This window comes from Arachis hypogaea, chromosome 13, assembly GCF_003086295.3.
Source record: "Arachis hypogaea cultivar Tifrunner chromosome 13, arahy.Tifrunner.gnm2.J5K5, whole genome shotgun sequence".
In the NCBI taxonomy this organism is placed as follows: domain Eukaryota; kingdom Viridiplantae; phylum Streptophyta; class Magnoliopsida; order Fabales; family Fabaceae; genus Arachis; species Arachis hypogaea.
Genome location: NC_092048.1, coordinates 138,058,022 through 138,129,474, shown reverse-complemented (window position 1 = coordinate 138,129,474; position 71,453 = coordinate 138,058,022). Strand labels below are relative to the sequence as shown.

At 33.0% G+C, this 71,453-nt stretch overlaps 7 protein-coding genes across 12 annotated transcripts; 4 read left to right on the top strand and 3 right to left on the bottom strand.

Moving 5' to 3' along the window:
* The first annotated feature begins 16,018 nt into the window (after positions 1-16,018).
* LOC112791992 (nuclear transport factor 2) lies at positions 16,019-19,841 on the top strand. The gene is made up of 9 exons (XM_025835061.3): positions 16,019-16,168; positions 16,791-16,966; positions 17,552-17,855; positions 17,977-18,212; positions 18,302-18,458; positions 18,570-18,691; positions 18,794-18,859; positions 19,130-19,184; positions 19,284-19,841. Exons 2-9 carry the CDS (start codon positions 16,793-16,795, stop codon positions 19,547-19,549), a joined length of 1,380 nt encoding a protein of 459 aa, XP_025690846.1. The 5' UTR covers positions 16,019-16,168; positions 16,791-16,792; the 3' UTR covers positions 19,550-19,841.
* Positions 19,842-29,736: 9,895 nt separating this feature from the next.
* LOC112791990 (uncharacterized) lies at positions 29,737-49,522 on the bottom strand. 5 transcript variants are annotated; one of them, XM_072213231.1, is made up of 14 exons: positions 49,073-49,522; positions 48,110-48,725; positions 45,897-45,972; positions 36,639-36,779; positions 33,995-34,263; positions 32,546-32,773; positions 31,746-31,869; positions 31,575-31,642; positions 31,434-31,493; positions 31,173-31,331; positions 30,691-30,837; positions 30,391-30,605; positions 30,166-30,274; positions 29,737-30,082 (listed from the first exon to the last, which is right to left on the bottom strand). In XM_072213231.1, the coding sequence occupies exons 6-14, from the start codon at positions 32,663-32,665 to the stop codon at positions 29,990-29,992; spliced, it is 1,095 nt and encodes a 364-aa protein (XP_072069332.1). In that variant the 5' UTR covers positions 32,666-32,773; positions 33,995-34,263; positions 36,639-36,779; positions 45,897-45,972; positions 48,110-48,725; positions 49,073-49,522; the 3' UTR covers positions 29,737-29,989. The 5 variants fall into 5 exon arrangements, with proteins under 5 accessions (XP_072069332.1, XP_072069330.1, XP_072069333.1 ...); XM_072213229.1 differs by having other exon boundaries at positions 48,110-49,462; XM_072213232.1 differs by lacking the exons at positions 33,995-34,263; positions 36,639-36,779.
* LOC140177774 (uncharacterized) lies at positions 43,827-44,771 on the top strand. Its single transcript, XM_072210938.1, has one exon. The coding sequence runs from the start codon at positions 43,827-43,829 to the stop codon at positions 44,769-44,771; it is 945 nt and encodes a 314-aa protein (XP_072067039.1).
* LOC140177773 (uncharacterized) lies at positions 44,844-45,341 on the top strand. Its single transcript, XM_072210937.1, has one exon. The coding sequence runs from the start codon at positions 44,844-44,846 to the stop codon at positions 45,339-45,341; it is 498 nt and encodes a 165-aa protein (XP_072067038.1).
* A 2,758-nt stretch (positions 49,523-52,280) lies between the features above and the next one.
* On the top strand, positions 52,281-56,208 carry LOC112791989 (alpha/beta hydrolase domain-containing protein VTE7). Of its 2 annotated transcripts, none has more exons than XM_025835056.2 (10): positions 52,281-52,585; positions 53,081-53,178; positions 53,269-53,366; positions 53,460-53,512; positions 53,697-53,792; positions 53,930-54,019; positions 54,349-54,441; positions 54,736-54,831; positions 55,490-55,555; positions 55,716-56,208. In XM_025835056.2, the coding sequence occupies exons 1-10, from the start codon at positions 52,409-52,411 to the stop codon at positions 55,869-55,871; spliced, it is 1,023 nt and encodes a 340-aa protein (XP_025690841.1). In that variant the 5' UTR covers positions 52,281-52,408; the 3' UTR covers positions 55,872-56,208. The 2 variants fall into 2 exon arrangements, with proteins under 2 accessions (XP_025690841.1, XP_025690842.1); XM_025835057.2 differs by having other exon boundaries at positions 52,329-52,585; positions 53,463-53,512.
* Positions 56,209-57,001: 793 nt separating this feature from the next.
* On the bottom strand, positions 57,002-59,501 carry LOC112791987 (PLASMODESMATA CALLOSE-BINDING PROTEIN 2). The gene is made up of 4 exons (XM_025835055.2): positions 59,071-59,501; positions 58,524-58,763; positions 58,403-58,439; positions 57,002-57,554 (listed from the first exon to the last, which is right to left on the bottom strand). Exons 1-4 carry the CDS (start codon positions 59,120-59,122, stop codon positions 57,284-57,286), a joined length of 600 nt encoding a protein of 199 aa, XP_025690840.1. The 5' UTR covers positions 59,123-59,501; the 3' UTR covers positions 57,002-57,283.
* A 7,123-nt stretch (positions 59,502-66,624) lies between these two features.
* LOC112791986 (14-3-3-like protein GF14 iota) lies at positions 66,625-69,730 on the bottom strand. The gene is made up of 7 exons (XM_025835054.3): positions 69,417-69,730; positions 68,396-68,702; positions 68,210-68,297; positions 68,008-68,117; positions 67,768-67,916; positions 67,549-67,605; positions 66,625-66,984 (listed from the first exon to the last, which is right to left on the bottom strand). Exons 1-6 carry the CDS (start codon positions 69,487-69,489, stop codon positions 67,550-67,552), a joined length of 783 nt encoding a protein of 260 aa, XP_025690839.1. The 5' UTR covers positions 69,490-69,730; the 3' UTR covers positions 66,625-66,984; position 67,549.
* Positions 69,731-71,453: the final 1,723 nt, after the last annotated feature.

The window sequence follows — 71,453 nt, the reverse complement described above, 5'->3', positions numbered from 1 at the left end:
AAATCAATTTTTGTTTGTCTAACTAAGCCAATCACTCAACCATTGTTTCTTAGTCCATCAATCCTTGTGGGATCGACCCTTACCCACGTAAGGTATTACTTGGTACGACCCGGTGCACTTGCCGGTTAGTAGTGTGGGTTATAAAATACCACACCAATCAACATGAGGCCAGAGTCCTGCGATGGCGGGTATCGATCGACCGGTTACGATTTGATGAGTTTAGTACCACGTTTACGACCACCACGTTTTCATTTTAGACATTTATGTTGCCTTATTTTTGACGTCCTGACTATTAGCTCTGTTACGGTTCTTTCAGTTTGTATGGAGACCGTATGACGACCCTGCTATGCAGGCTCTGTGCCTTCCTTGGTTCTTCGAGGCGGAGGAGTGGGGGACATGGATGTCAGTCGTCCCCATTGTTTGCTTCAATATTGTGCAGTTTTACGAGGTTGACCGGGTGAAGAGATAGTTCAATAGAGAGTAGCAAGTCTCTGGCCCTCCAGTGAACCTTGATAGGTATATGTGATGTATTATTTATATTTGCTTACCCGAGTTTATATTTCAATTGTGTTAAAATCATCACATGTATGTCAATCAACCACATCAAATTATGTACTTCTTGTTTTTTCTGATAGGTTCCTCACATCCACTGGCCGAGGTGAGGATGTGTGGTGGCCTGATCGACATTCTGATTGGTCCGAAGGATGGCGTAAGCGTTTTGATCTCGGTCGCAGGATCTCTATACAACATATGTTTGACACCAGGCCGACTTGTGAGTACTACAATTGGTGGCGTGGGGCTTGCCGTGTTATGCATCTGTCACGCCAGGAGGTTTTGGAGGACCCAAGACTCGCCAAGTTACCCCCCGACGTACAGTCCACTACCAGCCAGCCGAGGAACGATCTCCACCTTCCCTGAGGCATGCTGGACCAGCGTAGGCGTGTGACGGAGGTTAGGGCAGATACCCGATGACCTGCTAGGAGGGACAGAGGTGCTAGAGAGCATAAACTTGGCGAGCCGGTTAGGAGGGAGAGGGTCAAGCCCCATTGGGCGCGGCTGAACGTAGAGTTCGACGAGGAGGCAGAGTTCGACCACCAGGAAGATTACAGAGACATCCTATCAGACAGAGAGGTCTCACCTCCTGGTCTGCCTCCTCTACCTCTCTCGACCCATGCATCGCGTCCACCATTTTGTTCCAGAGGATCTCAGCACCGGACAGTCTGGGACACATCACCGTCGAGTTGGCATGATGTAGGTCCATCCAGCAGCCATAAGGAGGGGCAACTGATTGATGAGATATTCTTCGATGACACCTTCCAGCTTCACGCGACTAACCTGGCAGCGATGCAGCGAATAGCCGATTCATTCCAGACTGACAGGGAGCAGGGTGTCGGACAGTTTCATCATCCATCTGCTCCCGTGCAGGGCTCATTCTGGATCCCACATATATCATCGGTATCTAGATCTTTGTGTGGGGCGGGTCTTCGACCGGGATCCTAGTATGCAACCCCGCCATCCTACAATTATGGGATATTGCTGACCTCATCACAGCCTCAAGTGACCCCTTCGACAGCTCCACCGTCTCACCCTCAGGGTCATTTACATCAGTATGCCACTTTTCCACCCTCTGGAGGTGTCTACATCCCGTCTCAGCCATACCATGTGGAGCAGCCTCATGATCCTACTATCCCGCTGAGGCATATGGGAGACCCTTGACCTGCCCGACCTCAGCACTAGGTTCAGCCTCCACCGTGTGGTACCTATCACTGCAGTCAATATCAGGATCCCAGCCACAGATGATGTGTTCTGTTTGTATTTTATAGGTTAATGTTGTATTGTATATGTTGTCTTGTTTACTAGTTAGGGTAGCTTGATGCGAACTTTTATATTTTAAACTTATCACATTATCATCTTGTTTATGCGTAGTCTCTTTATGATGATGTTTTTTCATTAGTAATCATGTCTGTGAATGTTTTCTTGCTACAAATCTTAAAAAGATACAAAACCAATTTATATGAATACAACCGAACTACTGTAATAAAACTATTACAATAAAGCGAAATAGCAAAAATAAGATTGAAATACTACAATAACAGGATGAAAGACACTAACAAGAGTTGCCAACACTAAGCATCGCATGTAGGTTGATTAGGACAACCCCTTCTAGTATGACCGACTTGCCTGTAGAGGCCACACCGCTTCTCATGTCACTCGACTTCGTCCATGTCATTCCGAAATCTAGTCGACATGGGCCTTCCAGTTGCCTTCCGACACATGACTGGGTTAGGATGCAGCATCGTCCCATACCACTTCGGCCACAAGGACTCATTCGGTATCGGTGAAAACTCCATCTCGTAAACCTTGAACATTGTTTACTGTCTATAAACTGGATGCACATACGGGGCCCACTCAATACTAGCGGCGGCACACCCGGCAAGTGCATGGCAACACGGATAATGGAGAGACTGGAATAGTCCACAGTCACATGTTTCCGCTGATAGCTGAACGCGGAAGGAACCTTGCGACCAACCCTTGAACGACTTTAATTCCTCCATGATAAACACAGAGGCACGTCTATCACAATGAGTGACACGCATCTTTGGGATGCCTTCTCTGTTCTTCTCAATGGCTGCCATCAGCCTCTAGGAGAAGTGGTTTCCAGCCGCCAACTTTGACTTCACCTCCCTGCCCTTTGTTACGAACAACTTCTGCAACCTTTTGTACATGATGCGCACGATAGCAGAAATCGGCAAGTACCGTGTTCTCTTGAGAACTGCATTGATGCACTCTAACATATTTGTCGTCATATGACCAAATCGCCTCCCACTGTCGCAATGTTGCAGTCAAATCTCTTTGTTGAAATGACCAGCCTAGTCCGCCATCGCCGGAGAAACTCCTCTCAAGGCATCCATGTACTACTCATACCCAGCCTTGCTTGGACTGTAAGCAGTGTTTATAAGGTATCTCTTGTCCTCGACTGACTTAAAATGAGTCATGAAGTTCATCGTCATGTGTTTGATACAGTAAGCGTGGAACGTTCTAGGGGGATGCCAACCACTGTCATCGACACTGAGGGCGGCCTTGATGGCCTGCAATCTATCGGAGATAACCAGTAAGCCGTCTTGTGGGGGTGACATGGCATCTCATATTAGTAAGAAAGAACGATCATGACTCGACAATGTCCAAAGCAATATGCAGGATGTTGCTATTGCCGTCTTATGCCACCGCAATAAGCAACACTCCACCGTATCTGCCATACATATGCGTACCATCGACAGAAACAAATGGCTTGCAATACTTGAAAGCCTCAACACAGGATGGGAAAGCCCAAAATACTTTGTCGAACATGCTACAGTCGCGGACCAGAAGGTGTCCATCGTAATACGATCTGGCCCGTAGCTCACAAATAGTACGAGAAGAATCACTATCGGCACTATCCGCCACATATTCTTCGTCTAACTCTTCGTCACCCTCTTCCACCTCTTCCACTGGAATGGCGACATGAATGAGTGGTGGTGCAAAACGTCGGTTGTCTTGTACGTAGGTCGAGTGTACAGAACCACCACAACCAACATCTCTAACTTCAGCGGAAAGCTCCATCACTTGTTTCGCCATGATTCTCCCATGGATGTCAAACATGAGTTGCACATGCTCGTCTCCTAGAAGCCGAAATAATCCAAATCGGAAAACTCCATTACCCATGGCTGCCAGCAACCTATACCCCACTCTTACGACCTCCCTCGTTTCTGTACTATTGAGATTGTTCAATATCAAACTCTTCAACTCGGACAACGTACTTACACGTTGAGTTCGTAACAGTATCGGATTGTCACACTCTAATATCACCCGGTTGTCACCATTTCTCATATGACAATTGGGGTAAACACACAACACTGTGTAAACGAGGTTACTGGCCATTGTTGCCTTGTTTTTGTGAGAAAAATGGGACAGAAAAAAATATAAAATGTGTGTGGAGAATATCAAGGATTATACATCTTTTTTATAGCTGCTGAAAATTTGTCTCATCGTATCTCATTTACATTGTAGATAATTTTGTACATATCTCGTTTACAGTGTAAATCACATCCACATATCTTATTTTGTTTACACTGTAAATGAAATACGTACAAAATTATCTCGTTTATAGTATAAATAAAATAAAAATATATTTATTTCGATAATAATTTTTTAAATTATTTATTTCAGTAATTATTATAATTAATTTATTTATTAAAATAAAAAATGATTTTCAATATCATATTTTATCCTATTCTTAAAACCAAATGCAGCCTGCGTCATAGTGTCCACGAGCCCCTTCTTCAGGGCTGTCAAATGGGCTAGCCCGACCCATTTAGGCCCGGTCTGTTAAGCCCGTGGGTTAAACGGGCTGGCCCGTTTAAACCCGCTTTATTCGCGGGCTAGAATTTTCTAACCCGGACCGTTTATGGTCAGCCCGATGGGTTAAACGGGTCAGCCTGTTATCATTTTATTTTATTTTTTGAAAAATATTTTTGACAAAAAATACTACTTTTAGGTCAAAAATCAATAAATTTTTGGATCGGATCGAGAGATATATTAGCTAAAAGTGCTACTTTTTAAAAAAAATGTAAAAAAAATTAAACGGACCACCCGTTTAGCTCGCGGGCTAGCCCGTTTAACCCGTCATTTTTTTTCCAAGTTAATTAGGCTCAGCCCATTTAACCCGAAATTTAAACAGACTTAATTTTAGAGGCAAAGACCGCCCATTTAAACGGGCTGGTCCGATGGACTTAGCCCATTTTGACGGCCCTACCCTTCTTTGGCCAAATAATTTGCCACACCGTTATTTGTATAAGAACAAATCGCAGCTGCCAACGTAGAAGATACTTGAGCTCAAATTTTTTTTAATAATAATATCATTTTCTCATGATCTTTTTGGATAGCACCAATGATTAACAAAGAGAAAGGCATCCATTAAGTCAATCTGGTAGATCACATGATTAACTTCCACTTCCAAGACCATCAGCAAACCACGCCAAATCTCTCAAACTTCAGCTCGTAGCACAGTCATTCCAAGGACCTTTTTTCAACTGCCATGAATTTAATTCCTAGCTTCACTGCGAAATATACATCCAAATCTAGTTAGCTTTTTTTCTTTAAAGAAGCTTCCATCACACTTTAATTTTAAAATTTTAAATTCTAGACAGACTGATGAAGTGACAGGCAGCTAAATTATTTGATGTTCTAAAATGTGCTTTAAGTGATATATAAAATCTTTTTTAAGCTGTTATCATGCTTTTAAACGTAGTAGGGGAGACAGTGAAAGAGGAAAAAAGAAAAAAAAATAAAAATTAGAGATCAAAAGATTTTTATAAAAAATAATGAAAATGAGAATTGTAACTGTTACTGTGGGTAACCGGAGATTAGTAGGATAGATGACGTTTGTTGGCCCAGTCACCTGCGGTTGGTAGTCTCCGAGCTGGATCGCACACTAGAGCTTCCTTCCGACTTGTGTGAGTGAATGAATGGGGGGTGGTACCTGCAAAGACACTCCGATGCCTAAGTTAGCAAGAGTGTGAGCAGGTCTAGAGAGTATTGGGCTTAGAGATACCTGAGGGGTGTCAGTGTATTTATAGTGGTGAGCCAATAACCACCGTTGGAGTAGTGCCGTATCTTTAAGGTGTTAACCGTCCCATTATCTTAGGGAGGTTAAGATATGGCTTTATGAAGCGGTTAGAGAGATTTTAGGGGCGGTTACTCATTTGAATTGAGTGTTTATCTGCCAGCTAATCTCATGTCCGACTTCTTTAGAGCAAGTCGTGGTTGATACCGACTTCTTACATGAAAGTCGGTACTTAGCTAGGCTTAATCCTACAGATTAGGCCTTTTATTTGGACCTGGGCCTTTGACATTGGGCCAGGGTATGAACAGTGCCCCTACTTGAGCCCAAAGTCTCTTAGAGCTTGGGTTCAAGTATTTAACTCGGGTTCGTAGTCGACTTATTTGGAGGAAACATGGGTCTTATAAACCGACGTGATTTTCGCGACCTTTTGTTTCTGACAGTTACGTCAATTCAAGCGTCGTGTCCGTTGGGGAAGTATTCAGGGATTTGAGGGCTTTGGTAATGGTGCAATCTCATTAATGACTGCTCCGCTTTTACCATTATGCCCCTTAGCATGTTTATAAATACTTTCCCTCTCTTTCATTTTTCCGTTTCTGCAATCTTTCAAACTTCTTCTTTCCTTGCTCGTGCTGCATTTTGGTGCTCGAAGATTTCTGCTTTTTCCAATCTTCACTTTTCGGACGAAGGTTAGTTTTACTTCTTTCACGTCATGCCTTATGTTTGCATGCTTTTGTTTTGTGGGTGGATAGGTTGGTCTGTAGATTTCGGCTTCGTATCCCCTCTCTTTAGGGACCGTGTTTTTTGATTTTCTTTTTCTTTTTCCTTTTTGTAGGTTTCTGTTACCTTTTATATAAAGAAAAAATGGCTTCTGTAGATGTTCTTTCTCAATGGGTTGATGTCACGGTCCTTGGGGAGGAACCCTTGGTCGACGCTGAGTTTATCACTCATCTTCGTACTCATCACAGGCTTTGTACTTCGGAGGAGGACGAGCCAAAATATGAGTTGATAACCCCAGGTCCGGAAGACCGGGTTTGTTTTGGGAGAGTCAATGAGGCGGCCCCTCATTTTTTCTTTATGTATGAATGTATGATCACCCGCTTGGGTGTTTTCCTTCCTTTCTCGGATTTTGAAGTATCTGTTTTGCACCACTGTCGAGTTGCCCCTACTCAACTTCACCCCAATTCTTGGGGTTTTCTGAAGATTTATCAGTTTGTTAGTCACGCTTTGGACTTTCCGACTTCTTTGAGGATTTTCTTCTTTCTTTTCCATATGACTAAGCCCTTTAGTGGGCTAAACAACAAACAACAATGGGTATCCTTCCGAGCCATACAAGGTCGGAGGATTTTCACTCTTTTTGATGAATCCTTCCATGACTTCAAAAATTATTTTTTCAAAGTACAAGCTGTAGAGGGTCACCACCCCTTTTTCCTGGATGAGCATTCTTCCCCTCGCTTTCCCCTTTATTGGCTGGAGGCCTCCCCTTGTGAAAAGTATGGTCTAGATGACCTGGACGAGGTGGAGGCGGCCATTGTGGGGTTTTTCCGAGAAGCGTGGGGGAGGGTCCCATACTTGGATACTAGGAAATTCCTTCAGGGGACGCCGACCTTTGTTCGGTCGCAACTAGGTAGTAAATGCATTTCCTATTTCCGACTTGTTTCTTTGAGTTTTTGCCGACTTGTAAATTTTGCTAATTTATTTCTTTTTGTAGATATGGCAAGGAAGAATGCTCAGGAATCTTACCAGAGGGTTCAGGAGGCTAAGGCAAAATCTCGGGCCAGGGCCGGTGGTGCCAGGGCAATCGTCTCCCCTCCTCCTCCTCCTCCTCCTCCTCAAAACGTGGGGACTCCCTCTCAGCCCATTGTGATTTCTTCTTCCAGCTTGTCCCGACCACTTCCTTCTGCCCGACTTCTTTCTGAGCCAGAGAAGAAGAAGCGTAAGACTTTAGAGTCTGGCTCTTCTTTTGATGGTGGGGTTAAGGCAGATGCTCTTGCATTCGTCCGAAAGAACATCTATCCTCATATAAGCATGGATGATGTTTCTATTCGAAACCACCTCACCATTCTGGCTGAGGAGAGTTTTCGGGCGGCGGGTGTTTGTGGCAAGCTTTTGGATATCTTTGAGAAGACTCCCCTCAGCTCTTTGGGGGTAACCTCGAAGGTTGAGGAGTTGGAAGGGAGGCTTCTTGCTTACCAGGGTCATGAGAGGGAGTTGAAGGAGGAGGTAGCTAAATTGAGAGAGGAGAGAGATAGCCTCCGGGATAAGGAGAGCAGGCTGCGGGCCCAATGTACTATGGAGGCGAACTTGAGGAAGACAGCACAAGATAGTTACCAGAGTTTATTTCAGGATCTTGTGTCTGTGAGGAAGGATTTGCTGAATTCCCGGAATGCGTACGCCGAGTTGGAGGACTCTATTGCTGATGGTGCCGAGGAGTCTTGGAGAATTTTCCTGGAGCAAGTCAGAGTTATCGCTCCCGACTTGGATCTTTCTCCTTTACATCCTGATAAAGTCGTTATTGATGGTGCTATCGTGGATCCTCCTGTCCCCGTGGTTGTTTCCGAGTCAGAACTGAAGACTCGGGGGCAGAGGATTATTGAGTCCCCTCCTCGTCCTGAAGACGCTCCGAGCTCTTCAGTTGTTCCTCCGACCTCCTCTTCAGCCTCTCTTCCTGGTCCTGGTGGCGCTCCTCCTGAGTCTGGTGGTGGTGATCCTTCTACTCTTCTGAAAAAATGAATTTTTTATGGCTATATGGGGGCTCGGCCTGTGAGTCCCCCCTTTTTTAAACTCATTTATTTGGTGACGCTTGAACAATTTCCTTTGGCCTTTTAAGGCCGTAAACAAAAATATTCCAGCAAGTGTCCTTTTTGAATAAGGGTTTAGATTAACAAAATAAATGCCCTTTTTTGGATAAGGGTTTAAGTTACCTCATGCGTGTATGCTTTTCTAATTTCGATATTTCGAAAACCCTCTTGATCTTTTTCTGAAAACCTTTTCTATTGGCTTGTCTTGTTTTTCAAGCCTTTTCGTTCAAGGGCTTTTATGCAGCCTTTAAACTTTTCTTAGGTTTTCCAATCTCTTTTTGTTATCCTTTATACTCAACTCTGCTTTAGTGAGTTTTTATGACTTAGGTTATTTTTGTGATGCGTTTTTTATCTACTCGGAGTATTTCCGAGTTCGATTTACTCGGGTCTCATCTCGACTTAGGAGTCAGATTGTTCCCGAGTTTTTACGATCAACTCATACAACCTCTTTACGCCGACTTGTACCTCGTCATTTTATCCTGACGACCATCTAGGTCGGTTCATGTGATTTTCACGTTTTGTCGAGCTTAAGTCGGCGCGTTTCGTAGAAAGACTTAGAAAAAATAAAGAAGGATGTTATAAGAGATATTGTAGATGAAAAGATCTTTATTAATTGAGGAGGTACCTTCTTGCTACTAAGGGTGTAAATAGCCTATTTTCCCTTAGCCTCTACTATGATGCCTCATTAAAAACCCTTCTCCAGAAAAAACCCTTTTGGGAAAAAATCATGAAGTTGGGAAAAGAGTACATCAGGGAGTAGAGTTCGCTTTAACTGTAGTATCTTTTCATATTACAAGCATGCCACGATCTTGGTAACTCAATGCTGTTCAGGTCGGTTATTTTATAATAACCTTTCCCTAACACTTCCTTGATTTTGTATGGTCCCTTCCAATTTGCGGCGAGTTTTCCTTCTCCTGATTTGTTGACTCCAATGTCGTTTCTGATTATGACCAAGTCATTCGGGGCAAATGTTTTTCGAATGACTTTCTTGTTGTACCTGGTAGTCATCCTTTGTTTCAATGCCGCTTCTCTTATTTGGGCATCTTCTCGGACTTCGGGGAGCAAGTCGAGCTCCTCTTTGTGTCCCCGTACATTTCCGACCTCGTCATGGAGAATTACCCTTGGGCTTTGCTCATTGATTTCTATTGGAATCATGGCTTCTACACCATAGACTAGTCGGAAAGGTGTTTCTCCTGTGGCGGATTGGGGGGTTGTCCTATAGGCCCATAACACTTGAGGGAGCTCTTCAGCCCAAGCTCCCTTTGCTTCCTGTTTTGTTGGAGGATCCGTCTACATAGAGTTCCCATGTAGTCGGTTTTTCCTCTTGGTCCCCTGCGTATTCTGCCACGAAGTCGGCAAGGCATTGAGCTTTAATTGCTGTCCGAGTTTCATATCTCAGATCGAACTCGGAGAGCTCTATTGCCCATTGAACCATTCTCCCTGCAACATCCGTCTTTTGAAGGATTTGCTTCATGAGTTGGTTTGTACGGACTCTTATTGTGTGAGCTTGAAAATAAGGTCGTAGCCTTCGTTAGGCTATTACTAAGGAGTAGGCAAACTTTTCTAGTTTGTGGTACCTTAGTTCAGGGCCTTGTAGGACCTTACTGATGAAGTAGACTGGGTGTTGTCCGACCTCGTCTTCTTTTATCAGGGCCGACGAGACAGCCCTGTTTGCTACGGATAAGTACAGAACGAGGTCTTTTCCTGGTACTGGTCGGGTTAGGATAGGAGGTTGGCTTAAAAACCTTTTGAACTCTTGGAACGCCTCCTCGCATTCCGGAGTGCATTCGAATGGGCATCCCTTTCTTAATAAGGAAAATAGTGGAAGGGATTTTAGTGCCGATCCTGCCAAAAATCTGGAGAGGGCTGCAAGTCGGCCATTGAGCTGCTGGACCTCTCTCAAACAAGTCAGACTTTTCATTTCTAGGATGGCTCTACATTTATCGGGATTGGCCTCAATCCCTCTTTGTGTTAGCATAAATCCTAGAAATTTTTCTGCTTCCACCGCGAAGGCGCATTTTGCGGGATTTAGTCTCATCCCATGCAACCTTATGGTGTCAAAGACTTGTGAGAGGTCGGATAAGAGGTCGACTTCTTCCTTGGTCTTTACTAGCATGTCGTCGACGTATACTTCCATTAGGCTCCCCAGGTGGGGGGAAAACACTTTATTCATCAACCTTTGATATGTGGCTCCTGCATTCTTTAATCCGAATGGCATGACCACGTAGCAATAGTTGGCTTTGGGTGTGATGAATGATGTTTTCTCCTGGTCTGGCTCATACATCGGGATTTGATTATATCCCGAGTAGGCGTCCATGAACGACAAGTATTGATACCCCGAGCTGGAGTCCACTAGGGTATCAATACTTGGTAGGGGATAAGGGTCCTTAGGACATGCCTTATTTAGGTCGGTATAGTCGACGCACATTCTCCATTTACCATTCTGTTTTTTGACTAGCACTATATTGGCTAGCCATGTTGGGTACTTGACCTCTCTAATGAAGCCGGCCTCCCGGAGCGCCTGTACTTGCTCTTCTACTATTAGGGCTCGTTCTGTGCCGAGCTTGCGTCTTCTTTGTTGTACAGGTCGGGACCCTGGGTAAACCGAGAGCTTGTGGGACATGAGCTTGGGATCAATCCCAGGCATGTCGGAAGCCTTCCAAGCGAAGAGGTCGGAATTAGCTCTTAGGAGTTCAGCCAACCCTTGTTTTAGGGTTTCCCCTAGGTTGGCTCCTATGTAAGTGTTTTTTCCTTCCTCCCCACTGACTTGTATCTCTTCGGTTTTTCCTCCCGGTTGAGGTCGCAGCTCTTCTCTGGCCTTTGCGCCACCGAGCTCTATAGTGTGGACTTCTTTGCCTTTTCCTCTCAAATTTAGGCTTTCATTGTAGCATTTCCTCGCCAATTTTTGATCTCCTCTTACCGTTGCTATTCCCGCTGAGGTCAGGAATTTCATGCAGAGGTGGGGAGTGGATACCACTGCTCCGAGCCGATTAAGGGTAGTCCTGCCAATTAAGGCATTATAGGCTGACCCTTCATCAATGACTATGAAGTCTACACTCAGAGTCCTTGATCTTTCCCCTTTTCCAAAAGTGGTGTGAAGGGGCAAAAATCCTAGTGGTTTTATTGGCGTGTCCCCTAATCCATATAGGGTATCGGGGTAGGCTCTCAACTCTTTCTCATCTAACCCTAACTTATCGAAAGCTGGCTTGAAAAGAATGTTCGCCGAGCTTCCTTGGTCTACTAGGGTTCTGTGGAGATGGGCATTTGCTAGGATCATAGTTATTACCACTGGATCATCGTGTCCAGGGATTATCCCTTGCCCATCTTCTTTTGTGAACGAAATAGTAGGAAGGTCGGGTGACTCTTCCCCGACTTGGTAGACTCTTTTAAGATGTCTTTTGCGAGAAGATTTAGTAAGCCCCCCTCCCGCAAACCCTCCTGAGATCATATGAATATGCCTCTCTGGAGTCTGTGGCGGTGGGTCTCTTCTATCCACATCCTCTCGCTTTCTCTTTCCATGGCTGTCCGACCTCTCTATGAGATATCTATCAAGCCGACCTTCTCTAGCCAGCTTTTCTATCACATTCTTGAGGTCGTAGCAGTCGTTTGTGGAGTGACCATATATTTTATGGTACTCGCAGTAATCGCTGCGGCTCCCCCCTTTTTTATTTTTAATGGGTCTGGGGGGTGGCAGTCTTTCAGTGTTGCAAATCTCTCTGTATACATCCACTATAGAAACTTTCAGGGGAGTATAAGAGTGATATTTTCTCGGCCTCTCGAGACCGAGTTCTTCCTTTTTCCTGGCTTCCCTTTCCTTCTCTTTAGTTGAGGGAGGGGGTCCAGGTCGCCAACTCAGGTCCCTTAATTTGGCATTCTCCTCCATATTGATGTACTTTTCAGCTCTTTCTTGTACATCACTTAGAGAAATTGGGTGTCTTTTAGATATGGACTGTGAGAAGGGACCTTCTCTGAGCCCATTGACCAGCCCCATTATGACTGCCTCTGTGGGCAGGTCTTGGATCTCCAAACATGCTTTGTTGAACCTTTCCATATAGGCTCGTAAAGATTCTCCGACCTCCTGTTTTATTCCCAGGAGGCTCAGTGCATGTTTTACCTTATCTTTCTGAATTGAGAACCTCATCAAAAACTTCCTTGAGAGGTCTTCAAAGCTGGTGATTGATCTCGGGGGAAGGCTATCGAACCACTTCATCGCTGCTTTCGACAAAGTGGTCGGGAAGGCCTTGCATCGCGTAGCGTCGGAAGCATCAGCCAGGTACATCCGACTTTTGAAATTGCTCAGATGATGCTTTGGATCGGTAGTTCCATCGTAGAGGTCCATATCAGGGCTTTTGAAGTTCCTCGGAACTTTAGCCCTCATTATGTCATCGCTAAAGGGATCCTCTCCCCCTAATGGTGGCTCTTCCTGTTCGTCACGGGAGTTGCGATTTTTGAGGGAAGATTCCAGCTTTAAGAGTTTTCTTTCTAACTCTTTTCGCCGTTCCATCTCATCTTTTAGATACTTCTCCGTTTCCTTTTGTCGCTCCCGCTCTTGTTCTAACTGTTCCAGGCGGCTGTGGACTAACCCCATTAGTTCAGTTACGTGGGATGGTCCGCCTTTTTCTGATTCGCGCTCGTCTGAGGAGTTTGCCTTCGGGTTTTTTACCCCGGAGGTGCCCTCTCTCTGCTGATTGTTAACCTCCTGGTGGAGGGCTAAGTCCACATTGTTATTACCTGTGTCCAGATTCTCTTGTTCGGAATCTGTTTCCACATGGCCTTCTTCATGGGATCTGTCCGCCATCAAGGGATGATCTCTCGGGTCCCCGGCAACGGCGCCAATGTTACTGTGGGTAACCGGAGATTAGTAGGATAGATGACGTTTGTTGGCCCAGTCACCTGCGGTTGGTAGTCTCCGAGCTGGATCGCACACTGGAGCTTCCTTCCGACTTGTGTGAGTGAATGAATGGGGGGTGGTACCTGCAAAGACACTCCGATGCCTAAGTTAGCAAGAGTGTGAGCAGGTCTAGAGAGTATTGGGTTTAGAGATACCTGAGGGGTGTCAGTGTATTTATAGTGGTGAGCCAATAACCACCGTTGGAGTAGTGCCGTATCTTTAGGGTGTTAACCGTCCCATTATCTTAGGGAGGTTAAGATATGGCTTTATGAAGCGGTTAGAGAGATTTTAGGGGCGGTTACTCATTTGAATTGAGTGTTTATCTGCCAGCTAATCTCATGTCCGACTTCTTTAGAGCAAGTCGTGGTTGATACCGACTTTTTACGTGAAAGTCGGTACTTAGCTAGGCTTAATCCTACAGATTAGGCCTTTTATTTGGACCTGGGCCTTTGACATTGGGGCAGGGTATGAACAGTAACCATTAATATCGTTGATATTAAGATTTTTAAATTATTTTTTTTTATTTTAAAATTTAACCTGAGTTCATTAATATTTAAATAAGATTTGTTCTGAACATTTCATTTTTATAAATTAAGATCTATATTTACATTTTGAATATAAAAAAATTTTTGTTTTCTTTTATAAAAGATATAGTTCATTATAAAATTAACGAATTACATTACGAATGATTAAAATAGTCGATAATATTAAAATTGAAAGAAAAATAATATATGTATTTATACATTAATATATATTAATTAATTTTAGTGATTAATTTTAATATATAAATAATATTTTTTAAATATATTGAGAATATTTTTTTGTTCGTTAACAAAAATAAAATCATTTATGTCAGGGTTAAAAAATTTGGGTGAGGAATGGGTGCTTTATTCAAATTGCGATGTTCCAATAATAATAATACACACGAGGAAAATAAAAAACCAAACCGAAATATAATGAAAATTGATAGTTGTTTAGAAGATATTTTCGTCATTTTAAACTTTAAAGACAGGTGATAGAATCATATTCAAAGATTTAAGAAGAATTATATTATATCGATCTTGGATATTAAGGAAATCGAGAGTTTGTCTAAAAAATAATAATATTAAAATAACGATAACTCATAAGGTCTATTGGATTAAGTTAGGACAAAAGGAAATTTAATAGTATTTTTTAAATTTGGTAAAAGACACAAATTTAATAAAAGACACACATTTAATATTAATTTTTAAAAAATTTGATTTAATTTTGATTTATTTAGTAGTATTTTTAGAATTTTTTTTATTTAAATTAAATCTGATTTAAATTAGTTATCATATCTTTAAGATATTAAATTTAAATCAAATATGATCTAAGATTAAATGTGATTTAAATTATTTATCTTATCTTTAGCAAATTTAAATTAACATATCTTTTAACTAGTTTGTTAGGATTCTATTTAAACACTTGTTAGTGAGATAATTTTTAATGAATAAAATTTTCATTGCATTATACACGTTTTTTTATTGTGTGACTAAGTGAGGTGAGTGGTTTATTTATTGGATAAAGAAGATTGAAGGATTCAACCTAAAGTGATTTTTCAACTTTAGCCTTCAAATTTTAGGTTGTCAAGAACAAGTTCTTTAAAGTTCTAGCAGTGAATTCTTTCCAGTGACCTGAATCTTTAAAAATGGGTATCTTAAGAGAATTCTTTTATCTATCGTTTATATATTTCTGCTATATCTCTTTTTTTATTTTTCTGTATGTATCTTTTTATATCGTCCCTTTTGTTATTCCTTTATCACTTTTTAATTTAGTTGTGGAAGGGAGAATGGTGTAGGACATAGTTATAGAATGTATAGGTACTTTACGCAACTATAGTGTCAGGAACAAAAATCAGATCGTCAGATTTTTGGATTCCTCCGATTTGTGTACCTCAAATTTTTTTAAATTTTTAAATACAAATCGGAGAGTCTGATTACCTTCGCTAAAATTTAAATTTTACACTAATCTTCTGACTAGTAGGCTTAATCTTTTTACAAAAAAATTGGATAATCCGATTTCTTCATTCCTTGTTTAAAAAAAAAACTGTCCCACATTTATGTCTAACACCCACATCTTCTACAACAGCACACAATCGTACACTTGCTTCTCATATCCAAAAAAAAAATGAGCCTCCCTTTATCCTTTGTTCTAACTTTTTTTTATCAAAAATTCTAAAACTAAAAGAGAGTATAACACTAGGGAAAAAACCTTGAAAAGAAACTTAACAAAGAAGTAAGTCGAAAGGAGAATTTGAACTTGAATATACTACTAGTTGTGGAAATTTAACCCAAAATCTAATTAACTCTAAGTCGTTAATGAATTTCATTGAATAAAAGATTAAAAAGTTCAAAAACCAAAAGGTAAAGAAAAAACTTCTCAAGAATAAAATTTACAAAATCAAATAAATTTAGTAGCTTAGCTGACTTGATGTCGATGATGATATTCCAATATTCCATTGATATACTATCAGGGAATTCATTCAGGTCAAAATCCCCTCCGTGAATATGCATATATGGCATGTGTGTTTTTGAAATTCAAAACTCGTAGGTACACATTGACACCGATTTCTTCGCCATGGCCCCACATCCTCCTCTTAAAACCAAAATCAGAAACAACATTACAAATAAATAAACCCGGTTCATGCAGAGAAAACTAAACAAACCGGGTTGGTTCAAATCGAGCCGAACCCAGAAAAACCGGCTATAAATACATTCGGTAAATTTGGCACTCGTTGGAGCTGTAGAGATCTCACTCTACTCAACCGCCTCCTCTCGCACTCACCTGTTCTTCCCTCTCTTTCTCTCTCTGTCTCTCTCCTTCTCTCGTTCCTAGGTTTTCATTTCCCCCTCGGAGGTACCTCTTCGTTTCTGTTCTTCACCCTGTTTTTAAAGCATAATAAATTTCACTTCTTACTACCACCCTCGAAACTGACGAATTTTAATTTTTGTTTCTCTTATAAATGTTTTGAGCGAAGACAGTTGAATGATACGGTTGTAGTTTTGTGCTCTTTTTGACGATCGATTTGGTTTCGTTTGTTAGACTGGTGTGTTGGGATTTATTAGGGCTTTGATTTTTTCCTATTCAAAAATAGCTTGAAACGGATCATGGCTTAGGGTTTATATTTATTGTTATTTAAATCAATTAACTATAGCTGCTGGATTTTTTGTTTTTACCTAAAAAGGCTGGATTTGAATGCTTTTGTGACGCATGGTCATGTCGTATTCATCTGTAGCTGATGACAGTAATTATTCTACCTGCATTAAATATATACAGCTAATTAATTGAGGTTAAGGAGGGTAATTGCATTCTTGTAGTATTCTCTTTGAACAGTCTCTTCTTTATTCCTCTATTTGTTATAAAGGGTTTTGGAAATAATTTATTAGTTGTGGTTGCTGTAATGTTTGAGTGACTGATTGTCTTGTGTCATTAGCCTAACCCATAAGTGTCTCTGTGGTTGATGTATTGTTTGATGCAGAGATGGCAGTGTCTGATGGATCCCCGACCCCGCAGATGGTTGGCAATGCTTTTGTGGAGCAGTATTACTCTATCCTGCATCAAGATCCAGGCCAAGTTCATAGATTTTACCACGATACCAGTGTCCTAAGTCGGCCTGAAGATGACGGTACCATGACAACGGTGACCACTATAGAAGTAAGTAGTATCAACTGACTTTGCATCTCTTAAGCAACATGAATCCAAATTGACCCGTATAATTTCCCCAGCTGTTAATATCACACAAGCTTTTGGAATTGCATGGTTCTAAATTACTGTGTGTCACGATTGTCGTTGCAATCCAGGTGATCTTGATTGTTTGTCACAATTACTATAGTTAAAGAAAATGGCATGGAATAACAGTTAGCCATATGGATGACTGAGATGAACCTCATTAGCACGGCATTATTTATAGTAGTATTATATATTATATTTTTCTATTGGGTTTTCATATTTTAGATTAATTTGTTTGTCTTGCTATTCAGTCCTATACACTCTTCCATGGTATATCCTAATCTTTGTTTATTCGAAACTTATCTTGAATGAATTCACTTCTGGTAGCCGATTGAGCTGTTTCTGGTCTATGAGAAATAAAAATGAGTATTAAAAAAATCAGCAGTGAATTGTCCATGCTAGTTTTTCACTGGGATTTTATGTGTTCCAATTAATTTATTTTTCTGTGGTGAATTGCATATATAATTAAGCATCTGCTTTTTTTAATTATTTTACTTTATTATGCAACAGGACATCAATAAAAAGATACTATCACTGGACTACACAAGCTTTAGGGTAGAGATTTTGAGTGCTGATGCTCAGCCGTCTTATAAAGAAGGGGTGATGGTTGTCGTGACTGGCTGCTTAACTGGAAGTGACAATTTGAAGAGGAAGTTTACTCAGTCATTTTTCCTAGCTCCACAGGACAAAGGATACTATGTTTTGAATGATGTATTTAGATATGTTGATGAATACAATTCAATTGAGATTGAGTCTGTGCCAGTAAATGATGTTGCTGAAAGTGCCCAAGCTGATGCTTTTACCCCTGAACCAGGTAATTCTTCTGTTTACATATTATGATTGTAAAAGATGATTCCATTCCTGTTGCTTGTCACTGTGTGGTGTCTAATATTCTAATTCTTGTTTTAAAATTTTGATTTCGACTGTGAATATAGAGCCAATCCCTGTTCCTGAAAGCATTCCACCTAGTCAAGCAGCTACTGTGGATGCTGAAACTAGCATCAGCAAAGAAGCAAGTCAACCACTGGAGAATGGAAAATTGTCTGCTGCTGATTCTGTTGTTCCAGTTAATCATGTGAAAGAACCAAACCATCAGGAACATCAACCAAGCATTGAGAAAGTTGCTTCTAATATGCAGGATGATGCTCCAAAGAAGTCTTTTGCATCCATTGTATGTTAATTCCCCCAAGTTTATTCTGTTCTTATTTTATTGTTGTGTAGCATTTGACTTATGCCACTCTTCTAAATTCTTTACTTTAGGTGAATGCATTGAAAGAAAATGCTGCTCCCTTCCATGTGAGGACATCCCCTGTGAAACCTGTAGAACAACCACGTGTATCTAATGTGCCTGCATTAGAACCACAAGCACCTGCACCTGTCCCTGACAGTCCGTTGGAAAAGAACACTGAGAATACAGGTAATTTGCTCCTTTTATGGTTAATTATATTTCATATATGTAGTTTATATTTTGAATTTGTTGTCAATTTATTGGGGAATTCTTTCCTTACTTGTCCATTTCTTCCAACAGGGAAGGCTTATGCAATATTTGTTGCAAACTTGCCATTGAATGCAACAGTAGAACAACTAGAACGGGTCTTCAAGAAATTTGGGCCCATTAAACGTGATGGTATTCAAGTGAGAAGTAACAAGGTCAGTATATTTAAAGCCCTTTTTTCTAAAATAATGTTAATCTGTTTTTTGAATGCACATCAGCAACACCAATGCTGATAAATATTTTGTTACCCTTCGCAGCAACAAGGATCCTGCTTTGGTTTTGTGGAATTTGAATCTGCTACTTCAATGCAAGGAGCCCTTGAGGTATTGACTTGCCTAATATCAAATGTCTTAAATGCCTTTCATTTCTTATTAGGCTTTATATCCTTTTTGAACTTTCTAGGTTTTGGTTTGTTGTTTCTAATGGTTTGTGTTTCTTATCATGGCAAGCATGTGATTCATGGCATTTGTAGCTTAGTTATTGTGTTTTTTAGTGATGTGTTTCCATATTTTATTATATTTTAATGCATGAGTAGTGTAGATGTCTTTTGCAAGGTATGTCTGTCATTTAATCTAACGTGGATGTATTTTCAGGCCTCTCCTCCAGTTATGTTGGACAACCGTAAACTTTCAATTGAAGAAAGGCGAGGTATGTGACCAACATTTCTCTTGTTAAATTGACAATATTGTTGAAACCAACATGTCACCTCATATCCTCTGTTATTAACATGCATTCTTGTTATTTCAGCCAATAATGATAGGGTGAGATATCCATCAGGACGGGGTGGATACCGAAATGATAGAAATGAAAATTTCAGGGGCCGTGGCAACTTTGGAGGTGGTCGTGGCGGAGGTGGTGGCGGCTATCTGAACAGGAATGATTTTGAGAAGCGGAATGAGTTCTCTGGTCGACCTCGAGGAGGCAATGCTAATGGTCGGAGCAATGGAGAAGCTGTTCCAAGGAGTTATGCAAATGGAGGGAAGGTTGCCCGTCAACCAGTGAAGGTTCAGTAAAGTTCTTCATTTTGTTGGCAATTGAGTGAACATTGGCATTCTCCGATAGATAGCGGCTTTAGGGATTTTGGTGTGCAATTGGATTAGAGTTTTTCTTCGTTGTAGCTGTTGTGATCCTTCTACTTATGAGTTCGTTGGCTAAACCAAGTTATTACTCATACCTTCGACTCCCTTGCTTTTTTGATCTCTTCCAATTTTGTTACGTTTTGTATCTAATTTTCTTGAATAATTGTTTGGAATTGGTTACGGTTACACTCCATTTTTTAATACAATTTTTTTGGTCGCTTATTCACGAGAAGTAGTCTATTCATACAATTGATTAACTGAATGATGCATTAGTCTTTCCTTAGACATAAAAAAAAAAAAACATTTCTCTCTTGTGTAAAGGTTACTTCGAACGTCATTCTTAATTTCTTACAAATTCCTCATTATTACTGAACATCCTTGCAAAGGGTGACAAATTAACACCAAGGTGGATCATTTTGAGTAAAAAAGTTGTTTAGACCTGCTCTTTTGCCGCTATATGACTATGTTGGTTTTGTTTTTGTAAAATTGATTTTAGGTTGCTCGATTTTGATGGAAATTGAATTATATCTTATCATGAGATAAAAAAATTCACATCTAAAATAAAAACGAAAGAAATTACTAGTGTATTTAAGTTTCCAATATCAAGAAGGGCTCGATGGATTTAAATTATTAATTATATATAAACTTTTTAGGTTTAACTGAGTGTTGGTTTGGATACTATTAAGTTAATAGTAAAAATTCTTTAATAAAAACATTAAAAAAATCAAAATATTTTTTTTGAGAAGTTATAATTATATTTAAAAAAATAAAAAAATATTTTACATAATAAATAAACAAAAAATATTTTTATATTATTATATTCAAATATAATTAATAAAAAAATTATATAAAATATTTAAATAAAAACTACTTTTATTTTCTAATTTTTTTTAAAAAAATTCTTAGAGAAACTCATACCAACACGTCCTAAATTTCATTGTCGCAATAGCAATAATAATAATAACAATATCTGTAATTTTGTATATTGATAGGGACAAACCTATCTTTATAGTAATACAAATGGGGATCTCATTCATTTGTTGATGTAGCGTTCATACGTTAAGTTTGGGAATTTATTTGCTGACGTGTCGTCACTAGAAATTTTAAGATTTATATTTATAAATCATAAATTATTATTTGCTTAAGTTGTTATTTTCAAATTTTAAATTTAAATTGTTTTACTTAGGTTGTTATTTTTTAAATTTTAAATTAAAGTCAACCAAATTTAAAAAAAATTAGTTATGATGCAAGTATAAAAGTACAAGTTATGAGAGATGTAAAACACCACAATTTAAAGTACATTAATTCCTTTCTTTATATATATCCAAAATCTACTTATTCCAATAGCTGGTATTCACAAAATTGTTGACATCAATCCTACAATCGACAATTTGTGTGTACGTATACGAGTGATATGGTTATGGACACTACCAAGTTACGAAAATTCTCTATTGCCATACTCAATTGAGATGATTTGGTTCGATAAAGACGTGAATTTTCTACTAATATTTTTTTATTTTATTTTAAATTTGTTTGTTTATCTCCATCTAATTGTTCTTTGATTTTTGTTTATCAATTCTAGAGAAGAAAAATACACGCCTTGGTACGATTACACCTACTTAATTGGTAAGTTTATTGTTTTAGAAAAAGTATCATTTATTTATAAATTTATTTATTTTATTGATAATTTCGGCTGTGTTTTGATTTTTAACAAACTTATTGATAACAATTTTTTTATTTTAAATCATTTCAGATGTTGTTGGATATCTTGCTGGAATTGAGAGTGAGAGAACTCTTGAAAAGAATAGCAAATCTATTAAGTACACTATTATTAAATTGGGAAAAGCTCTACATACAAGCCATTACTTTACAAGTTCATTAAACAATAAAATCAAATTACGCGCTGCTCCACGTATGACGCGCTACATCCCTTCTTCTTCTCCTTCTTTTTCGATCGTTCTTTTCTCCTCCTTTCTCATTGGTTTGTTCTTCGTCGTTGACGTTAGTTCCTCCACATACTGTTACGGCACGTTTTCATTGCACCTTCTTCTTCTTCTTGCTGCACGTTCTTCTTCCTCTTCCTCTTCTTCTTTTTCTTTTCTTTTGTTTCTTGCCTTCTCTTTCTCCTTCTTCATTTACGTGCTTTTCTCTCTGTTTTCTTTCTTCGTTATTCTCGATTTCTATTATTTTTTGACATCAAGCTCTGAAATTGTTTTTGAAGAAGAAGAAGTAGCAGAAGATGAGGAGGAGAAAGAGAAAGAGTTCTGAATTATGCATGATTTTGGGTGTATTTCTTTAAATCCTTTGGGTGTATTTTCTGTAATCTTTTGGGTGTATTTCTATAATCGTTTGGGTGAATTCCTGTAACCGTTTGGGTGTATTTCTGTAATCTCTTGGGTGTATTTTATGTAATCGATTGGGTGTATTTCTGTAATGCTTACCATTTTTTCTGAAATGAAAAATACACCCATAGATATCAGTAAGATACACCCATAGATATGAGTCAGATACACCCATAGATATCAGTCAGATATCACTCAAATACACCCAAAGGGTTATAGAAAATACACCCAAAGGATTTAAGAAAATACACCCAAAATTCGTTGAAGTACATCTTATGCATAATTTAGAACTCTTTCTCTTTCTCCTCCTCATCTTCTGCTGCTTCTTCTTCTTCTTCAAAGACGATTTTACCATGAAAAAACGAGAAAACAGAGAGAAAAGATGTAAATGAAGAAGAAGAAGAAGAAGAGGAAAACGAGGAAGAAGAATGTGCAGAAACGAAAGAAAAGGAGAAGAAGAAGAGTAAGAGGAAGAAGAACGTGCAGCAAGAAGAATAAGAAGAATTTCAGAAACCATGAAAATCGAAAAAAATGAAGAAGAAGAAGAAGAAGAAGAAGAAGAAGAAGAGGAAGAGGAAGAGGAAGAGGAAGAGGAAGACGAAGAAGAAGAAGAAGAAGAGAAGAAGAAGAAGAAGAAGACGAAGAGGAACGTTTGAGTGGGGCGCGTGTAGTTACGCTCCATTCAAAATGAGTTAATGCGCGTGTTAATGAAGTTTGGGCTGATAACTTGTAAAACTTGTACGGCCTTTTTACTTGTATGTGTAGCAGGCCCCTATTAAATTAGAGATTGATGATGGATAATCATATATTTATTTTTATAAATCTAAAATTTTTGATATTTTCATCTTTTTAAATTATTATTTAACTTATTTTGTTATGAATATTTTTATTAATATTATTAATAGGTAACAAACCTTTTTATTAAGGGAGACATTTTTGAAAAAAATGCAACATTTTCTCCTCTTTGATTATTAGTAGTATCTAATTTATAAATAATAATTAATAATTAATTATAATTTTAGGATGTTGACTACACCGGTGGTTTGCTTCCAACTTCAAAAGCTTCGTCAATCATTGAATGGGAGAAAGTAAAAGGTGTTAAGGTATTTGTTCAAAAAATAAATTTTTTGTTTGTTTGTTTTCTCAAAGTTAGATCTTTATTTTATTAAAAAGTATTATTGAGATAAAATCAAAGGTGAGAAGGAAGTCTTTAATTTAACGTAGTATTTTGTACATAATTTGTTGCTTGAATTCTCCAATGAAGTTGCGGACAGTGATGAATCCGAAGTATTGAAAAATGCTATTACACCAACCAAGCGACTATCTTTGGAGTCGGAAGATTCGAAAGTGCAAGGAAATACCTCAACTTGCAAGAAGATCAAGATTGAGAATGAAACTTGAGAATTTGGATGCACATGTTTTAGAATCCCTTTTAGAGTATATCTAATAGAATAATGCTAAGTTTGTTTTGGTGAAAACATTGTCTTTTCTTGAGTTGTTATTTATCTTTTGGTTCTTTTGGATTTTTATGTTTGAAATTTAGAATTTTTTAAATATAAATTGAAGTTATTTAGTTATTATTTATGATTTTATTTTTAATTCGATTTACACCGTTAATATTCTGTTAATTTCTAATTTAGTATTTAATGTCATAAAGTTATAAATTTCTCATATGGATTATTGTTGATACAATTAAGTTAGTTATTAATTTTTAATGTGTACTTATTTTAAAAAGAAAATCTAATTATAATTTTTAATTAAAGTATTATATTAAAATTTTAAATTTAAATTCAAATAATTTTTTTTGAATTTTTAAGTAAGCAATTAGGTTTGAGACTATTTTTTAAAATTTTATATAATTTATAAGTTATTATGCTAATTACAAAAGATTATATTAAAGTAAATAGAATTATCAATCTTATTAAAATGTGAGGTTATTTATATTATTTAAAAAAATTAATTTTTATATTTTTCTATACTTTAATTCTATTTCTAATGTTGTTTCGACAAAATTGAATTAATTTAGGAAATTTTATTTAAAATTTTAAAATTTGTACTAGCTAATTAAAAAAATCTATTTAAAAATTTAAAATTTGAAATTCTAATACTAATTTCTAATTAAGTGACTTCTTAACCATTTCAATTTTTAAATTTAAATTTTTTTACTTACCACATTTATAAATTTTCTCTTTACTCAATTTACATTGTTATCTTTTAAATTGTTTCTGCACAATAGACGTACTTTCATTTTTTTTTCTCTCTTTTTAAATATTTTTTCTAAATTTACATAATTTATAAGGTTATTAATTTTTAGATTGTATTTAATTTTATTTATTTTTATCGACAAATAATAGAATTGATACTATTTATGACGAAACTAATAAAATCATTCTTAAATTAACAAATTTCTATATTTTTGATGAACAATGAACATTTAATTAAAAAACTTTATTTAAAAATTTAAAATTTGCACTAACTAATTAGCAAACTCTATTTAAAAATTTGAAATTTGAAATTATAATACTAATTCCTAATTAAGTGACTTCTTAACCGTTTCGATTTTTAAATTTAGTTTTTTCATTTGTCACATTATAAATTTTCTCTTTACTCCATTTACATTGTTTCTATACAATAATAGAGTTACTTTCATCTTTTTCCCTCTTTTTAATTATAAGCTATTTATTTTTAATTTTATTATTTAAAAAAATGAAAAAAATTTAACTATTAGTAGAATTTATTGACTGTGAAATTAAATTTTTTATTATTTGTTAAAAATTTTTTACTAGAATTTTGACATTAGAACTCATTTATTTAATAAAATAAAATATTTTGTGATTAAAATATATTTTTAACTAAAATTTTTGACAAAAAAATATTTAAAAAAATAATTTGGAGTATTATGACAATTCTCTCGATAAAATGTTTAACAGATTTTTTAAAAAAATAAAATAAATCAAATATTTTCTTATTTTAAAAAATATATATTTTTATATTATATTACACATTTCATAAGCGTATCTTTATTTTTATAGCAATAGCAATACAAATAGGAAGTTTTTCTTATGCTGACGTGGTGCTCATACATTGAGTTTAGGAATTTATTTGCTTAAATGTCGACACTAGAAACTTTTAAACTTTTATTTATAAATTATAACATTTTATTTACTTAGGTTGTTGGATATTTAATTTTTAATATTATTGAACTAATAATTTGCTTAGGTATCAGCACTAAAATTTTTAAAAATATTATTTATAAATTATAATTTATTATTTACTTAAATTGTTACTTTTTAAATTTAAAATAATTTTTCCTCTAGACCGAATATAAATGGGGAGACTTTTTGCTGACGTGACGCTGATATGTTGGTTTCGAGATTATTTTCTTAAATATCATTATTAGAAATTTTTGTAATTTTATTTATAAATTAATAGATTATTTGGTTAGATTGCTAGATAATAATAAGGATTTAGTTTTTGAGTTTATTAGCAAGGTAGTTAAATATTTAAATCTTAATATTATTAAACTAATTTAAAAAAAATAATAAATTATTTGGTTAGATTGTTAGATATCAATATCAATAAAGATTTAGTTTTCAAATTTATTAACAAGGTATTTAGATATTTAAATCTTAATATTATTGAATTAATTTAAACAAAGTTATTTATAAATTATTTTAAAATTAAGATATAGTTGTTTAATAATGAAATCAACAATTTAAAAGTGATAACAAAAAAAAGCAAGTAATAGTAAGAAACAAGTTCGAAAACAAAATAATAAGAGTTTAAATTTGAAAACAGAAATAAAACGTCATCTTTAAATGAGGTTGTTATTTTTTAAACTTAAGTTATTTCTTTAAGTTGTTTTGATTAGGTTGTTATTTTTTAAATTTTAAGTTATTTTGCTTAGGTGGTTATTTTTTAAATTTTAAGTTATTTACAAATTACTCTTTTAAATCATAAATTATTATTATTTGTGTAAGTTGTTACTTTTTAATTTTAAGTTATTTTCTCATAATTAATTTTTTTTAAATAGTTTTTAAAAAAATACATGTCTCAGTTAAGAAGACTTTTGTGACTCGATTCATGAATTTGCTAAGAGAAATCGATGATAGATAATCAATTATTATTTTTTAAATATAAATACTTACACATAATAAATGAGTAAAATAAAATCTATAAATTTTAATATTAACTTCATTGTTATTTTATTTATTTGAATTTGTTTCAAGATTTTATTCTATATATTTGAATATTTTATTATTTTGTATTTAAATTATTATTTTAATTTTATTTTATTAAAAAGATTTTATAATATTAATTTTGTTTGTACTTGAAAGATTTTAATTTATTAAAAAATTATTTTTTTAAATAAATATTTTTTCTATCTTTTTATTTAAAATATTATTATTGATATATTAATTTCAAAAATATAAAAAATAAACATACTTTAAAAAAATACTTTACATCGTTTTATCTTTATAAAATAAAATAATTAATTAATTATTAATTTTTAAATTGTAACTATTTCTTTAATAAAAGATAATTTATAAATTGTGTTTAAAATTTTTTGAATTTGTTAATTTGTTAATTTTAAAATATAAAATATATATGTATATAATTTGGTATAATTTTTTTATTGTTATTTTTTAAGTTATAATTAGTTTTTTTAATATAAATAGTTACACGTATTAAATGAGTAAAACAAAATCTAAAAATTTTAATATTAACTTCAATATAAATTTATTTATTTTAGTATTTTCTATTTAGATTGTTATTTTAATTTTATTTTGTTATAAATATTTTTGTAATATTAATTTTTTTGTGCTGGAAGGATTTTAATTTGTTGAAGAAAAAATTATTTTCGGTGAATAAATATTTTTTTTTATTTTTTTATTTGAAATGTTATTATTGGTATGTTAATATTAAAAATAGAAATGATAAAACATATTTTAAAAAATGTATTATAAGATCAAATAATTTTATGATTGTGGGTATTTATCTACACAGGAGGATATATGGAGAACTTTGACTTATGATATTCAGTTATGATATTAACTTTTTATTTACCTAGAAAATAGAAAATAACAATCTTGAGAAAATCATTGATTAATAGAAAGGGAAAGGTACGATGTTCTTAATATGGATGGAGGCTAACAAAAAATTTGAAGCAGGTTAAACTCTAACGTATGCTGAGTTTCCAAATCAATTTGTTTATAATATAGAAGAAAGGGAATGATATCCACGCAAGAAAGAATATTTTATCGGGAGATTAAACTATGTTCCACCGGGTACATATGATATCTACTATATAAGAATTTTGTTAATTATTCAAAAAAGTTGCACAACATATGAGTCTATTAGGACAGTTAATGGGATTACATATCCTAACTTTCAAGATATTTTTTATTTTATGGGACTACTATGTGACGATAGAAAATTCATTGCAGCTATTAACGAGGTCTGATCATTAATTGAGAAAACTGTTTGTGATGCTATTGATATCTAATAGTGTTAACAAACTAAATCATATTTAGAATGCAACTTAGACATTATTGGTTGACGGGATACTATATATGAGGAGAAAAACATTGAAACCAAAGTATTTCACTATGTGGTCAATCATTATCGCATGTAGGACTTTACTTTCCAAAATCAGTGTTTACCAACGGGCAACTTTACATTATTTTGTCAAGAATTAAGAGTCGCAATGGCTTGAACATTCTAATTCTAAATAAAGACAGTAATCCAAACTCATCAACAACAAATGTCGCGTTCAACAAAGTTTTTAATAATATTTAGGTAAGAAAATAGTATTTTCATTTTAGTAACATGTTATGATTTGCACTTTTATACAAATATTGTCGTAGATAGAACTAATTTATTAACTATACTTTCAAACTTGAAATAAAATGTGTAACATGAAACACAACATCATATGCCAATTACTTTTCTAATGAGGTTAGTAAAATATTAGGTTGTTGATAAATTTCATTAGTCTTATAATATAAAGTTTAGTGTAAAATTAACATGCTACTATTACAGTTATATATGTTCTTATTTTTTCAGGTCTCTTTTTTTATAACTCAAGAATATTATAAACTTCAAACTATTCCATTTGTATTTTACTTTGAATAAAGATAAAATAATATATTAAATACGTTTATTATATAATGACAATGATAATATTATACTAAACTTTGAAAAATTTATAATTATAAAATATTATTTTTTATTGAGTGAAGTACCAACCCGGTCCCTGTCCATTTTCAAGAATGACAACACGACCCCTCAAAATAAAATCGATCCACTTCAGTCTCTGTTCTCTGATTCTGTCACACAACGCGGTTCCTGTGGGTATTTTTCCGTCAACTCTGAACGAAAAATGCTGACGTGTCAAGTTCAAAAATGGACAGGGGTCTAATTGTCTCTAAATTTAAATTGGTTAGGAGTTTATTTGTCCTTATAATTTTTTAAACAATATTTTTTTAAATTATTTTTTTATTTATTATATTAATATTCTTTTTTCAATAAATTATTAAATATATGGTATAATAAGTACAAACTAATTATTAAGTTATTCAAATTTAAAAATATTATTTATTATGAAACTAAATAAATAATTCTCAAATATAATTTTTAAATACATAAATAATAAACATTAAAATTCAATCAATACATTAATAATAATAACCCTATGATATACTATTAGTATTATGATCTAGATAATTTTTTACAATAAAGTGAAAACTAATGAACACATTATTTAATATATAGTAAAATATTTTTGAGTAATAACAAATTTAATTTTTTATCTCTTTAAACTAAATTAATAATTCTATTTGATATCTTTATACTAAAATACACTATAAGTAAACTACTAATACTAAATGAAATAATTGTATATATATGATGGAGACCATTTATAAACTCAATAAATTTAAAGTATCAATAATATTATTAATCTATTAATAATACATATGATCATAAGGTTATAGATTGATAAAAATTTATCAATATAAGAGTAATATAGATTAATTAAAATTTCAAGTATATTAGAATTCAATTAAAGAGATAAAAAATAGAATTATTTTAATTAGTATTTAATTATTTCATTAAAGGTTATATATTTTAATTATTTTATTTAGTATTAGTAGTTTGTTCATAGTGTATTTTAGTACAAAGATATTAAATAAAATTATTAATTTAGTTTAAAGAGATAAAAAATTAAATTTGTTATTACTCAAAAATATTTTATTATATATCAAATAATGTGTTCATTAGTTTTCACTTTATTGTAAAAAATTATCTAAATCATAATACTAATAGTATATCATAGGGTTATTATTATTAATGTATTAACTGAATTTTAATATTTATTATTTATGTATTTAAAAATTATATTTGAGAATTATTTATTTAATTTCATAATAAATGATATTTTTAAATTTGAATAATTTATTAATTAATTTGTACTTATTATACTATATATTTAATAATTTATTAGAAAAAGAATATTAATATAATAAATAAAAAAATAATCTAAAAAAATATTATTTCAAAAATTATAAGGACAAATAAATCCCTAACAAATTTAAATTTAGAGACAATTAGACTCCTGTCCATTTTTGAACTTGATACGTCAGCATTTTCCGTTCAGAGTTGACGAAAAAATACCCACAGAAACTACATTGTGTGACGAAATTAGGGGCAGAAACCAAAGTGGATCAATTTTATTTTGAGAGATCGCGTTGTCATTCTTAAAAATAAACAAGGACCGGATTAATACTTCACTCTTTTTTATTTATCATATAAAAATTAAAATATAAGCCCGTGCATCGCACGGGTTTAACACTAGTTATCTACATTACACACCCCTCTCCCACTTGAAAAGAAAACGATAAACTTCGTCAAACTCTCTTCTCTTCTCTTTCTTCCCGTTCTGTAAAAGATAACTCGGCGTTTGAATCTTCTACAAAATCCTGGCAATGCTTAGCTGAGACTTCCGATTTCTGAGCATCTAACTTCTAACAATTTACGCATCGACCTTGACCATCTTAGCTGCCCCTCTAGAAACTTCATGAAGGTAGTTTCCAAATACCCTCTGATCCAAAATCATGTTTGGAACCTGGAGAGAAGATTCAAATGTCAAGAACCTTAAAACAAGGACAGACAAACTAAAACAACCGAGGTCCGAGGAGAGGAGAATACCTTGTCTCCAAAGAAAATCTTCGTATTATTAGCAATGGACTCGATAAACTTAAGCTCAAGAAATTCAGGGGTAAGCTTCAACTTGTTTGCTTCAGCTTCCTTTGTTACACTAAAATCTCAAAGGCAACAGAATTAATCATTTCTTTTTTCTAAGACCATGGATTACAAAATGAAATATGAAATTCATAAACTTGCATCAAAGAATTTAGGAATATAAAATCTCACCGGTAGAAATCCGCATCTGCAAGACTCTTTTCACGTGCCAGATACATTGCATTCTCGATTTCTTCTTGTCGTCTAGCACTATCCTTTTCCAACAACTTTTGCTCCATAAGGATCCTGCTAACATTAGCATTCTTCTCAGCCTCACTAATAGCCATCTTCTTGATTGTCTCTGCCTCCTTCTCAGCTACTTTCTGCTTCTCAATAGCAATTAAGACCTATCCGATAATATGCAAAGCACATTGCTGGTTAGCCTCATTCAAAACAGAGAAAAGGACATACCGTTTACAGTAAAAAATAAACCTTAGTACGCTCCTCTTCCATTTGTTCGAAGTTTCGTCTTATGCTATCCGGAATTGTGGGTTTTGTTACACGGACACTGATGATCTCAATACCCGGAGCATAGCGGGTGCAGTCAACTTGAAGAGCATCTTTCATCTTTTCATCAATCTGAAAGGGCTCCAATGCTTGCCTTGTTATGATTTTATTAAGAACAAAGAAATGGAAGGACATATTGATTTAATTCATCTATTACAGAGGAGAAAAAGCCACAAAGTCCAGAATGATAAAATCTTTAAGACTTGCATAAAATCCTTTCCCACGGTCTGTGGATGACAATAGGAGCCACAATTTGCTAAGCACAATTACATCGTTCAACTATGAACCCTAGACAATTACATTGGCTTAAATTGAATTCCCAGTAATTTTTGCCCCATTAAAAATCTGTATTAGATTTAAATTAAACTGTTGGTTTTAAATTATACTTGTAAAAATTCAGACCTAACCTGATCAAACACATCTATATAGACTTGTTGAAGACTGTGAGAGCTGCAGAACTGATTAATCTCATGATGAATTTTATCATATATCCATGTCTTATCATACTCCACACCATAGTTGAGCAATGTCTCATAGACAAATTCTTTGCTGAGTCGGTTAACAACCTACAAAAGAATACACATCATCGCATATATAATTAAGGATGTAAAGGGTACACCACTTGTTAATCAGAAACATTGCAGAAGAAAAGATGCACTCGTTAGTACCTCGATCTTCCCAAAATTAATCATGACACCACCTTTAGTACCACATGGTATATCTGTCACCTGCGACGGTAGGTGTAATCCCAAAATTGAACTTATAGAGCGAAAATAAATGACAATTCAAAGTTGTTATAATAAATTTACCATATCTGTCTGAAGTGTCACTTGTACAGGTTCATACTGAGTTATGAAAGGCATTTTTAGATGGAAACCTGGAACAATATTGACCGAGATCAGAAGCAAAAACTTGTTTGCAAGCACATATTGAAGAAAAAAGGAAAACATTGAAGAAATAGAGCAAAGAGTGGTTGGTACCTGGATCCGAAATGGTTTTCAAAAGGGCACCTCCCCTCCAATATACTCCCACATGGCCTTCCGGAACTTGGTGCAGAATGGATAATGAATTTTTGAAGGATGGTGATCCCGAAGGAACCAGAACCTGTAGGTAATATCTCGTATATGAAGAGATGTTTTCCAAAGTAGTAAACAGTACAAAAAAAACGATAACCAAGCATTATTATACTAGTCAACTTTGGTGAGAAACCCTATCCACTTCACTAAAACTTCCAACCTAGATAATATTTACAGCGCAAACCACAAACGAAAATAGTAAAGCACCAACAAATGCACTATGGCATTCTTTGAACTGATTTCCTTCCCGAAAACATAGTAATAAAGAACTAATGACATAAAGAACAATGCATTACCACAATAGACCATTCATGATCATTTTGAGTTAGGTTAGAGTACCTAAGGGTTTCTCAACCTAGAAAGCAAAGCTGCGACTAAGAGCAAACATGTCTATTGACGAGAAATCTTCCAATAGTAAAAGGAATTTAACTTGTGAGATATCCAGAAAATCGATGAATGAAAGGGAAAGAAACGGCACTATGCAGGAACGCAACGCGAGGCATAAATCAAAACTAATTGGTACTCTACTTGCTACAGTTATAGCAAATCAGAAAACCGAATTGGTAAAGTATCCATTGGACGAATGAGATTTGTAGCTAGGAGTACAAGATCAAGAGCAACAAAAGCGTGAGTTTCCAGATGCAACATTACATACTGATGGAATGCTGCAATAGTGCAAATGTGAAGTGGAGAGATATACATACCATGGCGACAATGGCGAGGAAGATGAGGAAGGGGACGAGAATCGAGGAGGTGGAATCAGGTTGGCGCGGCATCGGAGGAGTGAAAGGTGTTTGTGGTCGTTGCGGCGGCGGGGTATCCATGGCGGTGGAACAACGAAACAAACACGCTAGTGACTGGCCCTTAAACTTAACGTCACTCCCTTTGATTATCTGAGTTGTGTTATGTTGTGTATACTCTTCGCTGCGTTTCTATTTGCAACATTTATATAAACGGTTCAGCTAACTCCAATTAGCTAGTTAGAAAAATAAAAAATTTAAATCTTCTCGATTTTAAATTTGTATTTTAGTTATTTTTAAATAATTTTTTTATATTTTTTTCTCTACTTATAAAATAAATAATAAAAAATTATATTTTTTAAAATAAAATTTAAAATTTAAAAAATATAAATTTAAAATTAAGTTCGTTAGGAGGCAAATAAAAACAACTTTCTAGTCATTATCTTAGTTTCTCAAATTTTAAAATAAAAAATAAAAAATGACTTAATTGACTTGTTATATAATTAATTTCTTAGATTTTTTGTTTAAATAAATAATTATATCTGTATATTTTAAATTATAAATATTGTTACTGTACTAAAGTAGGAATTTTGTATAAGTAATTTCATAGAAGATGGCAATGAAATTTCACTCTCTCTTGCTTCTTTTCTCCCATCATAAGATGGCAAAGTGTTAGAAAGTAGCGAGTAATTTAATATAAAAATTTTGTAAACTCAATTCGAAGTAGTTGCTTGTAGTTTGTTGAGAAACTTCAGGTGCTTGGCCACATGGAAGAATGAAAACATGACTCTTTGACATAGCAATAATAGCATCCACTATCTATTTAAAATAGAAATCTTGAGTAGGTTGATCATTCAGGCTATTCAAGTGTCAAGATTTTAGACTATTCAAGTGTCGAGATTTTAGATTACTCATCACTGTCTGTTATATATATATATATATATATATATATATATATATATATATATTAATAATATTAATAATTTTTAATGATAACTATTACACTTAATTTATAAACCTATTGTTTCTCTTACATACTCTTTTTTGGAGGGAAATTATGGAGAAATTTAAAATAAAATTTTATATAATTGTAGTTCGAATTTCGAATGCACCTATCTTCTTTGTTGTTTATATAAGTACATACATATATATCAATGTGCAAAAATATATAAACTAACATGGGTGAAAGATGTGACTTTTTTAAAGAAATCTCTACAAAGAGAACATATTGGATCATTAAAATTTATGTTGTAAGGATGTGGTATGGTCCTCCACGACCAAATAGTAGTGAAGTTGGTGCTTTAGAGATTGCATTGCACGACTCGAAGGTTTGCTTAAACCATGTTAACTTCTAAATTATTATCCAAAATTTGTTCAAACTATCATATAACATTATTGTTATTTTATTGTTACCAGGACAATAGGATACACTGCACGATTCCAAAATCAGTAGTACGACTGTTCCGACCCATTCTGTCGGAAAGACAGTTATATAGTATTTCTTCTTTTATAGTCCAAAAGAACAATATGTGGATGAAGTGCAGCTCCCTTCAGTATGGGATCACATTATTACAAAGAAGCATGGTTGTTCACAAGGTTGTCAAACTCGCGAGTCTAAGTAAACTCTTGGAGCTGACCTAGACTCGACTCGCGAGTTAACTCGTAAACTCGTACGAATTCACCTGTTATGAAGTTCACATATATATATATATATATATATATATATATATATATATATATATATATATATATATATATATATATATATACTCAATTATAACCCTTCAAAATTAATAATATTAATCTTAAAGCACATAATAAATTAAAATAATAGCATACATTATAACAAATACTTTAAAATACACATTCAAATTCTCTATAATTATTCTTATACAAATACAACATAGAATACACAAAATTAAAAATTCTAAATTTGTAATACTAAATCTTTAGTTGAACATTGAACAATATCAAATAATTAAATTAACAATAATCAAAATAATTAATTACTAATCAGCCATGAATGGATGAATCATCTGGCCATCTAAAATTAGAAGCAATAAAATTTAAAAAGAAAAAAAATCAAGAAGCAAAGGCTCAAAGAAAGGGCAAAAGACATACAAAAAATAGAGGATACAGAAGAAAAGAAGGGGCAAAATCCTAGCAACAGCAAATCGAAGACAAGGGTGCAGCAGGCAGCAGTGGTGAGGGTGCAGCAGCACAAAACGACGGTGACAAATAGTCATGGATTTCACTATGGTGCAAACCAGAGCAGAGATAGGACTGTAGGAGAAGTAGTCGAACTTGTGAACGGTGATAGCACGATGGAGTTGCAGATAGTGGAGATGTGAAGAAATACAAAGTAGAGGGCAACATAGGTAAAATTCACAAAGACAATGACGCAAATCAGAGCAGAGGTAATAGACTCAGTCGAACAACGGCAGCTCGACAGGAAACGGCGACTGCGGCAGAACATGGAGAAAGTGAGACTTGAGAGAAACGACGTAGATGAGTGAGTTTTCTTTCATTCTTTGGGAGTGTTATCGTAACCCTAATAAAAAAAGTGTTTTTTTTTTGTTTCAAAATCATGCCTTTTTGAGCAAAAATGAAGAAAAACACAAACTCGCTAACTCGATCCTAGACTCACGAGTTTATCCGAATTTGACCGAGTCTAGCCGAGTTTATTCAGGATAGAGTCTATGCCCGAGTCAAGTCGATTCCATATCTAAACTCGTAAACTCGAGAGTTTGACAACAATGGTTGTTCATATCCCTCAACCGCTCTTTCCGTTTCAACCATTTACATTTAGGAGTATTGCGTCTATGCAAGAAGAAAGGCTTGATCAGAATTTTCTTTTTGGTAATAGTTTAGTTCAGACTCTGTTTAATGTTATTTTTTTTATGATTTATCCATTAACATAGAACATCTTTTTGCATTATAGATGTGCTAGCAGAGGTTATAAGGAAGGATGGTTGTTAGTGGAAGACCTTGAGTAAGTGTTGTGTATTTAAAACCTTATGACAATCAAGTTGATGCACAACTCATTTAATTGTTATCAAATATGCTAACTTACAATATATCAGGAAGAATTCTATTAGTTGTACCTTATTTGGTTCACTGGTGGACTTGATACAACCCTATTTAGATGGTGACAAGACTGAACCTCTCATAGTTGCATTCCAACTATTCAGAGCAAAGGAATGGAATGAATCTAATTCTATAAATGATTTAAAATTTTAATTAAAGATGCTTTTTAGAATAATGCAGATATTTATTGTTTTGTCTTAATCTTCAGGGAAGATTAGTATTCAGAGTAGTTTTGACACGTCTAACATCCACATAAATCCCAATATTAAGGAGGCCGAACTATTTAAAGAGGTATATATCTGTTAATAAGTTCGTGGAAATAAAATATCATGTAAATTTACTCAATCTTCTGTTATATAGTTTGGTGGACAGCACTCAAGGTGATAGTTGTTTTTCATCCCAGAGGATAAGTCATATGTCATCCAGTTCAAATCGATCTGCTATCGATGAGCTCAGAAACGGGATATGCAAAGTTGAAACAATAGACAGTGTGTTGAATGCAAGTGATGTGAGCATATAAAAGAACCATATATCCTTTTGAATATGGCCATACACTATTATTTATTATTTTAAGAACAACAATTTTTTTTGTTTAGGTTGGATTTAAATGGATACTATGTACGATTGTTGACTTTGATGTCGGGAGGAATGGTTGGTTCTTCATAGCTTGCAAGTATTTTCATAAAAAATGCAAAAAGATAAAGGAGAGATTTGAATGTGACCATTGCCGCAAGAAGGTGGTTCAGATAGACTTGCAGTATAAGCTTCAAGCTTATGTTTCTGATGCAACTGGAAGTATATGTGTAGTCTTGTGGGATACCGAAGCAAGCCAAATTGTAGGGTTGAGTGCAACCAAAGTCAGGTACAATGAACATATTGCAATTTGTTTATCCTCATTTAAAACATAGCATTAACACCCTATTGATTATTTTAAGAATTTATAATGAAGGATGATTCTGATGACTCTTACCCGGAGGTACTGAAGACGGCCTTGGGATGAAGTTGCTATTAAGGATTAATGTGAAAAGTAGTAATTTGAGTGGTAATGAGAATGTCTATAATGTCACAAAAGCTTGCCTTGATGAGCACTTTATCCATAAATACAGCCAGTCTGTAAATGAACAATATGTGGAGGTAAGAAAATTTGAAAATAGCAAACTTTACAATAAATTTATATAGTTTAAACGACCTATTTCTCTAAAAAAAATCATGCAGAACAAGTCTATCAGATATTGCAGGAGTTGGATAATGTTACTAGCTTGGATTGTACTACTGATGTTGTTTATCTCGGTGATGATAAATCTGTCCAAAGTGGACAGGTAAGTTTTTTAGTGTATAGAAAAGGAAATTTCAATGATTAAAAAGTATGATTAGAATGTTCAAGATTACTAACTATTTAATTTGTTTTGATCATCAGAAATCCGTCAATGAGTCTAAGACAATTACCAGGGGCAAGGGAAGAGCTAAAAGGATTTATGCAGGAATTATAGGAGTAGTTGCGAAAAACTTGGAGAGTACACCCTTAGGGCAGTTGTCAAGTACTAAGAAGCCAAGGTTGAGTAGTAAGAAAGAAAAGAATCTCTAAACTCTGTTCTAACTTAGAGAGCTAAAAGGATTGATACATGAATTATAGGAATAATTATGAAAGACTTGGAAAGTATACTCATAAGGATGTTGTCAAGTACTAAGAAGTCAAGGTTGAGTATTAAGAAAGAAAATCTCTAAACTTTGTTCTAACAGATGGTATTTAGTTTAATTAGTAATGATGTTTATGTCTCTAGAAAGTGTGCTTTTAGAATTTTGTTTTCTAATTTGTATTGATGCTAATGACTTAATCTTTCTTGCATGGAGTAACCCATATCAATATAATTGTTGATTATAAATTATCTATCTATATTCCAAACTTACAATTATCATATTGTAGAGTACAATATATATACAATATAATTTACAAGGAACTGATTCAATAACAATTATACATAAGAGAATCATTTACAAATTAGTAAAAGAAATATTAGAATACGATATATCAACTTTTACTATTTTCAATCGTTATTTAATTAATAACCTTTAGAGGATAGTCAAGGCATGCAACCAAATATATAGATTGTAAAATATATATATATATATATATATATATATATATATATATATATATATATAATAAATGACTGCAAATATATCTGATTTTAATATTATATTTATTCATATACAAAAAACTGTTGACAAAAGACAATCAAAATATATTAAATGTTGGGTTAAATCATCCCTTTCAGCATAGGTAAACCTATGCTCATTCAATGTTTGCTTATGCTATAAAAAAGGATTTTCAATGAGGCATTGTATATTGTTTTAACAGCGATATACATTTAAAATAACAAGTAATGTTTTACATTGGAGTCTGTGAAACCAAACACAGTTTGAAATAGTAACCTTTAGATTTTGTTGGGCATAGTTCTTTTCTAGAATTTATATTTGAAGGTTAAAAAAAAGGGTTTAAACAATAAATTAAAATCACACATGTGACTCCTATATAGCCTAAAGTAGTTACTATAAATACCCCATACAAGGATAATCATCATCAGATTATAGGTATTAATATTACATTCCTTTTGTCCACATCAACATGAGCCAAAGTGCTACCTCAGCAGAGATGAACCTAGAACAAGTTTTTCCGGATGATAACTTGCTTGAAATTTTTAGGAGAAGCGAGCCAAAAACAACAGCAAGATGCAGGGCACTAGGTAAAGTATGGAATGCGATATTATCTTAATATAGTTTTATGAAGGAGAACACGTTTGCAACTAAGGGTAAACACTTGAATCTGCTTCTTCAGGTTGGTTTAGCTGCTTGGGTGTATTCGCTAGATAACATAAGTATGATTGATTGTGTCAGTGGAGCCATCATACCATGACAGCTGCCTATTGAGATTGATCAATCTGAGTGGTGGAGTGTTATTGGGTCTAAATATGGGATGCTATGCCTGAGATATAGTATCAATGGTTTTAATTCTGAGATGTTGGTTTGGAATCCCCTTCTAAAAAGTCTTTGGTGCTTGGAAGACCCTGCTAACAAACTATGCCACCAAGCTATGATCGGGTATGCATTTAGTTTCACTCCTAGAACTGATAAGTATTTCATTGTACATGTATCAAAGAACCATATCAGAGATTGATTTTTTCACTGCAATGTATATGACTCGGCTTATGAAAAATGGAGACATGGTTATATTAAGGATCAAAGGCTGAAGAATCTGGGTGAAAGTTCTACCGTACACGGAGGCAAGGCCTTTTGGATCAATTGGGTGGGAAGGCAATCCAGTATTGCCAGTGATATAGTTATCTTTGACGTGGTGACGTTCAAAATCCAAAAAATTAAGATAAGTGATTTTCCAAACCAGGATCGAAAGCCATATTTTCAATCTATCACTGTTTTTCAAGACAATTTGTATTTAATGGGTTATGAAATATCCAATATGGGATGCCACACTATTTTATCTAAGGTTGACATTAAAACCTTCAATATTGTTCCTTGGAGAAAGTTTATGGAGAATAGACAAAGGAAAATTCATTGCAACCCTAGTTTTATCATTGGTGAAGATATAATCAGAGTTCATGAAAGGATTAAAAGTTCAAAGAGGACAACTTTGCCTCTTTCAACAGAGGTCTCAGTATCCAAAGTCAATATGATTACTCACAAAAGGAATACCATTTATTATAGTTCATGGCCTATGAGATATGTCTCAAGTCTGCTACAATTGTATCCCAAGGGTTTCTTATTCCATGTATAACAGCCCATACCACCTGCTAGCATGATATTGTCCGCTTTGGCACACAATGCCTCACGGTTTTGCCTTTGACGATAGGGATGATAGTCGAAACCCCCCCACTCACTCGTCAAAACGCGTCATGCTAGGGAGAGGAATCCACACCCTTATAAGGCATGCTTCGTTCCCCTCTCCAACCGATGTGGGACCTTACAATCCACCCCCTATGGGAGTTCAGTGCCCACGCTGGCACACCGATCCGGGTTCCAGCTCTTATACCATCTGTAACAGCCCAAACCACCCGCTAGCACGATATTGTCCGCTTTGGCACACAAGGTCTCACGGTTTTGCCTTTGACGATAGGAATGATAGCCGAAGCCCTTCACACTCATTCGTCAAAACGCGTCATACTATGGAGTGGTATCCACACCCTTATAAGGCATGCTTCGTTCCCCTCCCAACCGATGTGGGACCTTATGCCCTGAGGGTTCTGTGTTGTTAGTGGAAGTAGTATTATTAGTATTTCTTTTATATTATTAGTTGGTTTATCAAGTGTTGTAATCATGTAGTTGTATCAGTTATTGATAAGTATATCAGGAAGTGTTTCCTAATGTGACTTTTGTTCATATTCATAAGTAGTTGTATCAATTATTGATAAGTAATTGATGAAGTGTTATCACTATTTATAAAATTATTTAAAATATATATTTGATTTAATATGCTATAATGACTGATTTTAAAGAATTTTGGTTTATTTAGAAAGCCAATGTATTCATGAAATTATCTTTCAGTGTTTAAGGTTTATGGATTTAGAATTTAGGGTTTAGTAATTAGGGTTTAGAGTTAGGGTTAGGTTTAGATTTTAAGGTTTTGGATTTAGGGTTTATTATTAGATGTCTATATTATTTATTCTAAAGCAGATACCTATTTTTTAAAAAAAGCAAGATTATTGAATATCAACGAATTTTTAGACAAAAAAAATTAAAGTTAAAAAAAGAAACATCACTCAATAGCTATTCCAATCCATTGTTCACTTCCATATCAAAAAGAAAAAAAACTCACTCAGAACACTAAAATATGGTATAGCAATAGATAGAATTAGCAATATCAGAAGCAACTACAAATCTAAATAAAGTACCTGTAAAGTGAAGCCTACTGCCCTTAGTGCTCACTAACCCCAAACAATCATCAAATCAATCAATATAAACCCTATTGGATGTTCTGATAGAAGATCTTCACCCCTTCAATCATCAAATCATCCGCCTACCTTTTCACTTGCCAAGCGAACAAATTGTTTTATTCAAAGATCACGAATCATTGAAAGATGTGGTCGAAAGGCCAACTATCAATCAGTCCATGTTCTTGGAATGGTTTGAAGCAAATCGTGAATTTGAGGAAGCAAAACATTTGAGCTATGTAGACTTTCCTTCCAAATTTGTATGGAATGTAATTCCGAAAAATAGCATCAAAGAAGGTCACATAATGTAATTGGTCGTGTTTATTTTGTTCCTCCTTCGGGGGAGTCATATTATCTTAGGATACTTCTCAATTTGGTGAAAGGACCAACAAGTTATGAGGACATTCGAACATACAATGGTGTTGTTTACAAAATACAAATAATTTCGGGAGGCATGTTTTGCTCGCTGTTTGTTGGATGATGACAGGGAATATATTGAAGCCGAAGCCCTTCACACTCATTCGTCAAAACGCGTCCTACTATGGAGTGGTATCCACACCCTTATAAGGCATGCTTCGTTTCCCTCCCAACCGATGTGGGACCTTACATCTTGAGGGTTCTGTGTTGTTAGTGGAAGTAGTATTATTAGTATTTCTTTTATATTATTAGTTGGTTTATCAAGTGTTGTAATCATGTAGTTGTATCAGTTATTGATAAGTATATCAGGAAGTGTTTCCTAATGTGACTTTTGTTCATATTCATAAGTAGTTGTATCAATTATTGATAAGTAATTGATGAAGTGTTATCACTATTTATAAAATTATTCAAAATATATATTTGATTTAATATGCTATAATGACTGATTTTAAAGAATTTTGGTTTATTTAGAAAGCCAATGTATTCATGAAATTATCTTTTAGTGTTTAGGGTTTATGGATTTAGAATTTAGGGTTTAGTAATTAGGGTTTAGGGTTAGGGTTAGGTTTAGATTTTAAGGTTTTGGATTTAGGGTTTATTATTAGATGTATATATTATTTATTCTAAAGCAGATACCTATTTTAAAAAAGCAAGATTATTGAATATCAACGACTTTTTAGACAAAAAAAAATTAAAGTTAAAAAAAGAAACATCACTCAATAGCTATTCCAATCCATTGTTCACTTCCATATCAAAAAGAAAAAAAACTCACTCAGAACACTAAAATACGGTATAGCAATAGATAGAATTAGCAATATCAGAAGCAACTACAAATCTAAATAGAGTACCTGTGAAGTGAAGCCTACTGCCCTCGGTGCTCACTAACCCCAAACAATCATCAAATCAATCAATATAACCCTATTGGATGTTCTGATAGAAGATCTTCACCCCTTCAATCATCAAATCATCTGCCTACCTTTTCACTTGCCAAGCGAACAAATTGTTTTATTCAAAGATCACGAATCATTGAAAGATGTGGTCGAAAGGCCAACTATCAATCAGTCCATGTTCTTGGAATGGTTTGAAGCAAATCGTGAATTTGAGGAAGCAAAACATTTGAGCTATGTAGACTTTCCTTCCAAATTTGTATGGAATGCTAATTCCGAAAAATAGCATCGAAGAAGGTCACATAATGTAATTGGTCGTGTTTATTTTGTTCCTCCTTCGGGGGAGTCATATTATCTTAGGATACTTCTCAATTTGGTGAAAGGACCAACAAGTTATGAGGACATTTGAACATACAATGGTGTTGTTTACAAAATACAAATAATTTCGGGAGGCATGTTTTGCTCGCTGTTTGTTGGATGATGACAGGGAATATATTGAAGCCGAAGCCCTTCACACTCATTCGTCAAAACGCGTCATACTATGGAGTGGTATCCACACCCTTATAAGGCATACTTCGTTCTCCTCCCAACAGATGTGGGACATTACACCCTGAGGGTTCTGTGTTGTTAGTGGAAGTAGTATTTTGGTTTATTTAGAAAGCCAATGTATTCATGAAATTATCTTTTAGTGTTTAGGGTTTATAGATTTAGAATTTAGGGTTTAGTAATTAGGATTTAGGGTTAGGGTTAGGTTTAGATTTTAAGGTTTTGGATTTAGGGTTTATTATTAAATGTCTATATTATTTATTCTAAAGCAGATACCTATTTTAAAAAAAGCAAGATTATTGAATATCAACGACTTTTTAGACAAAAAAAAATTAAAGTTAAAAAAAGAAACATCACTCAATAGCTATTCCAATCCATTGTTCACTTCCATATCAAAAAGAAAAAAAAAACTCACTCAGAATACTAAAATACGGTATAGCAATAGATAGAATTAGCAATATCAGAAGCAACTACAAATCTAAATAGAGTACCTGTGAAGTGAAGCCTACTGCCCTTAGTGCTCACTAACCCCAAACAATCATCAAATCAATCAATATAAACCCTATTGGATGTTCTGATAGAAGATCTTCACCCCTTCAATCATCAAATCATCCGCCTACCTTTTCACTTGCCAAGCGAACAAATTGTTTTATTCAAAGATCACGAATCATTGAAAGATGTGGTTAAAAGGCCAACTATCAATCAGTCCATGTTCTTGGAATGGTTTGAAGCAAATCGTGAATTTGAGGAAGCAAAACATTTGAGCTATGTAGACTTTCCTTCCAAATTTTTATGGAATGCTAATTCCGAAAAATAGCATCGAAGAAGGTCACATAATGTAATTGGTCGTGTTTATTTTGTTCCTCCTTCGGGGGAGTCATATTATCTTAGGATACTTCTCAATTTGGTGAAAGGACCAACAAGTTATGAGGACATTCGAACATACAATGGTGTTGTTTACAAAATACAAATAATTTTGGGAGGCATGTTTTGCTCGCTGTTTGTTGGAAGATGACAGGGAATATATTGAAGCAATTGAAGAAGCAAGCATTTAGGGTTCTGGAAAATACCTGAGGAATCTATTTGCCACTCTTGTTTTCTAACTCAATGACTAGACCCCTATATGTTTGGGAGAAGACATGGAAAATACCCTTCGATGGTATATTTCATAATAGAAGATGACTACTTAACCATCCAGGTATTAACTTGCTTCTAGATTTTTTTGATTTTCAAATGACATATTTCTATATCAATGTTTGCACTTGATTTTTTTTTAATGTAAGAGTAACAATATCCAACAATGAGTTGTTAAATCTCACTCTCATAGAAATTGAGACAATTCTCAAGAGGAATAACCGTAGTCTAATGGACTACCCTGACATGCCTTTTCCTAACATTAATTTTGAGGATGGGGTTTCTTGCGATCTTTCAAATAATAACCTAATCAATGAGGAATTGTTGTACGACAGACAAGACTTAGGGTCAAAGTATTTATTAAATCTTGCGAAGATGACCACTGAGCAAAAGAATGTTTACGATACTATTATCAACAGTGTCGACCGGGGTGAGGGTGGTTTATACTTTCTACATGGCTACGGTGGTACAGGGAAGACATTCATATGGCAAACTCTTGCTGCATCTTTGCATTCGAAAGGCCAAATTGTATTAACAGTTGCTTCTAGTGGTATAACCTCTTTGTTAATTCCTGGCAGTAGAACGGCTCATTCTAGCTTTGCAATCCCTTTAATTGTTGACCAATTTTCAACTTGCAACATTACACAAGGAAGCCAATTAGCTGAGTTGATAGTCAAATCTAAGTTGATTATATGGGATGAAACTCCAATGGTTAATAAATTTTGTTTTGAAGCTCTTGATTGTACCATGAGAGATTTGCTTAAGATTGTGAACTCCAATAGTGAAAATCTACCATTTTGCGGTAAAACAGTTGTGTTTGGAGGTGATTTTCGACAGATTTTACCTGTAATACCTAAAGGTTCGAGACAAGATGTAGTTAATGCAACCATCAATTCATCTTATTTGTGGGATCATTGTAAGGTGTTAAAGTTGACTCAAAACATGAGATTAAAGGGATCTAACAACATTGAAGAATCTGATCAAAGTTTAAGGGAGTTTGCATATTGGTTATTGAAGATAAGAGATGGAAAGATTGGTGAGATTTCTTATGGTATTGGTAGAATCAAAATTCCAGATGACATCTTGATAAAAGATTGGATTAATCCAGTTGAAGCTGTTGTAACATCTACATTCAAGAACTACATTGAGGATTCAGATGACGAGAAGAAATTATAAGATAGAGCTGTGTTAGCACCAACACTTCAGACTGTAGATGAGATTAATGAATATACGAGCTTTAGTGCTGATATGGCTTGCAAGTCCGAGACACAAACAGATGTTGCTGCAACTGTTCACACCCCTGAATTTCTCAATGGTCTCAAGTCTTCCAATCTTCCAAACCACGAAATCAAATTGAAGGTTGGTATACCGATTATGCTTCTTAGAAACATTGATCATTCTTCGGGTTTATGCAATGGGAGGGGGACACGGTTGATTATTACTCAGCTAGGGAAACGAGTTATTGAAGCCAAAGTAATTACCAGTAGTAATGCAGGACAAAAAGTGTTCATACCACGTATGAACCTGTCCCCTTCTGATCATAAGATCCCCATTAAATTTAACCGAAGACAGTTTCCTATACTGGTTTCCTATGCTATGACCATAAATAAGAGTCAAGGTCAATCTTTATCTAATGTAAGCTTACTTTTAAGGAAGCCTGTTTTTAGCTACGGTCAACTGTACACGGCTCTTTCTCGAATAACAACCAGACAAGGTTTCAAAATACTAATTTTTAATGAAGCATGAAAAGAGTCAACTGTAACAGATAATGTTGTCTATAATAAAATTTTTAGAAATCTGGATTGAAGGTAATATTTCGAATGTATTTTATTTCCTTTAAAAAGTGTTATTGTGATATGAATATTTATTATGACTATTTTTTAATTTTATCACAAGAAACCTATCATGCAGAAGAAGGAAGACTTTTGTTTATAGAAAGGTGCTAATATAATCTTAGATTTATCATATTTTTTTGTTTTAATCATATGTTTTATTGCTTTATTGTTATTAGCAAAAACTTCTTTGAATGACTTCTCAAGGTTGTTTCTTCTAAGATTTCTAAGGTCGAATTTATCCTATCTTTTAAGTTATGATAGTTACATGTATCTTATAATATTAGTATGATTCACAATATATGATATATATTGATATACTTAATTCTATTAAATTTATATCTATTTCAAAGTACAGAATAACATACGCATGCAAGATTATCCATCAGAAACAAATATATTATAATTGAGATAAAGCCAAGAAATTATTTGATGTCTAAATAAATCAAGTATATCTTGACTCACTAACCTTATATGTAGATATCTATCATATCAGCATCTTGACATGCAATTCTTTCTGTCGTTCACTGTTTATTAGTAGTTATCTAGCATAGAAAAAATCATAGTGTTAAAATCAGGTTAGTCTGAAGAAGAATAAAGCAACAAGTTTGCAATTGAGTTCAGTAATAGAACAAATACTCGAAATATGCAGATCATATTAACCAATCAGAACTATAATAGCTTAACATCTCTCTACTTTGTAATATAATCTCAAGAATAATAAATTAACCAGAAGCAACTTAACATCTAACAATGGCTTAATTAATAAAAACTCAGGTATGATTTAATTATAAAGTTTTTTTTTTAGGTGGTGTGATTAAATGTGAAAACGCCAAGTAAAGTTTTTTAATTGAGGTTTTAAATTTGTGTTTGAGAAAATCAGAAAACATGTCATAGTAGCAATCGATTCTTTTTTTTTTTTCAATTATATAATATCTCAGTGTTATAACGTGGACAAATTGTATAAAGCGTTATTAAAAAATATGACATAAAATTTTTGAAAATTAAAAAAAAAAAGCCATGACAATGATGTCATAAATAATTTAATTCAGAATAATATTTTTAATTGGTTAAGTTATAGCGTTACATTATATCACTATTTTTACCAAAAATAATTTTTTAGTAAAAAGTATCTACTATATAATTGCTACTCATTTAGTATCATAAAATAGATAATTGTTGAGTTTATTATGTAAAACAATTTTTTTTTTATTTGAGACATTTAGAATAGTGGCTCAAAGACAAGGAAAAAAATCATATGCGTTGTTGAGTATATTATGTAAAAGTGTTTTTTTTTTTATTTGAGACATTTAGAATAATGGCTCAAAGTCACAAAAAAAATCATATGCGTGAATAACAATAATAATAATTAGCATGAATTCACAAATGGAACGAAACAAACGACTGCATATTAGTTCTTTATTTTTTGAAGATTATCAAAAACAAGATCGCAAAAAAGTATTTATACGGGCAATTTTAATTAAAAAAAATTATTGGTCGAAAAGAATATAATGCTGAGTGTAATAAAGATTTTTACTGGAGATCTATATTTGTAGTATAAAACAATTAAAGAATTTGTCAAAATTAAAATGATTAAATCATCAAATCCAGTGACGGAGCTACGTTCGTCACTCCGTTAATAAGAGGGCAATGGCCTCCCCAAATTAATAATTTGTAAATTCCAAGTCTCTAATCTTTTACTTTGGCCTCTCTTAATTTTCAATTTTTTTCTCTCTTAATTTACATTTTTCATGTTGTCCGCTCACAAAATTTAAGAACTCCAACCCAAATCTTGCGCAAGTTGTTAAATAGTCGTTACGCGAGTGTATCTTCATAACGATGATGTTCCTTAGCTTTAAAGTTAACTCATTAAAACCAAACTACAATTAGAATTAAAAGTTAAATAGCTTCTCAGCCAGAATATAAGAATATACAACGGAGGACATATTGGTGTGAGAAATGAATATAGAGATAGAGGTGGAGGAAAATATACAACCATAAATTATTACACGAATTCTATATCAAAACAATTATTCGTATAACATCATTTCTAAATATATGAATGAAAAAAAGAAATACAATGAAATTTAAGATTGTACAATTAACTACTTTCACATTCAAAAAATTGATAATTTATGTTTCAGTTTTAGATGGGTGTCAAAGCCAGTCAATAAAACAGATTCACTAATAATATATATATCATTTCGTGTATAAATATATTTTTGGAAAGAAAATACATATTAGGTAGGGACGGCTAAATAAATTAAATAGTGATTGGTCAGTATTTACTTTTCTCACTAATGAAGAATGAATGTGTAAAACTATTCTATAACCAAAGATTAATACATAGACCAGTAATTCACTAATAATAAATATCTTTCCATATATGGGTGGGTACAGCTAAATAAATAAAATAGTGATTTTTCAGTGTTTGCTTCTCTCACGTAGAATGAATGTTTAAACTATGTTTTAAATTCCCAAAGACGAAAGAATTTTGTCCATGTGAGTTTTTTGATAGGATTATCGCAAAGCAAACTTATAGACCACTTATATGCACATTAAAAAAAGTTACAGAATCACTTTTTTTTACACAATCACAACAAACACACAAATATTTAATATTATTATTAACGAAATTAGAATGTGCATAAGATACATATATTAGTAGGAATAATGCAATACCTTTTAGTCGAAATCTACAAGAGAAACTTTACCGAGAGAAACAGCAGATGCTTTCAGCCAGGACGTGAGGAATTCAACTCAATAGGAAGGTTAAAAAAAAAGTGAAATACAGTTAAAAAAAAAAAACACAGTTAGATCCCTGAACAAGATGGGTACAGATACAGATCCCAAACAGCAAATAATGCAATTAATTCCGAACTACTTAACAAAAATATATGAAGATATGAATATTGAAATATTCTGAAAATTGCTGGGAATATAATTTTTGAATAATATTTTATATAACTAGATATTCCGAAACAACTCTCATTGTTATTCCATACTTATAAACTCAACCAACCAAAGAGAAATATACCAATTATAATGAATAACTCAATCTTTTCAAAGAGATCTTCCGAAAATATATGTGTGGCCTTTGTGCTCTGATTATTGCATTCATAAAGCAAAATCACAAATCACTTATGTAACATACAAAAAGTTACAATCAGTTTCTTTTCACATAATCACAACAAACACGCATACCTTTTATGTTATTATTAACGAAATTAGAATTTGCGTAACATACATATATTACTAGAATAATTCAATACCTTTTATGCGAGATCCAGAGGAGAAACTGAAAAATATCAATTTCAATTAAGAAATTAGTTCTTTGAAAGAAGCAATAGAGTTTATTATCGATTTACAATTAACCAATCAAGCAATTAATAATCAATTCTATCCATCTATTAGCAATTATCAATCAATTCTATTAGAACATATTATTTAATTATAATCATACTGTCACATTCAAAATCAATATTTTTCAATTGGCAACGATTTCGAATTAGGCAATCAATAATCATATTGTAACGACCGAGTATGTTAACAATTAACAATCAATTAGAGCCACTCAACAATCAATTCAAACAATGATCATTATATCATAACCACTCAAGTCTTACGGCAGAAAGATTAAGTAACCTTCGGTGGTCCGCCAACGAGCAGAGACGAACGGCAAAATCCATGACGCAGGTCAGCGTGCAGCGGTAACATCCAAAGACGATGAGAGACGAGCAGCAACAACCACCCACAGAGACGGAGGAGAGGCGCAGGGTGGCGTGGCGAGGATGAACCACAGCTCGAGCGGAGACGAGACGAGGGAGGCGCGATGAGACACGAGAAGCCGAGTATAGAAGGAGGACTGAGGCAGGGCGTTAGGTGCAGTGATGGCGAGGACGGGCGACAACAAGATCTGACGAGCAAGAAGCAGGGAAGCACAGCCACAAGAGGTGAAGAAAGCCGCGGCGACGACGGAGGTGAGCTCCCAGCGCCCAGATCTGTGGTCTTTGTGACTGTGTGTGGCTGTGTGCCGTTAGGAATAGAGAGAAGATAGTGTGATTCATAGAGGCGGGGTTAGGTGGGTTTGAGAGTTTAGACTAGGGTTTTCTATATTAGCTTTAAAAAACAATTAAAATACCGAACTGGTCCGGGTTTTTTAAACCCACCCGTTCACAACTTTTTACCAAACCGTCCGGTTCACCATCATTTGTCAATGGTGAAAATATGATGTTGTCATATTCATGTGATGAAAATTTTTATAATTATTTATTATGTTAATATTAAATTAATATTGTTTACATACTTTTTATAATAAATTTTATAAATATATACAATGAGTTAATGAAAACTATATATATTCTATAATTATGGTTAAATATTTTTTCTAAATTTTTTTAATTTAGATGTGACCATCGGTACTTTTTGAACAAGTAATAAACATGACAGTTAAAAAAATTGTTTTCAATACAAAAATTTATATAAACAAGCTTTTGTAGGATAATGTATAAATAAAAGACTACATCGATTTTTTTTAATTAAAAGAAAATTTATGAGAATAAATTATTAGCAAATTTATATTATTTAATTTAGTTGATGTATAATCTCCGTTTTTTTTAATAGTTATTATCGCGCAACACGTGGGAAATTGGACCAGTCCAGGAAAAATTTTTGGATAATACTATTGTGTCGAAGGAAAAATTTTTTCTCATATGCGCGTGGCAAAAGTGACGCGTGTTAGCATTACTTTTATATTGATAGACAACTTCCGTGTCAAAAAGCAGAATGAGTAAAATATGTCAATATCATGAATGTTAATTACGTTAGATTAATTTACTTTTAACAATGATAATTTATTTGTTGGGCTTTATTGATTTGTAAAAAGTTCAACTTTAAATTTTTGTGAATATTATCTAAAAGGTAGAAATTAGTCCCTGAAATAACAAATTAAAATATAATAATAACAACAACAATAATATCCTTCTAAAATAATAATAATAATAATAATAATAATAATAATAATAATAATAATAACAAGAAAGAGTTAGGATATCACCATCTAAAATTTTTTTTTGGTCGAAATTTATATATATATATATATATATATATATTCTCATATTTAACTTGTATAATAATAAAAAATAAAAATATTTTTAGTTTTAAAAAATATTTAAAATTAATTATTAGTATTATTTCTATATATTTTTTATTTTTGAGTTTATATTTTTTATGAAATTAGTAGACGAAAGTCTATTGGATAATTAAAATTTGTGCTGAAAAATTTTGGTTTTGTTAAATTAGATGAAATGTGTTTAAAAAAAATTAACAAACCAAAATGTTCCAGAAAAAAATTCAATTGTTCAATAGATTTTCATCTAATTTTATAAAAAAATATAAACTAAAAAATAAAAAAAACATAGTAAAAATAACATTATTCATTAGTTTTGAATAAATTTTTTCTTTTGAAGCATGCACGAATTCAAAAGAGACCAAGCATAATTTTTTTAATAAAGTTAACAATTTTAAGTATTTAAAGTTATTATATATTATATAATTTTATTTTAAAAATAGGGTAAATAATTATCTTAGATAAATAATTAAATTATTAAACTCAAAAGCAAGTAATAATCCTTAAATTGAGATAAATATTATTTTCAATCATTTTTTGATTAAATAAATTTCTAAAATTTTTAAAATGTAAACTTTTTTTTAAATATTTTTTTCTCTTAATTTTTACACTTATTATCATATAAAAATATTTTAATATTTATAATAACTAAAATATCTTTACATATTATAGTACATGCATGAAAGTAAATTACTTTAAATTTTATTTATTTTTCTCATGATATTAAAATTATAACATATTAAGTAATTTCATTAAAATAATTATATTTTATATATTTTATTTAAAAATATGTTTTAAATACATATAACAAAGTTATTAGAATAATTTATTTATATTATTTTATAGTATATTTATTTATGATATAAAACATAAAAATATAATTTACTGTTATAATAACTAAGATAATTTTTTTATATAACAAACACTTATTAGTATCTTTTAATTGAAAAATACTAATTATGATTATATATATTACTAAATATATAATATTACATTCAATTATATAATATTTTAATTTTTTGACTTATCTTTTACTAAATCTTTGGATTTGTCTTTGTTTTGAAGGTAAAAGTATATTTATTATTATATAAGTTAAATATGAGAATATATATAACAAAAGTATAATTTTAAATAAAAATTAAATTATTATTAATTTGAAAGGTTATTATTATTGTTGTTTTAATTTATTATTTTATGGAGCAATTTTTATGATCTACCTGTCGAATAATATTCACAAAAAACCCAAAACTACAAAAAATTTTCAAAATTAATAAAGTCCAACAAATAAATTATTATCATTAAAAACAAATTAAACTAATACCATTAATATTCATGATGTTAATATATTGTACCCATTTTACTTTAGCACAGAACTTGTCTACGAATATGGAAATAACATTAACACGCGTTACCTCTTTTCCAATGCCACGCCTCTTCAGCACACGAGAAAAAAAAATTCCTTTCAACACGGTAGAATCTCTCAAAATTTTTTTCTGAAAATAATCTACTTTTTATTATTATTATTATTATTATTATTAATTTATTATTATGAATCCCGTTAGAAAATTAATAGGACATTTGTACAATGAATTGTTTATTTAGTCTAATATAAATTAAAAATAAAAATTATTTCGTTTACTCTAATTTAAAAAATATTGTTCATTTTTTTTTTGTTAATCATCATTGTACACATTATACATTATTTTTTTTTTTGGTGACTTCATTATACACCAATTACATTAGTTCCCAACTTCCCATACTTTTCCTTATTATTATTATTATGTGTGTGTGTGAGGCGCATATTATTGGCACCTGAGTCAGTTAGCGGTTAAAAGTTCGTAGGCTTGAGAAAAATGATGGGTGCTTTATCATTGGCATATCCATTCAGCAGAGTCACAGCCACCAAAGTAAGTGAAGCTCAAGCTAAACCTAACAATGGCTTCCCTTCGTTTCTTCCGAAGCAAGTTCACACTATCAAAGACCCCTTTGCTCGAAACCTCGCCATGCGTATTCACCGGCTACCCGTTTCTGTAACAACTAAACTACTTACTCATTACTTTGCTCTCTCTGCGTTTCACTTTTTGTGATTCAATTCTTTTGCTCTGCAGACTCACATGTTCATTTTATATATGTTTTAAAGTTGCTATTAACTGTGGTTATTGGAAATGACTAGCTGCTGTTGTTTGTAATTTGTGATCATGATTAATATTTTCTGACAAGGCATAATTCTCTAAAGTCTAAACCCATGGATATACAAGAATTAACACTTCAATTTGTTCCATAAAAACAGAATTTATCTTTCAATTGGCTAGAGTAGCTGAAATTTCAGAAAGTAATCCAATCTTGTCAACTTCAGAAAATTGTTCAATGTTTGATAATGAATTGTTGTGCCTGCAGGCGGCTAATATGGCCCACCTCATGAATATATTTGAATTCCACTCCATAATCATCATCGTCATCATCATTATTATTCATAAATCTAATTAGTATATGGATCATTCTCTATTTCAATATGACACAATCAGGTTAAGTTCTCAGAGAATCCTATCATGAGTAGTTGTGTGAAGCCATTAATGATACAGAACAAGGCAAATCCAGTTGTCCTTCTTCATGGTTTCGACAGGTACTCCAAATGTGCAAGAGACATAATTAGATTCTAGATTTTTGTGCTAAGACTAGCCCTGGATTTCACTCTCTTTCTTATTATTTTCAGCTCATGTTTAGAATGGAGATATACATTTCCATTGCTTGAGGAGGCTGGTTTTGAGACATGGGCCTTTGACATTCTCGGTTGGGGATTCTCCGATCTAGGTTTGTTTTTGTTACTTACTCTTCCTATTTTATGTTTGTTCCTCTCCCTGATTTTTCATTTTAATGATGTTCAGTTTGTCTTCTTTTCTTCAGCAGAAAAACTTACTTCATGTGATGTGGTATCAAAGCGCGAACACTTCTATCAGGTGCTTAATAAACTATGTGAATTTGAGTAAGACAGTTATTCTATAGGGTCTGACTTGTTCCTCAGCCTATATTCTGAAGGAATGTTTGTATTGCCAATTTTCAAGTTTCATTCAATGTGTATATTGTTGTTTTTCTTGCAATTGTTTCGGATTGTATTGAGGATGGATTTGATTTACCTACCAGTTTTGGAAGTCTTACATCAAAAGGCCAATGATATTGGTTGGACCAAGCCTTGGCTCCGCTGTCGCCATTGATTTTGCAGTCAATTATCCGGAAGCTGTATGTGCTATCTAATAATTTAAATTCAGACTATCAACAACAAGCCAGTTTCTGAGTAATTTATTTTACATTAAGCAAAATTTTCATTTAGTGACTCTGGTGTGAACTTATCATTCATTTGCAGTTCATCTTTTCAGGTGGAAAAGCTTGTTTTGATTGATGCTAGTGTATATACAGAGGGAACAGGAAACCTAGCAACCTTACCTAGACTTATAGCCTATGCCGGGGTGAGTGTTTTTCCAAGTTACTAAGCATAAACATGTTACCCATAATTATCATGAAAAATCTATCATATCTAAGCATCATGACTGCCATTGCTTTGTATTGGAAAATATTACCAGTCTAATAATTTTCACTCCTTTTTCTGCTTAAACCTTATAATGGCAGTAATTTGTTTTTCATAAAGCTTATTCATTGGTAGATTCTATGCAAAGACAAGTTCAATCTCTTAACCAGAGTTTTACTTTTGTGGGGAAAGATACGTATGGGAGTGGTGAGGATGTAATCACCCTTATATGATGCAACTTACATTCACCTCTGCTCTCTCTTCATTCAGGCATATGTATTGAAGAGTGTTCCATTACGGTTGTATGCAAACTATTTGACGTTCAATGACATTTCTTTCAGTACTAGCCTTGATTGGACTAATGTAAGTTCCCAGGTCCTAAAGCTATCATGTTCTTTGATCACATTGTATATATACACCCGATAATCTATATATGTTTTCTAGTTAAAAAATTTGCCATTTGGCACATGCAATCCTCGACCCTTATACTTGCCTAGCCATATAGGAATGTGTCCTGCCTGGAACTTATTGTGTATGTTCAAGCATCCACCAAAGTGCCTTCATCGTACTAAATGGCACTTATACTTGCACGTATTTAAATTGCAAAATAAGGTTGATTAACATGGTCTTTATATATAATATTATAATTCTTATCAGATCGGCCGCTTGCATTGTTTGTTTCCATGGTGGGAGGATGCTACAGTGGATTTTATGATTAGTGGTGGTTATAATGTTGTTTCCCAGATAAGAAAGGTATTTTCATTGCAGTATTACAAGTTCGTAAATGTATGTTGTAGTGGTGACATTATGTTGTTACGGCATTGGAATATGAAAGTTTCATCATTCTTTTGATGAATATATATCAAAATTTGATAATTCCATAAAGTTATGTGACGTTTTCAATAATATACCCTATCCCCATGACCAAAATAAAACAGTCTACCATCAGTATGACTATAAGTTCATATTTTGGCCTACATTTCTCTGTGTGCTTGGGAATATACTTACCAAAAAATTTTAATTGTATGAGTCATACTTTGTTAAAATGTTATTATATCAAGACACATTCAGGTAAGGCAATATAGTATTGTATTTGAGACTGTCTTTGCACTGAAAGTGCTGTATACATTACATCCTCAGAAGGTTGCTATCATTTATTAGTCTGTTGTTCACTGATAATGGTGAGAATTGAAACTCTCTTGCAAGGTGACTAGTGTTCCCCTTTATTATACTTTTCAAATTAAAACAGTTATGGTTCAAGTTTATCCTCACATGACTAGAAGCATAACTTTGTTAATATCAGAAACATGCTTGACTACTTTTGAATGTAGTAGTTTTCTTCCATAATTGTATGTCCAGAACTTAACATCTTCCTGAATAAGATGTTTTATATTTTGTATATGTTTCTCAGGTAAAGCAGAAAACACTTGTCATTTGGGGAGAGAATGATCGGATCATCAGCAATAAGCTTGCTGTGGTTAGTTAGTTCATCTTTCTATATTATTATAAGCAAGAAACACATAACATGCCACAAAAATGCCATGATTTTGAAACATAACCCTCGGTTATTTTTGTTTTGGGTTTATTTGACTTAATTTTTTTCCTTGATAAAGTTTACTGACTATATCATCTTTCAGCAACTGCACTGTGAGTTATCTGATGCAATTATACGCCAAATACCAGATTGCGGCCACCTTCCACATGTCGAAAGACCAGCTTCTGTCGTCAAATTCATTATTGAGTTTGTTCAGAGAGAAACCAAGTTAGTAAATCAATGTGTTTCAGCAGAATGATCACCTTTTTCCACTCTCCAACAGAGAAAAACTACTGAACAGGTAACATTTTGCAAAAGAGCAAGCTGGTGATCAATAGAGCTAAATATGTTCAAAACAACATTGTTATGCTCGAAACTAACAGGAGACAATCTTGATTCTTGATTCTTGTTGGAATTCCATATCCCTAACATTATGTATTAGAGAATGTGCAGACTGTTGTTCTTCATTCAGTCATAATTTTTCTTAGCTTAACCATGATTTTGTTTTGTGACATTGGCACACTACTTGTAAATGTTTATTAGGGTGTTACTATGATTGTTTAATTTGTTCGTAAGTAAGATTTCAAATATCCAAATTCCTATCTTTTATACTAAACAGAAGGTTGGAAAATGTTAGGAATCATTCTAAGCATAGGTTAACGACTTAACTCTGCCATAATACTACAAAAATTCGATCAAGTTTTTATGTTAACTAGATAACTGTCAATCTTTTGACGGCCTAACTTAGGTCAACTAAGTAAAACTTTGCAATAGTTTAAATATACAGAGGATTCTACTTTTATATTAGAAGTTTAAAACCAAATTAGGTAGATCAAATCTGTCTAATTATATTATTTATTCCTAGTTTGATTTTGTTCAAAATTACTAAGATGTCGTCTAAAGCATGCACCTTTATATATTTTTTATTTTCTCATTTGTCAGCTACGCATGTTGTTACATCAAACTAAAGTTATTCTAAGTTGGTGTATTGAGTATTGACTTGGAACATCCATAAGAGAAAACGTTCCCACGGAATGAATGATCAGCAGCCACACCCCCACACGAGAAAGGAAAATCACAAATGAAATCGTGTTCCTCATTAGTCATTGAAAAGACCTTTGAACTAACTAAACTTTTTCATTAGGAATATGAATGTTGCAATTTGCAAACTGTTTTTCAGGTTTTTTTTAACCACTTGCAAAAAAAAAATGTATATGCGGTACCATGGCAGGTAAGAAACAATCAGGGTATATATCATACTAATAAAAAACTTGTGCAGCTGAAAATGAAAGAAAGTGAATGAATGAATAACATGTAAAGTGCTGCTAATCATGCAGGATAATTATTTAAGAAATGGGGGAAGAAAAATGGCAAAGTGGCATGGAATCATAGATTAAAAAAATAATTTATATATGGGCTAGGAGGTTCCATTAAATTAAGAAATAGTGCCTCTCATAGTCATAGATATACAAATGGAACAAAGCTAAGAAAACTGACTAGGTTTGTTTCTACACTAATATGTAGTCAAAATCAATCAAATATAAAGTGATGATAATGAAGCCAAATTCCCCTACCCTTTTTTATTCCAAAAAAGAAACAAAAATGGGTTTTGCTTGAATTGATGACTATGGTTGCAAAATCTGGTCCATACATATGCAAAACAAGTTTAATCTAGACCCTCAAGACTAACAATAAGGTAAGAAAAAGGGACATTAGAAACATGGTTTTGGTGCCTTGTAAAGGACTCAAAGCAGCTCCACTCCCATCATTGACACCAGTTGAAGATGATGGACTTATTCCAAACACACCAGTAGGACTCCCTGTTCCAAAACCGGTGCCAGTGCCGGTGCCGTTGCCGGTGCCGGTGCCTGTTGATGGTGTAGTGGAAGGTGATGTTCCTGGTGTACCGGTTGAGGGTGTTGTAGAGCCTGATCCAGCATTGCTGCAACAGAACCATAGAATAACAATATCAGCAAATAAATTAAAGACCTTATGGATTAATATAATATAAGAAGTATCAATCAATAACAACAACTCTTATGTAACTCAGAAAATGTTTGTTGCACTCATTTTTTAGAGGGCACCATTGATTTATTAGCATTTTCTATCTGATAAAAATTTAGCGAGATTCACATTTTATCTAATGGTAAATGATAAATGAGTTGGCATAATACTTGATATAAAAAAAATAAAATAAATATCCTATCTAAGAATATTATATATGAGAGCACAGATGTAAAGATCAAAGTGGTTGAAGTTGACAAGAATAATTGTGGAACATCCTAATCATGACAGCTAATATTTCAATTTCAATAGAACAAGCATATGACACGGCTTAGCTCAACTGGTGGAAATCTAGAAGTCCTGAAAAACAAAAATTTTTAGCTAAAACTGTCAAATAACACAAAAAAAAATTCAGGGTACATAAACCAAAGAAAAAAAAAAGGCTTCTTTTACTATAACCCAATAATAATAATAACAATAATAATAATAATAATAGTAACGGTTTTGACTAATGTTGTAAAATGCAACGTTTTTTCAATGCTGAATAAAAGCACTCAGTTTTTGAAATGCTTTTGTATATTGCTGAAACCCACCAAAGATTCTAATAAGCTTAGCCACCCACCCCAAATGGAAAAGTAGAATAATCCTAAAAAAAGGAATCATGTTAAATCACCTTTACATCTAAATGAAAAAGAGATTCGAGAGTAGGAACAGAAAACACTCCCAAAACAAACTAGTTTCATAGGATCATAAGACACATACATAATCAAGTCAAGATATACATACCTAGGACTTGAGGGGTAAACACAACCAGAAGATGTAGCTGCAGATTAAAAATTAAGCAAATAAATTAGTAAAGAAAAATAAGGAAGAGAAGAATAAAAATTAAAATGGGAGTTGTACTTACAAGGTGGATTTTGACTAGTGGAAGCAGCACCAGAAAAATCACAGCTATCTTGAGCATTACCTTTCCTTTGGTAATAGCTATTAACAGCATAGTTACAGTGATCTTTCACAGTGTTTGGTTGGTAACAAGCTCCATTTTGGAGAATAGCACTACAATCAGCTCCATTCCCACAAGCATAATCTATTGCTTTCTGAAGTGCTTGATCACCTACACCATCTTTGCATAAACAGTACAGAGCATCTATTGCAGAAAATAAAAAAAGAACAGTCAGCTCATACAGCAATCAAAATATGCAATTCAGAAATAACAAAATCGACAAGGGAACAAAAAACATGTTTAGAAATTTCCTTAACTAGCAACTAAAATTCACTCTCTCAATTAGAATTACATAGCATGTCTTTGATCATCATAGTAGAAATCCACCTCACAAAGAACTTAAAGCAAGAAAAAGCAATAATCAATTATAGGAACTCATGATGTCAGAGAAAACATACATGGATCAGCAGCTATCTATAAATTTTGAAACTTCAAAAATAGAAAGACTTACTTGAATGGCCAGTGAGGGCCAAGAGAAGCAGGAAATAGAGGAAAAGGGCCATGAAAAGGTAGAGTAAGAAAGGGAGAAGAAAAGAGAAAGATAAAAGTGTTTGGAGAATGAATGAATGAATGAAGAATCTGTGAGGGACAAGAGAGAAGTGTTGTGGTTTAGGTGTCTCTATCAAACTATATATCACTATGGCTTGTGTTTTACATCATTTAAGTGAATGATAAAGGCATTATTATACAATATAAAGGCATAAACTGGGAGGGTACTGTTCTGGGGAATTGTGTACAGGATTTCCTTAGTTTTATAATTCACTCATTACTTTGTCATGTTTTCAAATGGCCAATTTTACTGTAAAAATGTTTTTTTTTTTTTTTAGAGTAAGGCGACATATAAACATTTTGAATAGATTAGTTAATAAAATCTTTTAAAATAACAAACGTAATAAATTAGAATCTTCTATCTTAAAGGTTTGATTGGGTGCTATTTTTAAAAAAGATCTTTTATAAAAATAAAAGTGATTTTATATTTAAATTTTTTTATAAAAAGATTTTTTATTTTTTAATTATATTTAGATAAACTAAGATAAAAGTACTTATTTATTTATTTATTCATTATATGAAAAATATTATTTTTTAAGGAAAAAAATATCTTTTAAAAAAAATGTAAATGGTAACTTTGTAAATTTTTTTATTTTTCTAGTATTTTTATTTTTACTATTAAAAATTTGTCAAACACATTACAAAATAAAAAAATTTAATTAAAAAAGATCTTTTTTTATTAATTTAATGGCGTCTAAACAAGCACTAATCATAAGACTAATTTAAAAATAGTATGATCACATTTACTATTTAAAAGATTTTATTAATATTTTTTTAAAAACTAATTTGTGTGAATTATAAATTTTTTGAGATTTATTTGTCACTTTACTTTTTTTTTAAATTGTTTATTAGTATTGATTTTGATTCCATGTGTTAAAGGGGAGAAAGAATCAAAGAAGTGAACTTCATACAGAAATATAGAAAACACACATATTTTTTAATTAGTTCTATCTAAAATTATTGAACAATTTTGAGTCGTTGAAAATGGTTTCTTTTCCGTTATTATAAGGATTTTTTATTGTACTCGCTGGTAGTAAATAAGATTAATAATTAAAGAAAAGGTTAAGGAGAAGATAGGACCACTTTTATATAAACAAACAATTACAAACAGCATTTTTCTTCATCAGTACTCTATCATCAACTTGTGTGATCAAATTAAAAGTTTGATCCATGTTATAATGAAATTAAATCCACATTAAAATATTATATAAGAGATAAGGTTGACATTCCATAAAAAGAGGCCTAGCTAGACATGTATGAGATGTTAAAGTAATATTGTGAGTTCAACCACCATGTTAAATATATTTCTTTTATCAGAAGAGTATAAAAATAAGTTTGATATTGATTAGTTTACTTCAGGATTTAAATTTAGTACATCAAAATTAGAGCATATTTTTAGTTTCAAAAAGTGTTACCAAGAAACTAATAAATTACAGTATTATATATAATTATATACATATATAGAGAGAGACACACACAGAGATCTAAGCCATTAAACTTGTGTTTACTTAAAAATTTCCTTAATGCTTTTCATGTAGATTTGCACTTTAATTTAGAGGGGGTAAAGAAGGTTATGTTCCGCGGCAACGACTTGTCAATTGGCATGGAATTCCAAATATGGGAAATTTTGTTTGAATTAGCGTTTATATCATTATATGTATATGAAATGTATAGGAATATTTGGCACAATTACAAAGATAGACCCATATGTGAAAAGCTTCTTTTCAAGAATTTTCATTCCATATATTGCGTGGTCCTTTCTTCTACTTGTGCGTTGGCTTCGAGTTGGAGCAGCACTCTACTTTAAGTAGTTGTGGGAAAACTATCAAAAATATCCATGAAATTTACAAACGTTTATAAAAGTATCCATGAATTAAGAAAATTAATATTATACTTATAAAAGATGGATTTCGTATTACAAAAGTATTTAACTTTTAATTTTTTATTAATTTTTTAATAAAATTTTTAAATTGTCCTACCTTCAACTTCAACTCACTTTTTCAACTTTTCATAACTTAACCTACACCTTTAAAACTCTTGTTATGGAGTCCAAAACTACTCCTACAACAAATCAGGCTAAAATCAATAGTGATAGTAGTAGTGGTGGAGGATAAGACCTCAACCAATTTAGGCATAAGTTTACCAAACTCTCCTTTTGCATGCAGCAGCATCACGACCCCTCTCTCTTCTCAGGTGCGCGACGACCGTGTTCTCTTTGGCTGGGTCAGGCGCGCCACGACAACGTTCTCCTCGGCTGATACAGGCGCATCACAACAACGTTCTCCTTAGGTTGGGACACAGGCGTACGACGAAGATGTTGTAGTCACCTTAAGAGCGAGAGGGAAAAACAGTGAGAGGGGAGGAGATTGGCGGTGACTGGGTAGATGGGTGGCGGACGACAGTGAAGAGGTAGGAGGAGAGTTATGTGACTATGTGAAGATTTTTGAGAGAAGGAGAAGTGAGGAGAGAGGAAGAAGTGAGAAGAGAAGGAGTGACGGTAGAATGGGGTTAGGGTAGGATAGTTTGAAAATTTTATTAAAAAATTAACAACAAATTAGAAATTTTTTTACTTAAATAATTAAATGAAACAAAAACCAATTTTACTGGATTCTCCCAAAACAAATTTCCAAACGTGTTTTCCCTCTTCTTAATATTATGTAAATCGTCCTAGGGTGATAAGGGTTATGTAATAGGTTAAACATGGCACCCTAGAAAGATTTATGCATGCATGGCTTAGGGGATTCACGTGTAAATTGTCACGAGACTGGCAGGGTTACATACTTACATTTATGCATAAATCGTTCCACCTTGCCAGGAGTCACGTGAATTTGGGTTAAAGCACAAAGGCCTGCCACGATTCACATGCAATAGCATAACCTGGGTAGTCTAGCGCGATTTATGGTCTTTTTGGAGACCTTCAAAGCCCATGGACAATTAATGCTTGAAGAGTTACTCTAAAGTGGCTACAACGAGTTATTGCTTAAGTCTTCTCTCAACACACAGCGGCAACTCACGTTGGTGTGGGAGGAGCCACCATATTCAGCTAGCTTTAGGAGAGAAGGGTTGGGAGGAAGATGGCCCACAGCGGTGGAGGAGGTGGCAGTGAGCGGAGGTGTGGGGTGTTCACCAGCAATGGTGCGGCGGCGGTTGGGCCAGAGGAACCATTGGCCGGTGTAGTGAGGCACAAAGCAGTGGGTTACGCGGCAGAGTGAGAGAAATCTGTCTTGCAGGAAGGATGGTGGCCAACCACGGAGATATGTACCACCTTAATGGTATTGCGCATGTTGCCAGATTTATCGACGACGAGGTTAGTCATCGAAATGTAAATTTAGTTGAGTTGGTTGATGTCATGGCTCTGGTGATTACACTAATATGTTGATGAATATTAGTTTGAATATGCTTGTTAGAACCTTTTTTTAATAATGATTTTGTGGGTTTGGCTGTTTAGTGATTTCATAGGTTTTTGGTTGGGTTAAACGATGTTAGAGTTCTAATTTTTTAATGAGGCATGGATAAAGTGGTCGATAATTTTATGCTTGTGATGTTAGACTGGTGATAAATTTTTTCTTGTGCTGCTAGAAGTGTGTATTTTGATGAATACATATAACCTGACTTTTTTAATTTTAGTAGGTTATTGGATGAACCTTTTATACTGAGTATTTTTTTTGTATAATGACCGGTTAACTTGTTTCACTAATATTTATGTTTTATTAGCCAACTCGATGCGTTAAGAGTGTTCGTAGGCAACAGAAGATAATAATGCACGATTGTATACTGTCGTACTTAGATCGTGCCAATTTACTGCATGTTGCAAGGTTGAATGATTATTGGTTCAAGCTTGATGAGCCGTTGATCAGTGTATTTGTGGAGCGATGACGTCCTGAGACCCATATGTTCCATATGACGTTCGGAGAGTGCACGATAACACTACAGAATGTAGCATACCAGTTTGGCCTCCTTATTGACGGACATGCAGTAAGCGGGTGTCTCAGTGACTTCGAGCAATTGATGGAGGGAGGAAAGCCTGCATGGGTGTGGTTTGGAGAGCTATTCGACGAACTTCCACCGGATGATTGTATCGATGACTTCATAATTTATTTTTCGTGGTTCCAAAACAAGTTCAGAGTCTTGCCCGCCAATGCATCGGAGGTAACAGTACAAATCTAAGCACGAAGTTACAGATCTATGACCTAGGGTCCTACACATTTCGAATCTCTTCAGTTGATCCGGCTCAGTCTCATCCATACTATTCTTTATCCTGGTACTCCAAGGTCTTCCAACAGCAGCTCACATCATGCTGGGATCGGGGATCACATGAGGTCCCTCATATACGGGCAATAACTTTTCCTGAATAGGCGAAAAAAATGCTGGTCAGAGATGACTAAAATGCCATGTTGGGGAGTCACTTGCTGACGAAGGTGGCCAAGGAAAAACTTTCACGAATTTGTGTTTTTGCCTTCGACTAACCCGAATACTACTGGAAGAATTTTTGAGTTTCCATCTTGGGTAATAGCCATTAGCAAAGTACCTCCATACTTCCCATATAAATGAGTACCATCGATGGATATCAGTGACTTGCAAACTTTTCAAGAATGTCATCATCGCCAAGCATCTCGTACTTTCCAAACTTAACATAACTTTACCTCAGTGATATAGGAATACGAAAAATAATTGTTTCACATATTTTTTTACCACACTTTCCTGCCTTTTATAATATACTACTATGTAATTCCATCAAAGTCGTTGACGGATTTACAAATACACCTATCTGCTTTTTACTAGAGAACACAATACCTTCACTTGTGTTTTCATCAAATTTTCCTCGACGAAGAACTAACAAAAATATACTCTCAGCCATCTCTCCCTAAACTCACAAAACTTCAAGTGTGATTTGTTTATGCCACACTCGTTTATTTATAGAGTTTTTATCATCATAAATCGTTCTAGACTACTCAGGATTACTACGTTGCGTGTAAATCGTGGCACGCCTATTAGGTTTAGCAAAGAGAACGCAAATCGCGCCAGAGTTGTTAGAGTTAAAAAAGCACATTAATCGTGGCAGGCCTTTGTGCTTTAGCCTAAAATCACGTGAATCCTACCACCAAGGTGGGATAATTTATACTCAAGTTGTAACCACGAGTACCTTAGCACGATTTATGGCTATTTCGAGCTAGACCATGCATGCATAAATCGTTCTATAGTGTCATATTTAATGTATTACATAACCTTTATCACTCCAGGACGATTTACATAATATTAGAAAGAACGAAAGCATATTTGGAAATTTTGTTTTAGGAGAATCAGTAAAATTGGTTTTTGTTTTATTTATTGAAGTAAAAAACCCAAAAATTAGTATTTGAAAACTTTTGTCATATGAAACCATCTTTCATGGATATAACGTTAATTTTTTTAGATTATGTATATTTTTGTCAATATTTGTAAATTTTATAAATACTTTTGATAATTTTTCTGGCTGTTGTGCATATATTTTTTAATTATTTATTGAAAATTATTTGCTCAATAATTTCATATTTAAAAAAGTGATGGTAATTATTGTTATATATATTTAATCGTATAATATTACATCACAATAAATAGTTATTTTTTATATTAATCGATAAAAAAAATATTATTAGACGACTAAAATATTTTAAAACTCTTATTATATATTGTAAACTTAAGTTTTAATCTCAACAATTTAGTGTTGAATAAACTAGCAAACAATAAAAGCAAATGGCCAAAACGCCGTACATCTGTTTATAGTAATACTTTAGAGTTTTAATGGTTTTTCTCTCTGAGATACTTAATAAATAACCTAGGAAGAACCGATACAACACGCGATACAGACACGACACGACATGGATACGCCGATACGTTTTTTTTATAAAAAATTAGATACGACATGTTTAGGATACGTTGTGAATTAAAATTTAAATAATATATTAAATTAATAAAATATCATATTGTAAATATAAGAGAAAATATAGTTGCATAAAAAAGTCTAAAAATTATGCAATTATTAAAAAAATAAAAAATTTTAATCTACTATTGCCATCTTGCTAACAGAAAATGTATCAATTTCTTCTCCTCCAAATCCATCATCCGCAAATACCACAGCTTCTATGTTTGGTTCATCTAAAGATAAATACGAAACCTCACTCAGACCTAGACTGTTGTCATCAACTCTGCTTCTATTAATTATTTTATTTTTAAATTTAAATTTTGATTTGTTTTGATTTTAAAATATTTTAAAATTAAAAAAATCGGTTAATTGGGCCATAAAACCACAAAATCGGGCCGGACTCGTTCGGATTCGTGACAGCTTCACCAAAATTCTGCACCGCAAGAAGACACACCACCGATACGCTCGTTTGAAGTATCCGTCGAGTGTCGATGTCGGATTCGTGTTCGACACTGATACGGCGGCACCATAGGAGAATCCGTGCTTCATAGTAAATAACATTCTTCTTCTCTATTTATAAAATTTATATTTTTCCCTATTTTTATGACTTGAATAAACTATATATATACAAAAAAATAAAATATATTTTTTAAATAAAAAGAAGAAAAATATTATTTAACTATCTCTTAAAAAAATAAAACATCATTTATAAAACTCTTGAAACACACTATACAAAACTCATTTATTTATTGCACAAGATTACTACTTGCAATTCCAAGATTGCTTTTAGATTACTTTGTATATATATTCCTAAAAAGTGCTTAATTGGGGTTTTGACCATTAGAGAGACAGAAAGTTACTGGACCCATGGACAGCACTTCAGAAAGGAGTGAAGGATAAAGGTTTAATTTGATTAGTTCATGGGGATATTTGATTATTTTCGTTATAAAAATTAATAATGTCACTCTCAATTTAATAAGTTTATTTTTTCTGGTAGAGTTGTATATTTATTAAAAATAATATATCTCAAATTAAAATGACATCACCAATAATTTAAGAATAGTAATTTTACTCCTTAATTAATTACTTAATCAATATCAAATTGAGCCTTTTTTTTTTGGGTGGCTGGGTAGGGTTCGCCAATCGCCAGGGTGAATATTGAGATGGTAAATGTATAAATACTACTACTAACATGTTTTAAGGGAATTCAATTATAATATCTAAATGAAATATGACAATAATAATGTGTTATTTTTTATGCTTCATGAACACTATAAATTTGAAATATTTAGCATTCTTGCTATTTAGATTTAGATAGACACATAAATTCCCAAATATTCAATTTTTATAGATTACAACATTTATATACATTTGGTGAAAAAAAGTTTTATTTATTTTTAGATTATTAGACATAACTTCTCGAATATATGTTTGTCGGTAACTAATTATTAATCTCTAGGTTAGATTTTCTTTCCATTCAATACTTCGATTGTAACTTAGAACTCATTCAAAAAATAAAAAATAAAAAATCATCAAACCAATAAGACAATAGAATTTCTCCAATAACAACAAAATCTATTTAATAGAGGGAAGACAAACATTTTGGAGTGAATCAATTAAAAAGTAATCATCGAAAAAAAATAGATGCTTTTAGTAGGAGAACGTAAATATGACTCATCGTTATATTGTTTCAATTTACTACTTACTTAATTAATTAAAAAAAATTATAAAGCAGTAATAATAAAAGCTTTGGTTGTTGGATTGTAAGGGAAAGCGCAAGAATTAGGAAGTGGCTTTGGTTTGCAACTCTGCATTATATTGTCCGGTCCAGATCCATTGCAACAAAAATGCTGAAAAGTTGCCCTCTCTTGCATATATCTAGGATTATTCTTATCCCTATCATTGCTGCAAAATCTAAATTAAAAAGACAGAAAAAAAAAACCGTCAAAATTGTTTAAAAACACTATGATTAGTTGACTAAAATAATATTTTTTTGTCAATAAATTATAGTTCAAATAGCATAGTCTCTCTATACTCATACAAAAAAGGAGTATCGTTATTAAAATAATGTTAGAAAATTATAAAAATTTATTGTTTTTATTGATCATTAAGTCATTAATTCAATTTTTTTAATAATTCAACAACATACTTTATTTCATACATTTAAACATTAATAAATCACCAAAACCAATAAATTTTGATAGTTATCTAACATTATTCTAGTTATTATAACTATAGAAAAGTCTAAGGAACTAATAACTTTTATGTTTTGTGGCCAGTACTTAATCATAAAAAAAAGTGAGTGATTTTTTATTATTGGATGTAATCTCACACCATTAAAAATACTATTAATGACCAATTAATGGTTACAAAACACAAAAGTCAGTGACCGTAACACTCCTTAGTATACTATTTCATATTTCTCTTTAGATTTTAAGTCAAACAAAATTAAAAATAAAAAATATTCCAAATACATACCTTAGGACTCAGGTTCGGTAGGTTTTGATGCTTCTTCTACTGGTTTGAATTCTTCACCTGTATTGAATGAGAGCATTTACTTTTTGAATGCAGTGTATATATTATCAGATATTATAAATAACTAAAACATAAAAGCTTGATTTCATCTCATATTTATTTATTTATATTAAATCATGATAATGATGATGTCACAATATTGGCATGAATATAAAGAAATACCTCCATCCTCAGGCAAATCGGAGGTCCAGAGAGTGAGATTGTCTCTCAACAATTGCATGATCAAAGTGCTGTCTTTGTATGACTCTTCACTCAATGTGTCTAACTCCGCAATTGCCTCATCAAATGCTTGTTTTGCCAAATGGCAAGCCCTTTAATTCAATTTATTTCAGTAATAATCCCAATACATAGCTAATAGCATGCATATATAACCAAATCACTCAAGTAACTAATTAATAATACCTTTCAGGAGAGTTCATGATCTCATAATAAAACACTGAGAAGTTGAGTGCAAGTCCAAGACGGATTGGATGTGTTGATGGAAGATCTGAGTTTGCAGTTGCTGAAGCAGCCTATTAATACAATGCAAACAAACATACATAATATAGTACTCTTTTGCATCCACCGATTATTACATAAAAAATCAATTACTCGTATCAAATACCTCGTATGCCTTGAGTGACTGTTCAGCTATCTCTTTCCTTTCTTGCTCAGTCTTGAACTCAGCAAGGTAACGATAGTAGTCACCTTTCCTGGATTACGAAAACAAGACAAGACTTTAGAATGAAACCACTCGTTTCAAAAGCTTAAGCCGATAGAAAAAAATAACATGAATAGTTATATTTCTTACATCTTGTAGTAGAAAACAGTGGCTTCTCCAGAGTGGGAAGAAGGAATGAGATGGTGGTCAATGATGTCGAGAATATCACTGCAGATCTTGGAAAGCTCCTCCTCCACCTTTTGGCGGTAACCCTTGATGATTTTGACGTTGGCCTCATTCCCCTTTGACTCTTCCTTCTGTTCGATTGAAGACATGATGCGCCATGAAGCTCTTCTTGCACCAATCACGTTCTTGTATCCCACTGACAGCAGGTTCCTCTCTTCCACTGTCAGTTCCAGATCCAGCTTTGCCACTGTCTTCATGCATTCTACCATCTCTGCATTAATAATATTTATTAGTCATGTAATATTTTTTTTTGTATAGATGATAGGAAGATTCGAACATGCAACTTTATGGAAAAACTATGTCATTTGAGTTATAGTTTATTGGTCATGTAATACTCTCATTATTTTAAATTGATTATATATTATTAGAAATTAATTTTGATGAGCTAATTATATAAATTACGAATATAAAATATACGCTAAAATATAAAATAAATATTAAAAATAAATTAAATAATATATATATTTTTTAATACATAAATATATAATAATTAATTTAGTAATTGATGATTTTTAGTATATATATAATATTTTTATATTTTTATAAAGTATTTTAAATCAATTTTTCTTATAATAATACTTAATAACACGTTTTGCATCTAAAAAAATAGATCTCACCATCATTTCTTATTATGCAACAACTCTCGTTAATTTGAAAATAAAAAACTAGTTATATTTTTTTCTAATCATATCATCCCTCCAAATTTTTGTCCTTTTCTTAATTAGATTTATGAAAGCTAATGGGTTTGGATTCGCATTTGCATTTGCATTTCTTTTTTGAACAAATCCAACAATTCCGAAGGTGAGTAATATAATACATTCAGCATAAGCATGATGTGATTAATCATAAAAATGAAATGAAATAATGTTAATTAAGATTAAAAAAAAACAAATCATAACAAGGAATGGTAAAAACTAAAAAGGACCTTCATATCTTTCAGCCTGCTCAGAAAGCTTGGCTAGGTAAACCTGAGTCTCTCTCTCCTTCTCGGTAGACATTGTTTGTATCAGAGAGAGATGAAAACAACAATAGCTTTGTAATAATAATGTGTGTTTGGTGATTGTGAAGAAAAAGAAGAAGAAAAAGAATAAGAATGCGTGAAAGAAGGGAAGGTGGGGTGGAGTTGTTATAAAGGAAGGAGCAAGTTGTGGAGGAGAATGTAAGACCGAATCTGTGCCGTTAGATTATTTTGGAACCGACCAAAACGGAAATCAACCTCTTCACTTCTATGCTGTAATTCCATCTACTTGAATTGTATTCTTTCTTAATAATAATCATACGCTGATTGGATTTATGTGCACCATACAATAATGCATACATACGTGTATATACGGTAATATATATTCAGTATTGTTGCTGGACATGTCTTCTTTCTAGGGTGTACAACTTCTGTCTCCTTTGACTTTGACATGGGGCATGTTAAAAATAAAAATAATCAAGTTTAATTGGAATAATTTGATTTAGTTTCCAATTCAAATAAGAAATAAAAAGTTATAGACTGTCTTTATATAGGGTGGAAAGAGTGGAAATGGCGGAACTTTTGTTTGATTTGTCAATTAACTTTTGTAGGAATCGATCTAATTGAAAGGTTGAGGAAAATGAGAGTTTTTTATAGGAAATTTGTGTGTTCTTTTATAGAAAATTTTTATATGCATCAACGTTATTTTCTAGAAATTATAAGAGAATAAAAGCAATGTAACTAAGGTTGCGTTGGTTTTTGAGAATAGGAAAAGACAAGACATTAAGAATAAGATATAAAGGACAGAGATACAAAATTTTGTATTCTTATATTCTGTTTAGTGATAACTTAAAATAAATTATGAAAATCTAATTTATTCTCTCTTTTTTTCATTCAAAAAATTTGAGACGAAAAATATAATAATAAAAAATTAACAAAAATAATAAAAAAAAATAAAAAATAAGTTGTGTCATTTGTTAGTGTCTTCGTGTCCTTCCTATGAGAATAGACACAAAATACACTAATTTAGTATTCCTGGATCCATGTTTTTTCTGTCAAATACGTTTTGTGTCTCTGTATCTCAGTGTCCTGTCTCTGTAAGTAAACCCAGTTTTAATATATTATGTGAACTAGCTTCACCAAAAAAGAAAACAAAGTTGGCTAACCTAGAGATGAGTTTTTCAACGTAACATAGAGCATGATCTTACGTGTTAATATTTTCATCTCTTGATAGAGTGAGATTCTTTGTTCGATTCATAGAATTCGAATATGGACAACAAAAGTATTCCATCACTAAGAATATAAAGATATGCCGATGCAAAGCTTTTAAATTAGAATATGATATCGAAGTTGTTTTAGTTGCCAGAACAGAACAAAGTTAGATTGGCTTATTTTTTGCTTACATCTATGTGTATGTAATAGTGATAGGCCATGATCTACCAACTCAAAGTTATGGCGTGTTTGATTTTGGTGAATAATAGTTATTAAACTTACAATGGTGAGAGTTGATATAATATTTGGGAGGACAAAATTAAGATAAAGTCTAGCTTATTTTTGTATAATGTCATTCTTTTGACCAATACCCAGTAGTAGCCGGCCATAATGGTGATGTGATATGAAGTACGAACACAAACCAATTACCAGTTTGCTAAACAAGCATGATCCTTCAAAAGTCAAAACCTACATCAGCTGGATTGGGATGCATGGACAGAGTAATAGAAAATAAATATAGCTTTAGAATTAATTAACATGTGTAAAGTAAATAAGCTACCCCTCAACTTCAAAAAATTAATGAATTCATATCACGTTATAACAGCTGGGTCGATTCAATTTATCATTCTTGAATAGTTGAATTGATAACCGCTTGAGTGTCAGATCGCATGTAAGATAGAAATAAAAGGTTTCTAAGTTCTGCTTTGTAATATCGAAACAATTTCATAACGATTAAAAATATCACTTTTTTTTTCGTGTTAACTGTTAAGCATTTAGCAGGTGACTCTATCA

Excerpts from the sequence above, each read along its gene's own strand:
- LOC112791992 (XM_025835061.3), top strand. The coding sequence starts at position 16,793 with ATGGCAGTGTCTGATGGATCCCCGACCCCGCAGATGGTTGGCAATGCT. Across the intron at positions 17,856-17,976 it reads TGCTTTTACCCCTGAACCAG|AGCCAATCCCTGTTCCTGAA; the intron begins GTAATTCTTCTG and ends CTGTGAATATAG. Across the intron at positions 18,213-18,301 it reads AGAAGTCTTTTGCATCCATT|GTGAATGCATTGAAAGAAAA; the intron begins GTATGTTAATTC and ends TCTTTACTTTAG.
- LOC112791990 (XM_072213231.1), bottom strand. The coding sequence starts at position 32,665 with ATGGATACCCCGCCGCCGCAACGACCACAAACACCTTTCACTCCTCCG. Across the intron at positions 30,838-31,172 it reads ATATAGATGTGTTTGATCAG|ATTGATGAAAAGATGAAAGA; the intron begins GTTAGGTCTGAA and ends GAGCCCTTTCAG. Across the intron at positions 30,083-30,165 it reads AGATTTTCTTTGGAGACAAG|GTTCCAAACATGATTTTGGA; the intron begins GTATTCTCCTCT and ends TCTTCTCTCCAG.
- LOC140177774 (XM_072210938.1), top strand. The coding sequence starts at position 43,827 with ATGGACTACCCTGACATGCCTTTTCCTAACATTAATTTTGAGGATGGG.
- LOC140177773 (XM_072210937.1), top strand. The coding sequence starts at position 44,844 with ATGGCTTGCAAGTCCGAGACACAAACAGATGTTGCTGCAACTGTTCAC.
- LOC112791989 (XM_025835056.2), top strand. The coding sequence starts at position 52,409 with ATGATGGGTGCTTTATCATTGGCATATCCATTCAGCAGAGTCACAGCC. Across the intron at positions 53,513-53,696 it reads AGCGCGAACACTTCTATCAG|TTTTGGAAGTCTTACATCAA; the intron begins GTGCTTAATAAA and ends TTTACCTACCAG. Across the intron at positions 54,442-54,735 it reads CTAGCCTTGATTGGACTAAT|ATCGGCCGCTTGCATTGTTT; the intron begins GTAAGTTCCCAG and ends AATTCTTATCAG.
- LOC112791987 (XM_025835055.2), bottom strand. The coding sequence starts at position 59,122 with ATGGCCCTTTTCCTCTATTTCCTGCTTCTCTTGGCCCTCACTGGCCAT. Across the intron at positions 58,440-58,523 it reads CACTAGTCAAAATCCACCTT|CTACATCTTCTGGTTGTGTT; the intron begins GTAAGTACAACT and ends TTTAATCTGCAG. Across the intron at positions 57,555-58,402 it reads GTTTACCCCTCAAGTCCTAG|CAATGCTGGATCAGGCTCTA; the intron begins GTATGTATATCT and ends GTTCTGTTGCAG.
- LOC112791986 (XM_025835054.3), bottom strand. The coding sequence starts at position 69,489 with ATGTCTACCGAGAAGGAGAGAGAGACTCAGGTTTACCTAGCCAAGCTT. Across the intron at positions 68,118-68,209 it reads AGTCACTCAAGGCATACGAG|GCTGCTTCAGCAACTGCAAA; the intron begins GTATTTGATACG and ends TTGTATTAATAG. Across the intron at positions 67,917-68,007 it reads ATCATGAACTCTCCTGAAAG|GGCTTGCCATTTGGCAAAAC; the intron begins GTATTATTAATT and ends ATTGAATTAAAG.